The 68269-nt window shown below is 49.2% G+C and overlaps 10 protein-coding genes and 1 long non-coding RNA gene across 11 annotated transcripts; 8 read left to right on the top strand and 3 right to left on the bottom strand.

Moving 5' to 3' along the window:
* The first annotated feature begins 3039 nt into the window (after positions 1-3039).
* On the top strand, positions 3040-3497 carry LOC134170420 (uncharacterized). The gene has a single exon (XM_062631781.1). The coding sequence runs from the start codon at positions 3040-3042 to the stop codon at positions 3313-3315; it is 276 nt and encodes a 91-aa protein (XP_062487765.1). The 3' UTR covers positions 3316-3497.
* A 6002-nt stretch (positions 3498-9499) lies between these two features.
* LOC134170419 (uncharacterized) lies at positions 9500-17353 on the bottom strand. Its single transcript, XR_009967266.1, has 3 exons — positions 17302-17353; positions 15686-15795; positions 9500-9626 (listed from the first exon to the last, which is right to left on the bottom strand). It is a non-coding gene; the product is annotated as an uncharacterized LOC134170419 (long non-coding RNA).
* Positions 17354-19827: 2474 nt separating this feature from the next.
* LOC134170408 (keratin-associated protein 5-1-like) lies at positions 19828-21219 on the top strand. Its single transcript, XM_062631773.1, has 3 exons — positions 19828-19986; positions 20038-20397; positions 20833-21219. The coding sequence occupies exons 1-3, from the start codon at positions 19828-19830 to the stop codon at positions 21217-21219; spliced, it is 906 nt and encodes a 301-aa protein (XP_062487757.1).
* Positions 21220-30965: 9746 nt separating this feature from the next.
* LOC134170451 (uncharacterized) lies at positions 30966-31550 on the top strand. Its single transcript, XM_062631808.1, has one exon. It carries the CDS (start codon positions 30966-30968, stop codon positions 31548-31550), a length of 585 nt encoding a protein of 194 aa, XP_062487792.1.
* Positions 31551-34156: 2606 nt separating this feature from the next.
* On the top strand, positions 34157-34915 carry LOC134170417 (loricrin-like). Its single transcript, XM_062631780.1, has one exon. It carries the CDS (start codon positions 34157-34159, stop codon positions 34913-34915), a length of 759 nt encoding a protein of 252 aa, XP_062487764.1.
* A 4272-nt stretch (positions 34916-39187) lies between these two features.
* Positions 39188-39613, top strand: LOC134170416 (sericin-1-like). The gene is made up of 2 exons (XM_062631779.1): positions 39188-39323; positions 39417-39613. The coding sequence occupies exons 1-2, from the start codon at positions 39188-39190 to the stop codon at positions 39611-39613; spliced, it is 333 nt and encodes a 110-aa protein (XP_062487763.1).
* Positions 39614-43707: 4094 nt separating this feature from the next.
* LOC134170415 (loricrin-like) lies at positions 43708-44067 on the top strand. The gene has a single exon (XM_062631778.1). It carries the CDS (start codon positions 43708-43710, stop codon positions 44065-44067), a length of 360 nt encoding a protein of 119 aa, XP_062487762.1.
* Positions 44068-47332: 3265 nt separating this feature from the next.
* Positions 47333-47715, top strand: LOC134170414 (loricrin-like). The gene has a single exon (XM_062631777.1). It carries the CDS (start codon positions 47333-47335, stop codon positions 47678-47680), a length of 348 nt encoding a protein of 115 aa, XP_062487761.1. The 3' UTR covers positions 47681-47715.
* A 10309-nt stretch (positions 47716-58024) lies between these two features.
* On the top strand, positions 58025-59153 carry LOC134170397 (protein MRP-126-like; the record flags this gene model as incomplete). The annotated part of the gene is made up of 2 exons (XM_062631760.1): positions 58025-58234; positions 58819-59153. Coding segments are annotated over 2 exons (402 nt in total), but the record flags the coding sequence as incomplete, so codon positions are not given.
* A 4339-nt stretch (positions 59154-63492) lies between these two features.
* On the bottom strand, positions 63493-64301 carry LOC134170413 (protein S100-A12-like). Its single transcript, XM_062631776.1, has 2 exons — positions 64056-64301; positions 63493-63695 (listed from the first exon to the last, which is right to left on the bottom strand). The coding sequence occupies exons 1-2, from the start codon at positions 64254-64256 to the stop codon at positions 63531-63533; spliced, it is 366 nt and encodes a 121-aa protein (XP_062487760.1). The 5' UTR covers positions 64257-64301; the 3' UTR covers positions 63493-63530.
* A 2466-nt stretch (positions 64302-66767) lies between these two features.
* LOC134170411 (protein S100-A9-like) lies at positions 66768-67646 on the bottom strand. The gene is made up of 3 exons (XM_062631775.1): positions 67544-67646; positions 67278-67434; positions 66768-67145 (listed from the first exon to the last, which is right to left on the bottom strand). Exons 2-3 carry the CDS (start codon positions 67428-67430, stop codon positions 66921-66923), a joined length of 378 nt encoding a protein of 125 aa, XP_062487759.1. The 5' UTR covers positions 67431-67434; positions 67544-67646; the 3' UTR covers positions 66768-66920.
* Between the last annotated feature and the right edge of the window lie 623 nt (positions 67647-68269).

Genomic DNA, 68269 nt, shown 5'->3' with positions numbered 1-68269 from the left:
TGCCCACAAGCATGTTGGTGCTTGCAAAAGCCAGAGCCCCCTCTGCTTTGGCTGTTAGTAAACAGGCAGGTTGAATGGTAAACATGAATCTGGCTTCTTGATGAAAGTCAGAACTGGTGCCTCTGGATAGAAGCTAAAGAAATTGTTTGGAGATAGCAAGTGGGAGCCACCCCTCTGCTTCAGATGTTCGGTCAGTCTCTGCCCAACAAAACCTTGACTCCCATGCTTGCAGAGGGAGTCAGGTGCAAAAGGAGTGAAAACAGAGGGCAAAAATTGCACACTCAAGTCACTAATGGGAGGAAAAAGGTGAAACCGGGGCTGTTGCAAAGCCATGGTTGCACAGCTGATTTCACCAGGGCCAGACTGCTGCTCTGCACCCAGAATGCACCCATCCTGCCCTAGGGAAGAGCTGGGCGAGCTTGAGATGTGTGGTCAGCTAGGTACGTGGTCTCTGAGCTAGTGCTTTACTCACAGCTTACTCATGGGTGCAAGGTTTGCTCAAGAGGGTTCTGTAGGCACATATTTCCCATCACAGGCAATGGCTGCTTCAGAGCCAGGCAAATGAAAAACCAGCTAAAACAGCAGAAAACCAGGCATTTTAAAAGAGCAATTGTGGTCAAGGCTTTTTAGTGTTGGCTAGGGAAAAATGGCAGCAATGAAAATCAGGGGTAACTGTCAGTATCAGTGAAATGGCTGTAAAATCTGACATGAAGTAGGTGACACAGGTAGAGAAACTGCACCACATTTTGGGGGTATTCATAGGTATAAGTCAAGACATCCAAAAGTGGCCTGTACCGCTACCTGGCCTTGCCAGGTCACTTTCCAGTTGTAGCTCTTGGAGCCAGCCACAGTCGCCACAGGCTTCATTATCCTGCTTTTATTGCTCTGGGCAATGACACAGAGAGCAGAGATGAAGAGGGGACCCTTGGCTAAGCTTCTGGCACCTGCAGATGTCTTAGAGGGTGAAGACAACTTTAAAGATGCTTTCAGAGGACATCAAAGAATCAGAGCCATGGAATTTGGGTTGGAAGGGACTTTAAAGCTCATCCAGTTCCAACCCCTGCCATGGGCAGGGACGTCACACTAAAGCAGGTTGCTCCAAGCCCTGTCCAACCTGGCCTTGAACACTGACAGGGATGGCATCTTCTCTGGGCACCCTGTGCCAGCATCTCACCACCCTCACAGGGAGGAACTTCTTTATACCTAATCTGAACTTCCCCTGTTTAAGTTTGAACCCACCATTCCTTGTCCTATCACTACACTCCCTGATGAAGATTCCCGCTCCAGCATCCACATGTGATGAGGACTTCCTAAAAACTCACCAGTTTCTATGGCAAGGACCTGAAAGTGCTGCCTCTTGTCCACTGTGCAAGACCCAATCCTGCCAAGAGCACTTAGAGGTGACCGGTCATCGTGACCTCTCCTCCCTTCCAGACTTTGGGCAAGAGGCTTCAGGAGGATAGAAACCCAAAAAAGCACCACCTTTGCCACCCATTTTGCAACCTCAAACTCATCTTGGCATGACAGTGAGACAGTCAAACCACCCACACGGTTTTCACTCTTCGAGCATTACAACCTGCACGGGGCAGGGTTGCAATTAAAGCTGTGTAACACAAGGAAGACAATCTACTGTATGACAAGTCAATCAAAGAAACCAGGTTGAATAAGCTTTTGAAGATGGGGCATAATTAGAGGCGGGGCTGTTTTGTAAATACGTTGGTCATTTTTCCCCAGGGGTTTATTGCATTTTCAGGAAGGGAGTTAGGAACTGTATAAAAGTTCTCGGATGGGAGAGCAACTCATTCACTCCGCTCTTCTCCTTCTGCAGAGCCTTCACAGCCAAGGTGAGTTGCTATTCCACTGCTAACGTTTCCTTCCTATGATAACTTGCTGAGCTGAGCAGAGTTATGTTCTTAAACAGACGGATCTGTCCGCAGGTGCTGGGATTATTGGGAGCCAAATTCTTGCTGGGGCAATTTTGTGCCATCAAAATTGGTCTCAAGATTGCCTATTTATTATGCAAAATGTATTGTTCTTATCGCACATAGATATATTTGCATTACTTCAGGGCTCAAAAGACAAACTGGAAATAAGAAAGGAAAGGTTTTAAGGTCCTTTCCAAGCCAAACCATTTTATGATTCTATGGATGGAATTTGGGAATGAATGGGAGACAGAAGGGTAATCTTTCATAAGAAACTTCGGGTTTAAACTAGGAACTTTAATTGCACTTCCGAGCCTGCCTGCTTTATTAAGCTCCTTTGGAAAATGGAAATCTTCAGGAGCTGAAAACATTAAGCTGTCATTGAAGAACCTTAAGAAAGAACTCAGAAGGCAGATTTAAGCAATGAGAGGAAGGAGCAGCATGAACAGCCTTCAGCTCACCTACCTGCATCTGAATGCCTTCTGCCTCCTTGAAATCTCAGCTCTCCTCAGAAGATGGTTTAGATGCTCATAACTCAGGAAATTGGGTCCATAGGGCACAGAGAGAGCAGAGGACACAAGAAGGGAAGAAGGCAGAGGAGTATTTTCATTTTGAGCAAACGGCTTTGCAAGTGCATTTTGCCAAGGCTCTGATACTACCAGTCCTGGCTACAAATTCACTGCCTGTGCCAGGGCCCCTTTAGGCTGTGAGTTTTTCAGACCCTTGCCAATATGCCTCTTGTCAGTGCAGCATAAACTGTCAGCCCACAGCTCATTTGCTCCTCCGTTACACAGCCTGAGATAATCCCAGGGGGTCTTGCACCAATGCTTATGGGATGCAGCAAAAGAGAGCAGGGAAATGGCTCATGGAGCCTGGGAGAGATGGAGATCAGGGATGCTGAGGGGGTCATGGAGGCTTTGAGATGGTGTGGGGTGGTCCAGCACTGTGAGAACAAAACTCTAAGCTGGGGCAATGGGACGGGCAGATCCTGACGAGCCCCAGCAGGCTCAAAAACACACCAAGGAAAAGCCAAAGCAGAGGGAGGCAAACACGCTGCCCTTCACACACTTACTGACAATGGTCTCTCCTCCCTAGGGTTGACCACCCCAATCGAACCATGTGCTCCCGTGGAGACAGAGGCTGCCACAACACCGAGAGCTCCTGCCACAGCGGAGGTTCCTCCTGCCACGACCGCGAGAGGTCTTGCCACGGCTCCGAGGAGGTCGTCTGCCACGAAGTGAGCGCCGTGCAGGATGTGACACCCGTCGTGGTCCTCCCTCCCCAGGGCCCTGTGGTCACCGTGCCCGGGCAGGTCCCGGTGGCTCCTGCTCCCTGCCTGGAGCAACAACAGATCAAGCAGCCGGTGCAGTGGCCCCCGCAGCAGCAGAAGTGAAGGGACAAGGAGTTTCGATGGGGGCTGCACTTCTCCCCTCTCCCCGTGCAAGATGCAGCCCTGAGCTTGGGCAGGTCCTGCCCCTTCCCTCCAGCACGTATTACCTCTCCCCACTCCTGATAAGGCAAAGTGGCATTAGCATGACAGAAACATGAACTGCCCTCGCACACGCGAGAGTTTCAACCCATTGATTTCCTGCTTCTGTCTCCAGTAGCAAAGATGTGATATTAAAACTTAAAGCTCACAAAATATGCTGGTGTCTTGGTATTTTTACTCTTCTTATCTTTAGCATCATTCCAAGCTCACCTTCATTGATGGGAGCTGCTTTGCACTTCAATGGCAGCAGGGTTCCTAAGCTCAGCTCTCCAGTCCCCACACCTTGTGCATCTGCCAGACAAATCCAGATGCTGGGTTTGCAAAAGCTGTCTGGGTTGAAGGTAAAGATCAGGATCTCTCACCAATCCAAGCGCTTGGCTCTGCAACAACCAGCCTTGAGCCTCAGAACCTCACAGGCACATTCTGAAGGAGCCAAAAGCAAAGATTCAGCTTCATTCGTGGCCGATGAGCAAGAAGCAGACTCCATCTCTAAGGGTCTGATCACCATAAACAACAGGATATAAGTAGAGGAAGGACTACATCATACTTAATCTTGCTTCTGACCTGTTCTAAACAGAAACTATGGGGTGAGATAGGTAACCCTACCTTCCCTAAAAATCCCAAGAAGTCCAAATTGCCTAGATGAAATACTGGCTGATGCGAAATAAAAGTGGGTTTTAGTCAGACCATGCACTGCAGCATTGACTCCCACTATGAACTCTAGCCCTATAAACAACACACCTGGAAAACAAGAGAAAGACTGAGAAACAAAAATATGTTCCCAGTTCCTACCAAGGTTTAAGCTAAATTTTCTCAGCAGAAACTATAAAATTTCCAAGTTTCCCTTGAAGATGTAGAAAAAAAAAGAATATCAAATAGGCAGATGGCCATAAAAATCAGCCGATGTATTTTACATTGCACTAGATTCATTCACAGGTTCTCCTCCAATGTCCACCAGCAGGAAAGCAGATTGCAGCAGGAATTCATGCCTCTGTGGTTTGAGAGCAGTATTGTGTGTAATGTGCTAGATATTTAATTAGCAAAGGGTTTGCACTGAATCTTTGAAAGGAATGAGAAACTTATTATTAACATTTGTTTTATTATTACTGTTAATTAAAATAACGAGGAGCATCATTCCTATATGCAAGGTACATGATTGCAGGTGCAAGGAAAGAGCATCAGGGTCAGAGTGATTGTGCATGAAGTTGTTGTGTGATGCCATCGACAGTCCCTGTCCCTCCAGACACCCAGGTACCCCTCTGCCAGGGCCAAACCCATCCTGTGCCAAATGGGAGGTTGAAACCAAGCCAGACACAAGGCTCCAGGCTGGCTTTGAGTCTGACTGAGAATGTTTAGGGGAAGGGGAGATAAAATCTCCTATCTTAATTCTTTCTAAGCAGTCCAAGTTTTCACCTACGCTCTTGGCCAGGTTGAAGCACTTCAGGTTGTGTCATTCATTTAAGGAGAGATTTAGAAAGAGCCAGAGGAAGAGAGACAGCAAACCTGTGAGCTGGAGTTTTATCTCAGCACACACATCTGGGAAGTGAAGCAGGAAAGCAGATTGCATAAATTCAGCAGGAAATTATCCCTCCCCTTCCCCCTGCCATGAAGACAGAGGAGATATTCTCTGTCAAGTCAGCAGGGGAAGAGTGGGAGAGAAAACCACAAAAAGCATGATAAACCCAAGGAAACATGAGAAAAGAGAAGCAAAAGGACTTCATGTGCTAAGCACCTTTCTCAGCCCTAAACAAGTGATGGGCTCCTACACAGCATTGTGGCTGAATACAGCAATGTGTGAGAGTCCAAGACCATGCCAAGGTCCCTCACACCCTGATCTCCTATTAATCACAGCATCCCCCACAACACTCCTCCGAGCACACCCCATAGCTATGGCATGCTCCACACTCCTCACAGTTGCTCACCAGCTCCCCAGCACAGTGAGAACACCCATTTCCCTGGCACGGTGCTGGCTCGGAGCAGACCGAGCGGTAGTAGCCGTAGTGCCGGTAGTCGTGTCCACCCAGGCACAAGTCTCTGCCATGGGCACAGCCACAGCCGTAGGCATAGAGGAGAGGTGTGCGCCGAGTGTCCAGCCAGGAGCCTGCTGGGTCATACCAGGTTGAGTTCAAGTTGAAGAAGGATTCTCTCCCAGAAGAGCATGCCATTTTGTGTGGCGGAATCACCAAAAGGAAAGGTAGCTCTGTGGTGAAAGCAAGACAATATCTTTTATGCAATTATTTTGTATTTTTTAATGCAATTTTTTTATATTTAGCAATTCTGGGGGGCTGGAACTAGATGATCTTAGGGTCCTTTCCAACCCAAACCATTCTATGATTTTATGGTCACTTCATAGTGATGCTATGCAGTTCAAGATAAGCAGGGCCAACCAAAAATAGAGGACTTACCTGTAGAAACTTTGGCCTTTTTCCACCCACCCCCGCCAATTTTATCATTGTCTATAACATATCTTCTGAATGACATATAAGATACTATCATGTTTTTCCTGTAAGTTTGATATTTATTCCAAAAACCTAATTTCTATTGTCTTGTTTATCAATGAAATATCAGAAATACTCCATATAAAGTATCTCTTTCTTGCACTATGCACAATAAACAAGCAGTTTTAGGCAGAGCCAAGCCAAGTGGGTAAACACAGAGCTATAGTCTACCGATAAGCTTTCATAAATGCCCTGGATGATCAGTCAAATCACATACCTCAGTCAAGAACAGGAGAGCAACAGGAGAAGTCAAACTGAAGGGAATGGCCCGAAACAGGGGAACTTTATAAAGCTGGAGGCTTCAGCAGTGATGCGCTCCTAGAGAATTGGGTCTTTGCTCTCCCCTGACCACAGCCAGGTTTGTTTGTGCCTTTAGTTGCCAATATCGACATCTGATGTACTTTTGTATTTTTACTATCTTCTCTCTTTTATATGACAACAGATTTACTCCATACGAGATCAAAGGTTTCTACCGGTGTTGCCTAACCACAGCCAAAATAAAACTTTACAGCAAGATATTTATGGGTTCATTCTGTACATTGCGATACTGAAACACGGAGGTGAATGGACCTGTTTCAGGGATCCCAGTGAGTCAGGAGAGCATCACCCAAAATCAGTTGTGCCTGAAGTCTAATCCACGATGCCATCCTGGTGTTGACACATTCTTCCCTTTTATGGGACAAGAAAGAGTAATTGTTGGGTTAGATGGGCATGACCTGTACATAGGCACGGAGAGGAAGACCAGTGTTCATCTATGATTCACAGGAAAATCCAGGCTCAGAAGCATCTACCTCTACCAGATTACACAGCTTGGTTTATATTTTCTCGAGCTAGAGCCTTGTCCAATGCATTTTTCCATAACAAATATGACCAGCCAGTGTCATAGAATGGCTTGAGTTAGAAAGAACCTTACATTCATCTAGTTCCAACCCCCTGACATGGGCAGGGATACCTCACACTAGACCAGGTTGCTCCATGCCCCATCCAGCCTGGCCTTGAACACTGCCAGGGATGGAGCATTTATCACTTCTCTGGGCAGCCTCTGCCAGAGCCTCATCACCCTCACACTTCCTTACATTTAACCTGAACTTCCCCTGTTTCAGTTTGAACTCATCACCCCTTGTCCTGTCACTACAGTCCCAATAAAGAGTCCCTCTCCAGCATCCTTGTAGCACCATTCAGACACTAGAAGCTGATCTGAGGTCTCCACATAGCTTCTCTTCTCCAGGCTGCCCAGCCCCAGTATTCTCAGCCTGTCTTTGTATGGGAGATGCTCCAGCCCCTGATGGTCCTTGTGGCCACCTCTGGACTTACTCCAACAGTTCCATGTCCTTCTTATGTTATGACAGGTCAACACAAGAATAATAGAAATCTTTGATAGGGCACACCATGCAGACAGGTTGAAATTATTAGTGAAGACATCGATGGGATAATGCTGGATCTCTCATTACAATATCCTGTGCCATTAGGGAATTCAACTGAAGTATTCCTGCCTTAAACATAATCCACATGTGTTAACATTAGCAAGGATTTTTCTTTCACATGGAGGTGTGATCACGTTTACCTCTCAGTCCATGTGACATCCTGGCACTGCTTGAGGAAATGGTTCTACTGAATTACAAACATCTCTTCCACTTGATACTTGCTGCCCGTGACCGGATCCAGTAGTTTCTTTAGTATTGGCGTCACTTTGTGTGAAATACCTTCCAATATCTTTCATAGGGAGGCAAAGGAATTAGAGTGCTATTAATATCCTATGGGACAATTACAATGCTAAAAGTACAGTGCATCAAAGGGAAAATGTGGGAAGCTGAATACAGGGGATAGAAATGGGTTGGGATATGTAATTAGGTTACACTTGCCAAGAGATGCCTCATGTCCCAGATAAACCTTTGGAAGAATATAAAAGGTTTCTCATCCCAGTTTCCTTCATTCGCTTCTTTGCTCCTAAACACATTCATTCCTGTTGCTGAAGGGGTAAGTCCAATTTTTCTGTTTCTCTTGAGTTTCTTTATGAAACCAAATACTTTTGTACAAGCTTTAGTAGAGTTGGAGTATGATATTCCACATGTCTTGACTTCGGTCATGCCAGAGACCAAGCTCTTGTTACTCACAGAAGCTGTTCTATTCACTCAAACAACAACTGGGATATAGGGTGAGCAGGATGATGCTCAAGATGAACCAAAATAACAGAAAAACTGGAAAATACAGAGAGAGGACTTTATGGAAAAGTGGCTTTGAAGCTTTTGAGTAGAAGACACTGAAGGTCCTGAGGCTGCTTATGGGAAATCGATGTTTTGAGTAGTTTTCCTCTGCAAAGCAAATTGCAGCTGTAAAAGCTCATGGTCTTAGTGGGGGATGTAAATCCGCACATAATATACATCATTATAAATACCTAATCAGCATTGAAATCACTTTCTTATCCCTGAAGAATTAGGAATTAGTAAGAAAATGGGGCAATCCAGAGCAAATTAGAGAATGCAGGTATGCTTATACAGACTGGGGCCACCGCACCAGCGTGACTAATTCTCTCTTCCTTCCAGCTTTGCCAATACTCTGGAAAGATGTGCTCCCGCAGGGCCTGCCACAGCCATGAAACCTCCTGCCATGAATCCCACTCCTCCTGCCATGACACAGGATCCTCCTGCCATTACACCATCCAGAGGCAGCCTGTGCAGAAGTTCACCTACGTGACACCCTGCTACACCCCTGTGCAGTCCTATTGCCCCCCTGTGCAGCCCTATTTCCCCCCCATGCAGCGCTACTGCCCTCCGGCCCCCTTCTGCTCCCAGTTAACCAAGAACATCTGTGACCTGCCACCAAAATGCCCCAAGTTCTAACAGCAAGATCCGGCCCCGGCATTGGACCCACCGGCTCACTCTTCCCTTGGATGCTCTTGATGCCTAAAGCTTGAATCCCTGGTTCTCTTTTCTCATATTTTGATCTGTGTGAATCCTTGATCACCTCATCTGTGATTAGAATTTCCTTCAAAACATAAATCAGATCTGTTCTATGCTCTTTCCCAAAAGACTGGGACTGATTTCTGCTGGTGGTGGCTTACACATGATATGTCAACCTCTAAAACATTATGAGACAATAAAATTTCATTTCCAAGGAAAAAAAATTATTTTATGATTATTTTATTCTCTTTACTCAAGAATTATCTTTACCTCTGACTTCTCATTCTTTTCTTCTCCAACTTATCACAAAATGCACACATCCCAAATTTTCTAAGTGAATGAAAGCCCATCATTCCAGATGCAATTTTGCAGCAGATGAACGCATTTATGGACAAGAACACAATGAGCCAATCTGTACCCTGTGAAGCCTAGGAATGTCCTTCCCAGTTCCCTACTTCAGCAGCTCCTCATACTTCATTTGTCACTCTGACTCAGGATTACAAACATTTTAAGGTGTCTAATAAATGCAAATAGGTGCCTCAAATTCTTCTCTATCCCTCCCCTTCCTTCCCTGAACTTCAAATTAGCGTTCTCAATGAAAATCCCGCGCTGTTAAAAATAAATGCTAAATCTCTCACTACTTTTGATAACCTAAGACTATCCTTATCATCTACTCAGCTGACAACCAACCCATCTAGCTGAGACATCTATTCTAGAACAGGATTGCTCGCTTTCTTCCGCCAGGGCCTGTTTCTCTGCATCGGTTTCACAAAGAGCTTGACAACAAGCTTCAGCTTCCATCATTAACTCTGAGTATCTGCAAAAGGGATAGGTGCAACCTGCATGATGGAAAAATGACACAAGAGACTTCCCCAAAAATGCCACTTTATCAACCTAGATGAACCATTCTTTCATTACTTATAACTCTCAGTGCTTTTCAGAAGACTGTAGGTGAGATTTTCCTAAACAAGGGCTTTAGAAGACTTTAAAATCACTGGGGTTTTGCTCAGTCTTGGCCTTGAAAAAGAAAGAACCTCGACCAGAATATGAAACTATGCTTTTCCAGGATGTATTTTCAAATTCATAATGAATTAGCATCATTAAGAATTTGAATACAAAACTGAATTTTAATACAAAACTGTTGGCAGAGTAGCAGTTAATTTGCTCCCCCCCAAAAAAGTGACATGAAAATAAACCCTGAAAGATATGAAGACCATCTCAAGAAGGGTAGCTGCTCCCTTCTGAACTTGGTTAGCAACATTTAGGCCCCCCCTTGTTCTGGTTGCAGCAAGACTGACCTATGGGATGCTCCCAAAGAGTATCACATAAGGAAAAGTCACAGGAAAAGAACAATTACCCATTTCACTGTCTTGAAGTCAAGTCTTGGGCCATTGTGGGAGAAACTTGGTGGTAAATAATGAAACACTGTAATGAAGAAAAATTACAAAACTGCTTAAGTAAGACAGGAGCCTGAAGCAATTTAGGATCTGGAAACAGGATGCGAACAGGTGATAACTTACCAGCACAAATCCTTCCTGCTTAGGATTTGAAATCCCCTTCTAGGAGGAATGTAAACAGGATAATATTGTGGCAGAAGGGGAAGAGAGTTGATGGTTGATGGGCTCAGAAATGAAACGGAAGAAATGGAACTGGGGACATCCTTCTAGCGTCATCTCCGGTGTTGAGGTGTTAGGTGTGCTTGAGCTAGTCAACAGGACTTCTCTCTAAGTAGAGTCCATGTGAGTCGTGGCTGATAATTACAGTCCCTTGTGTCACAAAAAGCACATATCAATCAAAATGTGAGTCTGCCATGTGGACCAAGGGGTAGCATGCGGGTTAGGAGTCAACACTTGTGAATTGAATGTTGATGCAATACCGGTTGCCCAACAACAAATCACTTAATAACTCTAGGGTTAGGTTCATTTTTCATACGTAAATATGCAACTGCCTTCAAAATTCCCTTATAAAGCAGATTGGGAAATTCATTGCCTATTAACATGTTAAGAAAAAAGTCATAATTGTTCTTCCTGACTGTGTCAAATCGGAAGCGCTAAAAAACTAGACACAGGAGATAAATATGAATGTGACAACTTAATTGTCAGCATTGCCAAGAGATGCATAATTTCTCAGACAGCCCCTTGGAAGATATAAAAGTTCAACATCCTCTGTTCCTCCTTCATTCAGCAGCAGCTCCCAGTGCTCTTCTTGCTTGCTCCAAGAAAGGGTAAGTTGGCTTATATTGATTCTTCTACTCCGAGGAGCAGGAGCTCACAGAGGAATTCTAGCTGACTAATTCTGTATTTAGATCTTGCCTTTGTCTTAGAAATTTCTTAGTTTTGGTGGCTGTATGTGTAAGTTACACAAAGGGTGCCCATGGTTTTCTTACAGCAGATGGGATGACAGGAAAACAGGAGTACTTGAAGGCCCAGATCTGCAAAGACAACCTTTGGGACCTAGCAAGGATTTAATTCCCAGACTAGATGGAGGGAGAGAGATCTGAGACAAGTCAGTGTGATTTTAGAAGTAAAATTCAACTTAAAAAGCCAACAGCAGCTTCTTGGTACAGAAATTCCCATCAGAGATGGACCACCATAGAGCATCTCCAAAAGACAAGCCAAGATAATTTTAGAGTCAAGATATCCCATACATTACAAAACAGAGGAAAACAAAATTTCTATGGGTAAAGAGCCAAGGAAAAAGAAGAAAGTTACAGTGGGGCAGCTGTATCAGTTTTATGGTCTCTTTTTCTTCCTTACAGCTTTGCCAATACTCCGGGAAGATGTGCTCCCGTGGGACCTGCCACAACTATGAGTCCTCCTGCCATGGATCCAGCTCTGGCTGCCATGGATCCAGCTCCGGCTGCCACAGCTCAGGATCCTCCTGCCATTACACCATCCAGAGGCAGCCTGTGCAGAAGTTCACCTACGTGACACCCTGCTACACCCCTGTGCAGTCCTATTGCCCCCCTGTGCAGCGTTATTGCCCCCCTGTGCAGCGTTACTACCCCCCGGCTCCCTTCTGCCCCCAGTACACCAAGAACATCTGTGACCTGCCACCGAAATGCCCCAAGTACTAACAGCAGGATCCAGCTCTGGCACCTGGACCCACCAGCTCACTCCTCCCTTGGATGCTGTGGCCGTGGATCATCTCATCCTTACTGAAATCCCTGGGTCTCTGTCATGTGCCTCACCACTGGTCTGGATGAAGTGTTCCCCTAATTATCATTCATGGTGTCATTCTTTCTAATTATTCAGGAAATGTCCTTTCTAATTATTCAGGGCATAATTACTGTTGGGAATCTTTCTGTGCTATGCACTTCTGTTCCAGTACTCATCTGGGTGTGGGAAATAAATCTTACAATTCATGAGACCTGTATTGTGCTTCAGTTTCTTTATTCCTTTTTTTTTTTCTTTAGGCTTTTTAATTTGTTTTCTGGTTCTTTAGTCCAATTTCTTCCTATTCTCAAAATGCCCCAATAGTTGGTGGCCAACAATTCCCATGTTCACTCAGGAAGAAAACAGACACATCAGAAGGGGGAAAAGTTCTTAACTACCAAAAATGAAATGGACCTAAAAAGAGCTGAACAGAGCAAACCTTCCCCTGCTTACACCAGCCAATGAGTTGGTCTACACAGTTTTGTCCCATCAGTTTGAAAACAACAACAACAAAGCCAATTCAATGCAAATTCCTTTGTTTTGGACACATTAAATGAAAGAGGAATAAGCAGTTCACAGTTGTTCATATTCTTACTCAATATATGCAACTCCAAGCTCAACTTCAGAATTTGGGCATACAAAGGTTTTCAAATCTCTTATTACTTCTGAACCTCTGAAAACAGAAGTCACAAACTTCTTTTTTATATTCCAGTGCTGTTTCTAAGTAGTATATACTCATATATATATATATATATATATATACCTATATACTCTTGGTATATATGGAGCAGAGAAATGTCAGGAGAAAATCCACCTCATGTAAGACACAGATCTGAACAGCTCAATTGAGGAGAGCTCATAAACCAAACAATGCTGAATGTAACTGAGCAAGTATCAACCACCACATTACCCTGAAACTGATACTTAATTACTGTAGATTGGGCTTCCCTTACGTACTCCCCTAAAAGAATCGCAAGCAATGGATGAGAACTCTTTAGAGATGCTGTTTTCCTGAGCAAGATCTGAATTTGATTCAGAAACAGTTTTCAAGTGGGTATAACCCAGGTTTCGGAAGGCTGTTGAGGAGGTAGAAAGATTTCTGAGGAGCATTGGTGTGATGCTGGAGGCCAAAGCACAGAGGAAAGGAGAAGTGTCAGACAAGCAACAGCTTCGCTGACAGGGTTTTGGACACACAACTGAGTCACAAAATGTCCCTGAGGAATTTGTGCAATCCTACCTTGCTACACAAAACTCACCACAAGCAATTATGTCACCTCTAGCCTGAAGAAAAGTTGTAGGACACCAGTACTTTAGAGAACGCTTCTCTTTAGCAGTTAGCAAATTACTCTAATGGGTAACATTTTCCAAAGTTGATGAGTTATGAGCTTCATTTTCTCATGCTTCAAAGGCCAGGTCAAACTGGATTATAAATCCATCTTTAATGCTCATAATTTCACCACTAGTGACAGTGACAGAACCTAGTATTTTGCTCAAATGTTCCATTTCTCCAAATCTTTCGCTTTCCAGACACTTCTGCAGGTGAGGTCAGGTGAAAAAGTCTATCATATTAACGAAGGGAAAGAAAATCCAAGGAACAGGAAAATTTACCATCCTCGTGCCCTGCAAAGAGGAGGCATTTTTCTCTGATCTGAAGTACTAAATAACCTTTGATACACGTGGAACAATCTGATGAGACCAGCCAGGTCAAAGAACATACGAAGGATCACAAATACTTGATTTTTTTTGCTGTACCGGGGAAACGAAGGGGTCACGCCAGACTTCCCAACATCATGCCATACCCATGAGTTGTGGTGCTCGTAATCCCATTTCCTCTTGGCATTCAACAACATATAAATTACAATCCTGAGCTGTCACCCGCACAGAACGGTAGGCCCTACCCCAGGAGTCAGCATTTCTGAGATATAAAGACCTTCAGTTACTGATGCAATCCCAGTGGCCCATTCACAAGCTAATTAACACCTATGAGATTAGTGTTAATCTCCAGGAAACGGCAAGGAGATGCCTTCCAAAATCTTTATGGAAAAATCCATTAGGAATTGCATATCGGATGATATACGGTGCGTCAAAGAGGAAAGGCTAAAAATAGGGTAGTGCAAACGTTGCCGGGATTGAGTGTGGAAGTAATTAAATCGCCATTACAAAGAGGTGTCTCACATCCGAGATAACCTTTTGGAGCCCTATAAAAGATCACTGGATGCAGTCCTCCTCAGTCACTCAACTTTGCTTCCAGACGCTTCTCCTTGTAGCTGACGAGGGTAAGACCGATTTTACTATCTTGGTTGATGCTCCACTAAAGGTTTCTGTGGAGCTTGGGAGTTGGGACTTAGCTAAATGCCTGGCACCTTTGCGGTGCTCTGAGGCAGGTATCATGGATGGAGGGATGGGATCACCAGGGAAGGTGCAGCAAAGGCACGCAAAGGGATCCTCAGGCAACACGAGCTCCATTCTGGTTCACAAGGGTGATGAGACCTGGGAGTTTACTGTGTTGGTTTGAAGGGATTTAGCTTCACACAGCAGTTGCCAGAGCAAGCCCTCCAGATTAGTCAGGACTGAGGGTACCTTCAGCTTGGAGAAGAGAAGGCTGCGTGGAGATCTCATAGCACCTTTCCAGTATCTGAAGTATAGGGACTGTAGTGATAGGACAAGGGGTAACAGGTTAAAACTTAAACAGGGGAAGTTTAGATTGGATATAAGAAAGAAATTCTTTACTGTTAGGGTGGTGAGGCACTGGAATGGGTTGCCCAGGGAAGTTGTGAATGCTCCATCCCTGGCGGTATTCAAGGCCAGGTTGGACAGAGCCTTGGGTGACATGGTTTAGTGTGAGGTGTCCCTGCCCATGGCAGGGGGGCTGGAATTGGATGATCTTAAGGTTCTTTCCAACCCTAATTATTCTATGAGTCTATGATTCAGTCTGGATTAGGTAGGCAAAAAGAAAGAGAAGTTCACTGGGGATCTCAAGAATCATGAGTTTGAATCATGGTTTTGGTAGGAAAACCTTGTTGAAAAGACCTTAAGATAATTCTAGTTCCTAGGGAGGGAATAGAAGAAGTAAATCTGGGGCTCCTCTCACCACATGGATCTCTTGCTCTTGACAGCTTTGCCAATACTCCAGGAAGATGTGCTCCCGCGGGTCCTGCCATGACTATGAGTCCTCCTGCCATGGATCCAGCTCTGGCTGCCATGGATCCAGCTCCGGCTGCCACAGCTCAGGATCCTCCTGCCATTACACCATCCAGAGGCAGCCTGTGCAGAAGTTCACCTACGTGACACCCTGCTACACCCCTGTGCAGTCCTATTGCCCCCCCGTGCAGCGTTATTGCCCCCCCGTGCAGCGTTATTGCCCCCCCGTGCAGCGTTATTGCCCCCCTGTGCAGCGCTACTGCCCCCAGTACACCAAGAACATCTGTGACCTGCCACCAAAATGCCCCAAGTACTAACAGCAGGATTCAACCCCAGCACTGGATCTCACCCAAAACCTCAAGCTCATCTCCTTGCTCATTACTTGCCAGCCCTTGCTCCTCTGCAAGCAAACACCTTTAAAAGGGCTGGAGGGTAGCATGGTATTAGGATAAGTCTCTCAGTTTAATGATCTTTGAATCTTTCTGCCAAAGCAAAGACCAGTGTCCACTGGGAATAGTTTCTTTCTTGCTTTGCTGCTTCTATCTCCAGCAAGACAATAAAAATTATATATCAAGCCTACCTAACAGTTCTGGATGGTTTTAGTCACTGCTCCGCCGTATCTGCCTATCTGGCGGCATCGGGTTTTGTCTTGTGGTTTTGGAGCCATGCTTTAATCACTGGTGAAAATAGCTAGAGAAGGAGGAATGCCAAGAAAACATGAAAGTGAAGGAAAACGCCCGCAGCACCACCAGCGATGCCAGGAGTGCTGCAACACATGCAGAGGGCTAGGAGAAACACGTTGTGTTAATTGCTGGTGAAACCCAATCTTTGCATTGAGCTCAGCAAAGGGGTTTTCAGAGTTAAGAGCTTGGGGCCTGGCCTGCACCTTCATGTTTTCACTGCAGAGGTGATCTTTAAAAGCTGCTGCTATGTTTGGAAACAAAACAAAGCAAATCCTGCAGGGTTTGGAACAATTAAACTATTTCTACAGTGTAAAATGACAGGTTTCTCCAGCGTGATTCATCCATCCGAGGGCAGGCGTGGGAAATGAGTTGGCTGAGCTGCAAGCACCCTGTAAATGACCACTTGGTATATAAGTAATTGGAATTAGGTATTTATAGGTTAAGGAGAAAACTGTCATTATAGAGGAACAGCTAAAAAGGAAAAGTTGCAAACGGGATGCAGAGAGCAATTAGTTACTCACCTCCATTCAAGTTGCTGCCATTGCTAAGAGATGGCTCATTTTTCATGCAACCCATGGCAGCTGCATTAAAAACTCTTTTCCTTACTCATTCTTCACTCTCCGGTCAGGTATTGTGTCAGAAAGGGGTTTTTGTACATAGGCATGATTTTGTCTTCAAGTTCACTTTCCCTTGCTACCCAAGCCTCCAAGTCTATTCTCTGACTAATCACAACACACTGTTTCCTCCTCCTTTTCCAAATCCCACAAAAGGCTTCTGAACTCATTGCTCTTTCTGCTGTTCCCGTTAACTTGAAGATCACAGGGAAACAAGAACAAAGCTGGTTTCATTTCTACTCTATTCCATTCTTAATGATCTTAAGGTCCTTTCCAACCCTAACTATTCTATGATTCTGTGATTCCAAGTATTTGTCAACCCTGGCAAGGTTGGGACATTAAGGACCAAAGATTTTATAAATGTTTTACCTCATTAGAATACTTTCTTTCAAATCAGAGCCCATAGACATTTAGCAAGAGAAGAAATCCTCTATGCCTAACACTCTAGATGGCTTAGAGGAACATTTCTGCTCTGCTGACTACTTGTTAAATAATGTAACAGTGGATTTCCACAACCAGGATAAACCATGAGCAAACCCCTAAGGATTAATGAGGAAGAATTTGCCTTAACTGCTTCACAGCAAGGATTGCTTCACTGCATCCGTAGTTTTCAAATCCAAACAAACAGAGCAGTGTTACTCTGGGCATCTTACAGAGCCTGCTAAGTTCATTCACTCAATGTAAAATTCAATTGGGATCTTGTTTGGGATCAAATTTGAACCTTTTCTCTTGGAAAACCTTAGCTGTCTATGGATCCACCTCAAACGGCTTCAGGCATCTCTGATCAGCTGTAGCAGCAGCAAGGGGGCTCTGATTCAGAGAGGCACTGGGTGAATCACTGCACCAGATCCCTACAACAGCACACAGAAAACTGCCTAACTTTGACCAATAGCTCTTACTTTACCTCCCTGCTCCTGATCCTCCATGTTCCTAATACCAGAGCCTCCTGGCGTTTCTCTGCAAGATCAAAAACCACCTCCCAGCTTGCCATTAGCCTCCTTTATTGTTATTGTTAGCTGAGAAGCAGGTACTCAGCCCATGTAAGTCTCTATCACTAATTAGATTATAATGGGTGGCAGTGACCCAGTCTAACCCAGTCATTAGCACGAAGGCAAACTCAGTAGGAAACAAAGCCTGTGTTTTAGTGGACAGCAATATTGACCTTGGAAAGAGCTTGCCTGGAGTGGTGGTGACCTCATGGTCTTTTTAATTCCTCAAAGCAAGCCTGGGTGGTTTCTATGAATCTCAAAGTTGGGATGTAGTCAAATAGGAACAGTAGCTACCCAACAGAGACTGAGTGGAAACAGGTGCTTTATGTCACCAGTAGACGATGGAAGGGTTACAATGACCTATCTTGCCCTCAGGATCTGCGACATGGATCCCACTGTGTTTCCGCATAAAGACAGAATCTTCTCTCCTTCACCTCAGCAGAAATCAAGATATCTCTGTGAGACAGCATGTTGTAAGAGATAGTCCCAAGGGTCCTTTGGTGCTCTGCTCCCGCAGATGCACAACCCCACAGCAGCAGGAGCATCCCTCCCTTTTTGGGTGATCTCAAACCCAAGACATTTGGTCACGTCAGTCATGGGCTGGGGTCCCATGAGTCCCTTCTGACCGGAGACAGGTGTATTTTGGTAAAGACATAGTTTAATTGGAAATCCTAAAGGTGCTCAGGGCATCACGTGAGGCCTTCAGGCTTTCACGCAAACTAAGTATCAGCTTCATTAATGAATAATTGCAGTGTGATCATTAACATCAGCACTAATGACTGCCAATGGGCGATTGAGGTCTGAGCCTAGAGTTATCCCAAACGTAACAGGAGTAGGTGGATCTTTCATGGCTCGGGGGCACAATACAATTGGAAAGGAAAAAAAAGGAATAGGAATTTTGCTAATGAAGTTGTGCTGAGCATAAACAGGATGTAAAACTGCCAGAAAAGTTCTGCATTTTGCTTTTATTTAAAGATATCCCAAAGGAACTGGGAAAACACAGACACCAATTTAACCCTGATTCTATTCCAAACTTCCATGATAAATTGGCACAGTCCTTTGCACCTAATATTTCTGATATTGGAAAGGCCAAGGGCATGCATTTTCCCATGCATGGATGGGATGAGGCACAAAGGGTTATGATGTTAGATGTAAGGAAGAAGCTCTTCCCTGTGAGGGTGCTGAGGCGCTGGTGCAGGGTGCCCAGAGAAGCTGTGGCTGCCCCATCCCTGGCAGTGTTCAAGGCCAGGTTGGACACAGGGGCTTGGGCAACCTGCTCTAGTGTGAGGTATCCCTGCCCATGGCAGGGGGCTGGAACTGGATGATCTTCAGGTCCTTTCCAACCCAAGCCATTCTATGATTCTATGTCAAGAGCTTCCTGTCACATATATGCCCTTCTGATGAGCAGAGACTCCAAAGACAGACATTGGGCTTTAGCATTTCTCCGTCCAAAAGCAAACCATGAGGGCATGGAATTACACTTTCTGGAATTCTGTTTTAATAGAAAAAAAACATATTGAGAAGTGCCTGACGTCCAGAAAGCCTCTGCACATCCATGGAACTGACTGCTCCTCAATCTTAATTATGGATTTTATGTTAATTGAGGACTCGCTAGCTCTGAACAAGCCACCTAGCATCTCAATGTAACCGCATTACCATATGCAAAATGAGCAGAAACATGCCTCTTATGCAGTTCACAAGCATCACACAAGATGTCAATCTGCAATTGACACTGCCATTTAACTTGACATTAAAAAACTGTAAAAAATTTACAGAACAAATGGATAATAACTCAGAATGGATGGGCTGGTCAGAAATAATGAGGCAAAGACTAAATAGATGAAGGCCCATTCAACAAATAAGTATAGGCTTAACACATAAATCATGAATTGCTGTGGGGTACCTCATTTCCGGAAGGACAATTTGGAGCTAAATAAAAGGTCTCCCCATCCCTTTGCTCCTCACTCAACTGCACCACTCAGTTAGCACGGTAAGCATTACCCATTAGCGGTGTTCTTTGATGGCAATGGTTCTCATTTGGCTTTGGTCAAGCAATGAATGGAAATGTGTCTTTGATTCTGATCTTTGTGGGTTGTTGGACTAAAGGACCTTTAAAGGTCCCTTCCAAACCAAACTATTCTATGATTCTGTGAGCTAAAGCTCTCTCTGAAATGCAGGCTTTCCAAGCCTGTTGGTCTATTGCTTATTGCAAAAGACAGTTGGTAGAAAGAGCAAAGTGGAAAATAAGCTTCTTGGGATGGAAGTCAAAGCAAATAAGTTGGGAGCAGGGTATGATGTGGCTACTACCATTGGACTTAGCAGCATTTGAACGCCAAAACAAAACACACCTCTATATACTTGGGAAGAAGTTGTATCTGAAAGTACTCTGTGTTTCAGGTCCTCGCTCCTCCCAGCCTTGACCACTCTACAAACAACATGCGTTGTTGCAGATGCGGATGCTGCTCCGTCGTGAAGAGCAAGGCTGTGTGCTGCTGCCAGCCATGCCAGAAGACCATCTGTTGCAGCCCATGCCAGCAGTCCTGCTCCTGCGACCCATGCCAGAAGACCGTCTGCTGCGACCCATGCCAGAAGACAGTCTGCTGTGACCCATGCCAGAAGACCATCTGCTGTGACCCATGCCGGAAGACCGTCTGCTGTGACCCATGCCAGCAGTCTACCTGCTGTGACCCGTGCCAGCAGTCTGTCTGCTGCGACCCATGCCAGAAGTCCTGCTGTGACCCATGCCAGAAGCCCTGCTGTGACCCATGCCAGCAGTCTGTTTGCTGTGACCCATGCCAGAAGCCCTGCTGTGACCCATGCCAGCAGTCTGTTTGCTGTGACCCATGCCAGAAGCCCTGCTGTGACCCATGCCAGCAGTCTGTTTGCTGTGACCCATGCCAGAAGCCCTGCTGTGACCCATGCCAGCAGTCTGTCTGCTGTGACCCATGCCAGAAGCCCTGCTGTGACCCATGCCAGAAGCCCTGTTGTGACCCATGCCAGCAGTCTGTTTGCTGTGACCCATGCCAGAAACCCTGCTGTGACCCATGCCAGCAGTCTGTCTGCTGTGACCCATGCCAGAAGCCCTGTTGTGACCCATGCCAGCAGTCTGTCTGCTGTGACCCATGCCAGAAGCCCTGCTGTGACCCATGCCAGAAGCCCTGTTGTGACCCATGCCAGCAGTCTGTTTGCTGTGACCCATGCCAGCAGTCTGTTTGCTGTGACCCATGCCAGAAGCCCTGCTGTGACCCATGCCAGCAGTCTGTCTGCTGTGACCCATGCCAGAAGCCCTGTTGTGACCCATGCCAGCAGTCTGTTTGCTGTGACCCATGCCAGAAGCCCTGTTGTGACCCATGCCAGCAGTCTGTCTGCTGTGACCCATGCCAGCAGTCTACCTGCTGTGACCCATGCCAGCAGTCTGTTTGCTGTGACCCATGCCAGAAGCCCTGCTGTGACCCATGCCAGCAGTCTACCTGCTGTGACCCATGCCAGCAGTCTACCTGCTGTGACCCATGCCAGCAGTCTGTCTGCTGTGACCCGTGCCAGCAGTCTACCTGCTGTGACCCATGCCAGCAGTCTGTCTGCTGTGACCCATGCCAACAGTCCGTCTGTGATACCAAGGTGTGCCAGAAGACCTGCTGTTGCTGTGGCCAGGTACCCTGCTGCTGTACCTGCCGCCCTTGCTGCCCTGCTGCGTGTCTATCTTGCTGCTCCTACACCGTGAAGAAGCCCATTGTGCTGAATTGCAGCCCTGTGCCATGCTGCTATCCCCTGAGGAAGTATGGCATTCCCATCCAGCAGTGCTGTACCACAATCAAGAGGCTTCGCTGATCTAACTCTGGGAAGTAAAAGCAGCTCTGCCGGCTCCCATCTCTGGCACACAAAAAGAACAGGCACAAGGAGATGAAAACCTGCTCATTTGCTCCTGGTTCACATGACGATGGAGTAAACACCTTGTGATTTTCTTCTTGTTTTCAAACTTGAGCTGCCTTCTTTCTGCCTTTTCATTATTGAACATCTGCAATGCACTTGAATACGTCACTCATCGTGCAAAGCAAAAAAGCTCTTAGATATTAGTGGGGCTGTTAATTCTTTTCTTGGTGTATGGGACTTGGGCTATCTTTGCTGTTAATGTTATCATTCTTCATTCCCTCTCTTGATTTGTAGACAATAAAAGTTAGCATTGAGCAAAACACAAAATCTTGCTTTGGTGGTTTTTACATCACTTTGCCCAGAATATGTCCTCGTTCTGCTGCTGTTCCTGTGTCTTCAGCCAGGTTCCTACTGGCTACAGACCTGCTCCCATGGCACAGCAGAACATTTAGGAAACAAAGAGCTGTCCAGCACTGCTGTGCGCATAAACTGGGTCATCATTAGTGATGATCCCTCCTTCCACCTACCGACCATCTACCTCAGCTCAATTTTTACCATAGAACTTAATGGTTAAGGTAAATAAAAACGCAAAGTTCACAGTTGGAATGAAGCTTGCAGAACCCCACCACCTGAAGACGCACCACTCCATGAGATGTATAAGAAACTCATGATGTACAACAGGTATTTCACTAGGTACTGAGAGGAACTCACTACTCACTGAAGAGCAGGCACCATCTTCTTCCACTTCCATTTTCAAACTAATAGATTTCAGAAAACACTTTATGTTGTTTAATTATTTTTATGTGAACAGAGACTTTCATAAGCAGCATTCCTGGATTCCAAGCAGTTGGAACGACACCCAGGTTTTAGCATAAAACTTAAAAGCTTCATTCCTAAAATAGCACACACATGAGTCAACGAGACCTTTTGTACCTGGCTGGGACTTCCTTTACTATTAAAATTCAGGACTCAGCTCTGAATTGCATGGCTCAGGAAAATGCCTTGAGCACTGTCTTGATTGCTTCCCTCAACCAGATCTTCAGAGCATACATAAAGTCTGCATTAGAATAGCCTTCTCTCCCATGTTAGACTCTTCCATAAACTCAGGTCTTTAGGAGTTTTTTATTAATAGGTAAATTCCACTGGCAGAAGGAGATCCTACTCCATATTATACCAGAAATGCATTCTGTTACGGAAATCATATGCTGGAAAAGCTGCTGTGGTGGTTTCATCCCCATTTACAAAGCTCTCAAATGCATGGAACCACCATGGGATTTTACAAAGACATCTTGGCATGGCATGTCAAAGTGGTGATGGTTTGAAACTGAAGGAGGGTAGATTCAGATTAGATAGAAGGATGTTTTACTCCTAGGGTGGTGAAACACTGGAACAGGTTGCTCAGAGAGTTGGTAGATGCCTCAACCACGGAAACATTCAAGGTCAGGTTGGGCAGGGCTCTGAGCAACCTGGTCTAGTGGAAGGTGTCCCTGCTCCGGGTAGGAACTGGGTGAGCTTTGAAGGTATTGTCCAAATCAAACCATTCTATGATTCTATAATTCTAATAGAAGGATCACCTTGGCCAATATGGTGACAATAAAACCTGATTAAAAGGCAATTAATGACTTATTCCATGGATGACATGTTTAAGGGTTTACACAAAGAGGACATTATTTCCTTCAGGCAAGTATACAGCTAATATGGTGTGACCGAAACAATGCTCCCCTAGGGACAATTCCAGAGAGTCAGAAGAGGTCATGTTCGCATCTTGGAAAGATGCTGCGTGTCCCAGCTGTGAGGAGTCATGTCACCACTCCAGCCTCACATTCAGAGTCAGCTAAACAGGATGGAAGTCTCTATTTGCCATAAACATCAAGTATGTTAGGACTCTCATCTTATATTCGTGCCCCCTCTCATCACATGAAGACTCCATCATCACCTTCTTCTCATGCGGAGATATGCTGGCTCCGCACATGGCCACAGTTCCTTCCCCCATTCCCAAGCCTTGTAATATCTGCCTTGACTCCAACCATCTCATCATTCCCTCCTGATTGTTCAGCCAAACTTTGCATGCAGAGCAGCCTTGGTTCGCTGCAGCTAAAACAACTAGAAGTAATTGCTGAAAAACTCAGACCACCTGAGAGATTTCAGCTGGGCTCCCAAGGTACAGGGAAAAGTGATGGAGAAATGCACTCAGGATTGAATTTCCAGTCTGGAACCTTACACTTGCCTACAATGACAGAGAATCTAGTTGTAAGTGTGAAACACTTATATGTGATCATCACGAATACCATGAAACACAAGGTGTCTCAGTCTCACAGGCCTTAGAAATGACCTCAGAATATGGAGTATATGGAAGCAACACAGACAAAAGCTGACGTGCACTCTGCTTTGAAAGCTGTTTAATTTAGACTTAATCCATCCCTTTCATGGGAAGGCTTAGCAGAAATAAAAAGCACCATGAAGGGAGACCCAAGAACAAGGCTGAGAAAGGAGAAACCCTTCAGTCTTAACTTTAACCACACAGAGGCAGGAAAACAGGATTCACATTGACCAGTGGTTTCCACTGGTCCACCAAAATCCCAGCCAAGCACAGAGGGAACACACCAGGGGTGACATTTCCAAGTTCCAGGCATGGTTCTCCCACTGCTTCAGCACCTGATTCCCTCGTGTGCATTGTCCCTGCATCTCAGGCTCATTCCTTGGGAAGCGGATGGGAATTCCTTAGAGCTACCTCCAGATCCCATTAATGCAAATTCATTAGAATCTTTCCACTCTTGTTCATATGTGAGACTAATTACGGTGAGGAATTGAAGTGGTGAGCAAGCAGAAAGAGGTAAAGATTAAATACCAGAAGACATGTGAGTGGCATAGGTTGGGTGATACATGGGGAAGTTGGAATTGCCGAAGAATGCCTCATTTCTGGGGGGGGATAGCTTGGAAGCATATAAAAGGCTCCCCATCACAGTGGCCTTCATAATCTCGTCTTGACTCCTCCTCTCTTGTCCTCACTGGTCAATAGGGTAAGTCAGAGCTTACTACTTGTCTCTTCATTTGCACTGTACTGTATTTCCACATGCTCCTGCAAGAAGCCATCCAGGATTTCCTGTACTGTTTGGTTTTGAGAGACTATTTTGGGGATCCAGCTGGGTAGCTCCTTTCTGATGGAATCAATGCTGGACAACATGCCAAATGCACAGATGTCCATGCAAAAATGTGGAGATCTCAGGGATAGGTTAACATGGGATTCTGGACAGTAGGGACTTCTGCAGGCACTTCAGGAGGGGCTTTGGGATAAGGGTGCTTTAAGCTGCCTAAACAGGGAGATTCAGGCAGTAAAAAAGACCTTCTCTCTATTCTTTCCAGCTTTGCCTACAAGACTACCAACAACATGCCCAACGGAGGTTGCGGATGCTGCGGTGGAAGTAATAACTACACCGTGTGCTGCTACAGCAGCCCGAAGTGCTGCAAGAGACCAATGTGCTGCCAGCCCATGCAGTGCTGCTGCCCCACCACTTGCTGCATGCCCATGCAGGCCTGCTGCTACACCGTGAGCAACAACAGTGGCTGCTGTGGAAACTAAACCCACTTGGCAATGGGCAGGCAACGCTCTGCTGCTGATGTTTCCCTCCTGGCTCATTTGGATATGGATACGGCCTTGAACATTCTTCCTCCTTTGCTTAGAAACTGTAGATGATCTCTCCTCTCCTTTTCCTGCCTTTAATCACCAAACCCATGTAAATGTGCTTTGAGGTTGCTATCAGTATGATTTTTGTTTGTAAGCACGAGTCCTACTGTTCGTTTTCCTCTTGGTGTGTGGGGTGTTTAAGTCTTTTCCTCACTGTTTTGTTTCAATCTGTCTGAAAACCAATAAAACCTGTAGTTCATGAGCCTGCTAAGTTCCTTGGTGGTTATCTGTTTGCTAGCTGGTGAATCCAGAGTGCAGCACTGCACCCATCGCCTTTTCTTTGCTTTGTTTCCCAGTGCTCCTATGCTCCTGTCCTAAAGATGCCACCTAAGGGGGTTTGCCTACACAAAGAAAACCAGTGCACCCTGGATGCAGTTCTGAGTTTCTGCATGGGTCTATTCTAACACAAGCTGAGTGTCCGACATCTCTATGAACAATATCTCTCCTCTCTCTGTAAAACTACAAAGAAGTAGGAAGAACATAATACATAAACTTGTGAATGTGAATTCCTTCTGAAATAGTTTGACACGACACATCCCAGCTAGAAAAGTTCCATGTATTTCAAATAGGTGGTTGAACCTATAGACAGTCCTTACAAATTTATGAGATGGAAGTCTTGCCTCTGCTAAAATATCTGGGTTACCAGACATTAGAGAAATGGTGAGAAATCTCCATTGTCTTCAAGGAGGGGCTGGGTCAGTAAGGGTTGTGCCACAACAGTGTGCAAGATCTGCACCACAGCCTTCATTCTGTGCCTAATGCCTTTTACTGACTTGTTTCCATCTCACTTCAGTCCCTTTTTTGCATTAAGATCCACAGACCACTCCCCAAAGACCATTCAAACCCCAAGGTTACACGAGTGGCTGAACACAGCTATCACGGGTGGGAAATGCCCATCCGAACCATCACTTCTTCTTGCAGTTTCAGGATTTCCCAATGAGAAATTCCCCTCTGGAGGCACAAGTGAAGGTGTGTCCCTTTGATTCTGCTCCATTAATTCCTTGTAACCTGTTCAGTTCTCATGGGCAGGCATGCATCCTGACAGGGCACCTCTGAGGAAAGGAAATGCCATGCATGTTCTTCTGCCCTGTCTGGAGAAGTTGCAATTACGTGTGCTGCTTCTGCAGCATCTCACTCAAGGAATTACTCTCATTCCAGGAAAGCCTGGGAAGAAGCTGGCTGCATTTACTGCAGCACTAAAATCACTATCTGCTCGCCCTTGCACTGTGCAGAAATCAAAACAAGGCTCTCCTAACGTCCTCAGGGCTGACAGCAGCTTATCTAGGAGAACCCCCCATGGGAGCATCCCAGGGATCCCAGAGGATGTCAGGCAGCAGACAGGGAACTTGCCAGGCAGGCTCCACCATCCTCTCATTAGGCAGCGCTTCTCTCAGGATAATGTATCAAGGTCTTCAAATGAGAGCTGCAATTGTAGGCCGTGCAAAAAATTCCACCCAAATACCCTTGGTGTTCCTGCCAGCATCCAGCCCCACAGCAAAGTGCATCACAGGCAGTGGCTGGCATCAAACAAGCATTCATCCACCCTGGCTCAGCTGCCCAAAGCTCTGCCTTACCTTGACCTTCCTCTTTCTCTCCCTCCCAGTAAATGGTTCCACCTCAACTAGCTCTCTTCCTGCATCACTTCTGAGTCCCCACCACCCACGTAGCTCCATGACCCCAGTCAGAACCAGTTCTCTGTGCTTGTCACATCTATTCCACCTCCACATTCCTCTCCCTCTTTTGGGCCAAGCTGGGCTCCTTCTTTTACCACCTCCAACACTCTGAGTCCTGCACAACCTCCAGCTCCTTGCTGAGGAGCTGGGCAGGGCTGGTGCCACTGGATGCCAGGGCTCCAGCACACAAGGAGATTTCAGCTGGATATAAGGGGAGGTTGTAGGGGGGACACGTTGACTTGCAATGGCCCGGTCCTAGAGCTGTGGTTCCTTGCATTGCTGTTTGCACAGGCAGTGCTGCTCCTTCTTTTCTCAATTGAAATGCAAAGGATTCTGAAGCGAATATTCAATTCAGAATTCCAGAACACGTTTTTAGGGAAGCAGTCCCAGCAAAGCAGAGCAGGAACTGGAACGCTCCTGCGCCAGAGGTGCCCCCATGCAAACCTAAACACCCCAGGTTGGAAGGGTTTGCAAAAGTTAAGGCAAGCCAAAGGGCAAAGATGGATTTGGTATCACAAAGATGCTCTTTGCATGCAGGATGGACAGATGATCTTGCACGCAGGCACGTGCAGGTGACTGCAACCCTGGAGCCGGCATGACTCCCAACACATCCCAAACACATGGTCTTCTCTCTCCCTCCTCACATGCGCATCCTGTGACTGGGATGGAAAATACCCATTTTCACGAAATCTGCCAAATATTTGTTTCGAACACCATTCTGATGAACCAGCCTCTTACGTGCCCGAAAGACACATCCCAGGGGTTCAGTTTCGGCTCTGCCACTGATTCAGCATCAAGCTGCTGCTGAGTAAGTCCCTTAGCATCTTCAGCCGTCACTGTCTGCATTTGTCAAGCAGATAGGAAGGCACATTTTTGGCTCCCTTGCAAGGTTGCAGAGAAGACAAATTCATTACTATTCATAGCAGCCCTTTGATTATCTGCAGGCTAAACAATTATGAGGCAAAACAAAGGTAGTGATCACAAATAATAAGGCAAAGAGTAAATACCAGGAGACACGTAAAGCTAAAAAGTATGGGTTTGGGTTTGTAAACAGGGAAGTTCAAATGTCCAATGGCTGTCTCACTTCCAGGAGGAAGGTGTCGAGGACTATAAAAGGTCTCCTGGCCCAGCTCGCTTCATTCGCTCATCTTCTCTTTCATTCACCTCTCCTCACTCTCCAGCAGGGTAAGTAAGAACATCTAAATCTTCCTTCCTTTCCTAAAAGAAAAATGCTTTGATATCTTATAACAGTATCCAAATATGACAGGGTGTCTGGGGTGGGACTTTGAATCTGGGCTTTTATGAACTCTGTACATGGGTACGAGCTAGAGGGATGGAGAGGTTACGGGAGAACAAGAAGGGCCATGCACAGCCAGGGGACCACGGCTGTGGTTCTTGCTAAGATACTATAAGGTAGAACTTGTGTGGTTCTTGCTAAGACATTACAAGGGAGAAGTTTTTCACTGGGAGGGTGGTGAGGCACTGGAACAGGTTGCCCAATGAAGTTGTGAATGCTCCGTCCCTAGCAGTGCTCAAGGCCAGGTTGGATGGAGTCTTGGGTGACACAGTTTAGTGTGTGGTGTCCCCGCTCATGGCAGGGGGATTGGAACTGGATGACCTTAAGGCCCTTTCCAACCCAAACTATTCTATGATTCCATCATTCTATGCCCTGGTATGAGTAGGTGGGCATCTGCATTGCAGAAAAAAGACAGGAGTTATGAGCAAGATTTACTACAAACAAAAAGACAAGACTCGGTTTCAGCTCATTGAATCTCTGAATTCAGCATAACCTGAGTTTCAAATGAATTCTGTAGGTCCAAATATCCTGCTCCCAGTCACAGACAGATTCTCTCTGTTCCTTCCAGCTTTGCCTACAAGACTACCAACAACATGCCCAACGGAGGTTGCGGATGCTGCGGTAGCAATAATAACTACACCGTGTGCTGCTACAGCAGCCCGAAGTGCTGCAAGAGACCAATGTGCTGCCAGCCCATGCAGTGCTGCTGCCCCACCACTTGCTGCATGCCCATGCAGGCCTGCTGCTACACCATGAGCAACAACAGTGGCTGCTGCGGTAGCAGCAGTGGCTGCTGTGGAAACTAAACCCACTCGGCAAAGGGAAGGCAGTGCTCTGCTGCTGCTGCTTCCCTCCTGGCTCATTTGGATATGGATATGGATATGGCCTTGAACGTCCTTCCTTCTTTGCTTAGAGACTGTAGATAATCTCTCCTTTTCCTGCCTTTAATCACTGAACACTTGCAAATGTGCTTTGAGGTTGCTATCCACTGATCAGTGTGATTTTTGTTTGTAAGCACGAGTCCTACTGTTCATTTTCCTATTGGTGCGTGGGATGTTTAATGCTGTTGATGTTTCATGTTCCTTTTTCTTGCTTAATCTCTAATTAGTCATGAAAGACAATAAAATGTGTAAGTTATAACACTGCAAACTCCTGGTACATGTTTATTCATTTATCTTTGTCTTTTAAACTCTAACTCTTGATCTGGGACTCTTTTAGCAGTTGCTTGGTTCCTGAATAGAATGAATTTTTCAGCTATTTGTCATGTTATGATGACAGCACCCCAGTTTACATAGTAAAATCCTTGGGTCTGTCTTTCGTCATAGTTCTTGCTAGTGACAATACGTTACCTAAGCTACAGGAGCATCCTCCTGGCCATGCAGCTCCATGCTACTTTTAAAGATACACAGTTTGCAATAGAAACATCTGTATGGTCCTCAAGCCAGAGCTAAAGGTCTCTTTTGTTAATGGAAATCTTTCCATTGGTGAATTTGATGAGCTTCTTAAAAGGTTTGATACCTTCTCTGTATGATTAACTATAACACCAAGCATGGTCTGCATGGTGCAGGGAGGTACTCATTGAAAGATGTGGAGATACAAGTGTAGCCTGAGGGATTCAGGAATACTGCCTAACTTCATCTGGGATACTATTGAAATGTGGCAAATTTTAAGAGACAAGAACTTAAATATTTGCACTTCCTGCTTTGTAAAATCCTCAGGAAGGGAAGTGACTCCAAAACACCTCTTCCAACATAAAAAAAAATCCCCAAACAGCACAATCTTGGGACTGCAGTAAGAAACCTAAAATCCCTGTTGGGCCTGAACAGATACCAAGGTCTTTTCCATCCTTCCACGCACGCCCCATGGTTTCCTGCAAGGCAATGGCACTTTTCCTGTAGCTAAGGAATAAATAACCTCTGTGGCAGCAAAGTCCAAGCACGCGCCTTGGAGTCACACCCTGAATTCTGCACATGCTTTGCCCAGTGATTCAAACCCAAACACCACTGGACCAAGCCCTGAGCATCTCCTACGGAGGCTCTACCATAGCGTGTGCACATGGAAATACCTTTTGCACTGACAGCCCTGGGGCTGGTACTTAAAAAATGCCTTGACCATCCACAGAAATGCAAAGGGGAGAAGCTACGCAGAAGAGGAGTTCAAGCAGAAATCAGAGAGGTGGATATGGTGCTTGACAAAGCCTGAAATGCGTATTTCATAAGGCCCTTGATCCAGATTTAAAGAGCATAAAAGGGCTTTCGTTGTTGATCCCACTCACTTGATGGAGCACCCCACACAGGCCAAGAATATCTGCCTTTCAACATGGTCCTGATGTCACCCTCAATTTCCTCACCATCTCTCCATTTCTTCAGTTTTTCTATGCTCTGGAAGGTGATGAGCATCATATTCACATATCACAGACCTTCTGGGAAAAATAAGGTCCAAGCTTGCCCTTATCTGCAAAGCCTTGTTTCAAAGCATCAGCTGCTGGGTGCCTGCACATGGGACCGGACACCAGAACTCCTGGGCCTTTTTGTGGCTTTCCCACTGCCAGAGAGACTGCTTTTGGGCACATCACTCAACATCACGGTATTCTAGGTATCCTGATGCCAGGATCCCACCTGACTAACCTTAGTAACAGCGTATTTGAACATGACCAATGAGAGAACTAATTAGATAATGGCCACTGTATATGCAAAGAGCTAAGCTGACAGCTTCCATCAAGGGAGATGCTAATTGCTGCTGATTAATACAACAGCAAGTGCCAGAAAAAATATCCATACAGAAGTGGCACTCACTGCTCAGCTATTAATTCCCAGGGCATGCCTCATTTCCAAGAGAGCTTGGCTGCATATAAAAGCTTTCAGCCCTGTCCTCAGGACTCAGACTCTCTGCTCAGCCCATCTATCCCCGGTCACAGGGTGAGTTGGATTCTCTCAGCTGATTTGGATTCTTCATTTTTATTCATAGAAGCAGCAAACCAAAAGGAAGTCAGTGGGGCTTGTTGCTTTTTCCCAGGCTATTTATCCCCAGGGGCTTGGCTGAACACAAGATGCGCTACCAGAAAGGAGACAGCAACCAGGACTTGTACCACGACAGCTCGGTCTGTGGCGAGAAGGGCTGGACAGGGTGCTGCCACGAAAGCCCTATGGGCACCACAAACCTACCCCCTTGCCACGACTCCGGCAGCCTCAGCCGTGACATTGAGGGGTCCTGCCAGAGCGAGCCTCAGGGCTGCCAGCCCCTGGAGCCATGCCCACCGCAGAGCTACTGCCCACCACAGCAGAGCTGCAACAAGCCCCGGCGGCGGGTGGAGGTGAGCCATGTGCAGCCCATCTGCCCCCCACCCGTGAAGATCCATCGCCGGCCCCTGCAGCAGTACCGTCCACCACTGCACTGCGAGGAGCCGGGATGCTGCGGCAAGCCCCGGAGGAGGGTGGACCAGTGCCCAGTAGAGGATGCTCGTCCCCCCGTGATACTGCATCCCCTGCCGCTGCAGCATCGCTGCCCCTGCAGCCCGTGCTGCTGCCCACCGGTCCAGCACTGCCGCCCGGCTGCTGTGCCCCTGCCACAGCATCCCAGCCAGCACCAGCAAAAGAAGGTCACTCTCTTGCCACCCTGTCTGCAGAAGAAGTGATGTGCTGGGACCCCTCCTCAGCACATGCTCAGAGGGGAGGATGCTTCACTCCTCGCCTCATCAATGTTCTCACCTCTGCTTTCAGCACAAAAGCGGTGGCTGATGGCTCCTTGCTGCTCTTTGCACACTGGATTCAGGGTCCGCAGTCCCCTGCTTGACCCCAGCACTGACACTTTAAATTCTCAGGGTCCTCCATGCCAAGGAATAGACTTGAATCATTCAACCCCACTTTGCTCTTCCTCAGGGTGGAGCAGCCTTTTCTCCCTTCCTCTGAGACGGTGAGCAGCATGGGGATGGAGAATCGGAATGGAAAGAGCCTGAGGAAGGATGGGGAAACAGCCTGACATGGATTCACCTGTTCTGATTTTGAAAACAGGACTATACTGGTTAAACAGTACACACTGTGATGGCAGGAGCATTAAGGACTCCTGAGATTTTATTTCCTCCTCTGTATATTCAAGAATAAAGTGGAAAAACCTTAGCTGACACTTGGTTCCTTTATTTTTAACCCTAGAAATATTACAAACGTTACCATGAGATGCTAAAAGTCATTAAAGTTCTCATGAGGAAACTTGTACCTTTAAAATCAAAGCCAGAGTTTACTCACGAGGATTTCGGCTCTGGCTGTAGCAGTCTGACCACGTTGACCTCCATCTGTGTGCTGTAAAATCCTCTCCGCTGTGGTTACCCACCACAGAACCAATTCATGGACTTCACTATGGTCCAGATCTAGGTACAAACTGTTTGCTCTCTAATGCATGCCATCATTGACTAGATAGTAACACTGCACCAGGAGGCCATCCATCATACGAATGTTAATCATGATAATAAGGGTGTGCTCCAGCACGTGAGGTGTGTCTGTGCATGCCAGGAATGCCTTTTCACTCCATGCAGGAAGATGCAGGCCAGGCTCTTCCCCCACAGCACCCAAATGCACAATGGTAACGTGCTGTTTCTCTCTCACTTTGCCAGAAAAACCTCTCACTAGTGCATTAAAACATATTTCCGTGTCTCTTTGTATTGCCCAAGTGTGTCCCCACAGCCACTAGCAACCACCAAGGAAAACCAGAAGGAAAAGAGAAATTCATTCTTGTTTTCTTGGTGCAGAAAACCACAATAATTTAATTTTTCTCTAATTTCAACCAAACAAATAAAACCACTTAACGTGTGAACTTTAGCCTCAGAAATTCCTTACTTTATCGGCTATTTTCCCCCCAGCCTCTTCTTGCTGAAGCCAGCTCCCAAACACAGACCCAGTGTGGTGTCCAAAGGGCTGATCAGAGCCCACAGGCCAAGAGCCAGCATAACCCTCACAGCATATCAGCTTTGATCCATTTTTCCTTCCAAGGTGCTTTTTGCCAGCCACCCCATCCCAGTTAGTCCATGGACTTTTCCAGCCAAGCCATGTCCAGCAGTTTCAGCTGCTCACCCTAATTTGACGTCACCTGGATTAGCCAAGTCCACCCAAAGCATTGATGAAGATGATACACAGCACTAGTCATCCACTGTTTAGTTTACCCATCCAGTCCACACCTCCACCAGCTTAACAACAAGGTTGCTATGTGAAACTGTGCCAAAAGCCTTCAAAAGCCGAGATAGCACCATCCATCACACTCCACTGTCAGCAGAGCCAATGCCTTCATCACTGAAACCCATCAGCACGATTTGTTCTTGGTGACTCTGAATTGGCTCTTCCCAATCACCTGTCTGTGCTTCAGGCACCTGGAAATGCTCCTCATGGGTAGTAGAAGGGGAAGGCCAGGACATTAGCACTGTCCACATCATGACTCCTGACTCACAGGTCACTCATCAGCCTCCAGTCAGTGCCCTGGTCCTCTGGAGACAGTGAATAAGTACGTTATTACCTGCTTCACATAGCTGATGTGTGGTTGACATGATATTAATCCTTTATGTGCACCACTTGGTAACTGTTGTGTAATATATATAATTATAATTAAGAGATGCTTATCAGAATCACGAGTCAAGCAGAGCATGCCAAGTGCTGGGAACAGCATCCAAATGGAGGAGGTGTTTTGTCAATAAATCATTTAATCCTCGTTCCTGCAGAGTGTTTCATTTACAATGGGAGAGACTTGGAACTATATAAAAGGCCTCCAGCCCTTTGCTTCTCACAATCTGTTCCCCTGGTCAGCATCTGCCTCCCCTTGTGAATTGGGTAAGAAACATCCCGGCTTCATTTTTGGATGGGTGTCTGGATTCAGGGGGTCACAGACCTGGCACACTTGCCCCCTGTTTCAGACCACCAGGGCTAGAGGACAATGGGCAAAGCGAAGAAAGAAGCTATTGAGAGACTTGGGTGTGGGATCTACAGCAATGCCACTAAATTCTGCAATGCTTTTATGGTTGTTTCTGTTCCTGGAGAGGGAAAAAGTGAGGGTAAGGTCAGAAAGGGGGTTTGGACATGATGTGATCAGTACTGGGCAGCTGCAAGAACTGTCTTTGGATCCAGGCTTTCAGGATAAGCAAGGTTGACCTGTTCCTGGCTCACTAAACCTTCTTTATGGCAAACTGAATGGAAAGAGAAGAGGTGGACGTCCAGACATACGTGACTGTGTGTTTTGCAGGTGTTCCCCTACGACTCAAACATGATCTACTCTTCTGGAAGGGAATCATACTTCAACTTGAACTCAACCTGGTACGATCCCTCAGGGTCCTGGCTGGACACCCGGCGCACCCCCTTCCGCTATGGGTACAACACTTGCTGCTCAGGGTGCGACGGTGAAGGCGTTGAAGGGATGAGAGGGCACAACTACCGTCACTATGGCTATCGGCAGCCAGTCTGCTCCGAGAGGTGCCACGGCTATGCTGTGTCTGATTCCTGCCATGGAGGTGGTTCAAGCTGCGTCAGGAGACCCACGTACAGCTATGGGTCATCAGGGGGATGCCAGAGCTATGGGAGGTCCGTCTGCTCCGAGAGATGCCACGGATCCTCAGGTTCATGCCACGGAGGTGGTTCAAGCTGCGTCAGGAGACCCACGTACAGCTATGGGTCGTCAGGGGGATGCCAGAGCTATGGGAGGTCCGTCTGCTCCGAGAGATGCCATGGATCCTCAGGTTCATGCCATGGAGGTGGTTCAAGCTGTGTCAGGAGACCCACGTACAGCTATGGGTCGTCGGGAGGATGCCAGAGCTATGGGAGGTCCGTCTGCTCTGAGACGTGCCATGGATCAGGGTACCAAGGTGGGAAGCCATGCTACAGCAAGCCAACGCAGTGCATCACCCAGTGCCCCCCAGTGCAGACCTGTCCCTCTCCGGTGCAGCAAGGCTGCGTGCCTGCTGCAAAGTGCATCCCAAGCCAGCAACAAAAGCAGGTCTGCAAAGTGCCAGCCCAGAAGACAAAATAGAGGACATGAGGAATGGGGATGAATGGGGGAACCTTCTCCCTCTTGCAACATTGCCTTGATGAATGGCATGTCCTGTCTTGTTCATGCATCTCCACTCTTCCTCTCATTTTGCTTGTAACATGTTTTGAAAGTGTAACTCACCGTCCCTGTGAAATATTAAGTGCTGTTCCCGTCCTTATTTCACAGCAGATGTGGAGGCAATAAAAAACTATGGTTCATACCCCCCTTGCATCAGTGTTTTCCACTTCATCCCTTTGAACTGACTCTGTTCCTTCTTGTGGCCAAAGCTGGTGATTGCAGTGTCCCTGTTCACCTCATACTGAGGTTCCTGGTTGATTCAACCTTACAACTTCCTTGTTAAGAACTAACAGTTTTCGTCACAAGCTCTTTCTGCAATCCAGCAATTAAATACTAATATCCTAATGCAAAAAGAAAAGCCATGCATTTCATCAGAGGTAAGAATGAGAGGGTCTGCGTGGCACATCGTTCCATCCACTGACTAAGCAACGGGTACAGTCTGACTTGCGTCATAAGCCTCCAAGAAGGCCCTGGGAAAAAAGTCAGGAAGAGGATGCAGGAATGGGAATGCCATGGCTAGTGCAGAACAAGAGACAACGCCAAAGCTGCTGGAAGAGAAATGTTCTGGCCCATGGTCCATTAGACCTTGACTCATCCCAAGGGAGGCAGCTCCTGCTATGTGGCTTCAGCAGTTGATAGTGATGCTCGGTGCATTCTGAGCGATAAGAGCTGTTAGGAAAGACCAGGATCTCATGCTGATCTCATTCTGACTGATGAGAGATGTTGGGAAAGACCAGGATGGATGAGACTCCTTCTAAGACTTTGACCTTGGGAGAAGTGTGGATCATCTGGCCGAGAATACGTGTCAAATGGAAGTTAGCAAAGGGTTTGTAGACATCAGAGAGCACTTGGCAGGACCTGTTCTCTCTAACAGGAAGAAAAGCCCCAAACTCCTTGTGGGATATGGCCTGATAGGGCTATGAGAGGAATCACCTGGTTGGATGGTTGCAGGAAAGCAGGGATCTGGAGTCAGTGACTCACAGCATCATGTCCCCAGTGGCTCCCTGTACCTCACCCAGTCCAGGCAAGAGCCTCCATCGTCTCCATCTCCCCGTGTCCTGCCTTGCCCAGCCTGCAGGATGTGACACATCACGGAATCAGGTGCTTTGCAACATTAGTGGTGGAGATTTCTCCTGCAGCACGATCTGGATAAGGAAAAGAAGTAAAACTGGGTGCAGGGTGCACCCTCCTGGGACAGAGGTGTTATAGGAGGACACATAGGGGCTGACGACATGCTCAGTAAACTTTCCTTGCCAACCTCTTTCTCATACATGTGCAAAGGCTGATGCCAGCCTGCATTGCAGAGCACACAGTCACCATCCCAAGCATGGCTTGCCGGGGTGGCCCAGGCTGCTTGGTGCATTGCAATGGCTCAGCTACCCCTGTGCATGCAACGTCTCTTGTGCAAGCCTTGGGGACCTCTGTGGAAAGAAAGGTGCCAGCAGAACTATTGCAATAAAGGATAGGGTGTAGAAAAGCATCCAAATCCACCTTCAAATCCCTTCTGGAGCAAGCTGGGTTGTGGAATATTGGGTTGGAGGAGACCTCAGGAGGGCAGCTCCCATTTCCCACACCCCAGAGCAGGATTTGTTCTGCTTAATCTAATTTGACATGCAGTTGTCTAATCTCTAATGAGAGGGAATTCACATGAGCAGCCCCTGTCCAAAACAGAAGATCTTCTTTGTGTTTAAAACACCTCTCAGGGAAGTGGAGGTTTGAACTTGTACTCCAGACCCTCTAAGGTCTTGGGTTCTTTCTGTGCTTCATTCACCTCCTTCATAAATAGAAAACCAGTAACTGACATATGAAAGAATCATGACCATGTATACACCACCCAGAAACTATAATCCCAATTAGGGAACAAACCATCTCTGAGACCTGGGACAACTGCAAAGGCAATTCCTTCCATAAAACCGACAAATGACCCAAATTAGAACCCTGCTCTTCACTCCGAATAGGATCAAGGGTCACAGGGAAGCCTTCCCCTAAGATTAGGAGCTTTGCAGAAGATATGTGGGGCTCAGAGACCATCTGTAGCATCAGCCCTGTCCTGCCTTATACATGCATCCAGGTCGCTGACAATGCATGAGCATCCTCCCATCTGGGATCATGCTCTATCGCCGAGAGACATTATAAACATGTTTGTCACCATCCACGTGCTCTGGGGTGTGATCAGTGGATCGTGAATAATAGTTTCACAAGAAAACTCCTTCTTCTGACACTGGTGAAATAGCCCCAGACACATTCTGATTTCCTCATGTACCCATTCCCTCAACTGAGTCAGTAATGAATCTCTTCATTTTAAGTCAATCAACCAGTGCCATTATTAATATGACAGTGGCCTCTAGAGTCCTGCTGACATCACGCCTGGTGCACTCAGTAGGCAAAAAGGCTTTTCCCCAAGGCAGAGCTTAAATCAATAGAGATGCAGATCCTGGTGCCCTCCCCAAATGTAGGTGTGAGGACAAAGGGAGGACAGAGCTCAGGAAGTCCCAGCACTTCCCTCCCTACCTTTATCTCCAATCAGAGTGTAATAAAGGTAACCAATATTAGATATTGGAAGAAGTATCCTGGGACTGGGACACTGTTGGAGACTTTCTGTCCTTCCCAGCCTCCTGCCTGAATGATCTCTGCCTCTTACGGGGTTTTCAAATCCTTCTCTTTGGGTTAAAAGTCTTTCTTTGGGGCAAAGAAAGGACTAACTTGAAATATTGCAACACTCCAAAGCTCCTTTTAGTGCTTCCGTGCTGTTGTCTCAGAAATAGGTTTCTCTTTGATGCTACTCCCAAGCCACGTCCCACCTCCTGCGTTTTCCCCCTCCCACTTCAACTGGATGAATCCAGCAGGAGTTTGCTTCAAAGTCTCTCATCATCATTGCCCACCTCTGAACCCCAAACTTCAGGACAGCTTTAAGAGCCCAGAGGTGACTCAACTCCTTTTGTAACCCACCAGGGCTGAGCCCCATCACCCCAGTGGAGATGCATGGCCAGTGCTGGCCCCTAGGGCTCAGAGGAGGATGCTCACACTCCTTCACACCCCTTGTTTTCAGGGCACCCCCCACATGGACCAGCCCCAGGCTCTGTGCTCATGTTCTGCCACCCCGTCACGTGCTCATACCTGCATCCTTAATTCCCTTTGTCTCCTTCGCCTACTCACAACCTAGATCTTTTCTTCCCAACCTGCCCAAATGCACTTATTTTGCCTACACACCACCATGTCCTTGTTTGCTCTTATTTCTTCAAGCCCTTTCCATTTCCTGGACCCCTTTGTAAGCCAATCCACTGCTCACCCCACCAATTCCACCTTCCCATCCACTAACGTCTTTGCATTGCCGACTCGGGCTCAAGGCTCTGCTTCGCATTAGGCACAAGAAGGAAGCAAATGCTTTAGTCAAAGGCAGCAGGACCATCCAGAAACCTCCCCATTCAGGTGTGGTGGGCAATCAACATTTTTATGGAGTAAGGAGAGGAATGGCAGGATATTGATCCGCTTGCAATACCGGGAGTCAAAGAATCAAGTCCCTCCAGTGGGGCCTCATCTTGTTTCCGGAGGGAGAACATCAGGTGCCCTATAAAAGCTCTCGCAGCCCATTTCTCCTCATAGCCTCAGCTTCACATCTCCTCTCCAACTGCTGCTGAACAGGGTAAGTGCAGCTTGAGCAAACTTTTGCACTCTTCATGATCACCAGCTTTGTCCTGACCCTGAGGTTCTCGATTACTTCTATTACACATCTTATCTCCAGTCGCAGTTGCTCAGTCCTTCTGCCTAGGTTGTCTTCTCCATCCATATTCATGTCTATCCATAAATAATGGAAAGCAACTAAGAAAACTTAAAACTTACTGGCTCAGACAGCCTAGGACAGGACTCTTCAGGTCTAGCTCTGGACTCTGGCCTCTTGTCACTAGTCACAAAGTGCTTTAACTTCTGTCTTATGTACTTGTTAAACATAGAAGAGGAAGGAAAGACTTGCTCGAGGAAGGGTAGCACAGAGTGCTCTGTACAGGTCAGGGACCACTATGGGCAGAAATGAATAGCTGATTTTCCTCTCTTCTACAAGACTGCCTTATAATCAGAATTTATTCTGGATATATAATCCCATCTAACTAGCCACCTATTGCTGCCAGCTGGCAGACATCACAGCATCTCCTGCCTTGCACCCACTCAAGGATCATGATCTTCCCAGCAGGTCTGAAGATGTGCTCCTGCCAGGACAAAGACCAGTGCCACCAGCAAGAACGATCCTCACGCCACAGCAGTGAAGGGTGTCACAGGAGCAGTGGAGGATCTGGATGCCATGGGAGCAGTGGATCTGGATGCCACAGGAGCAGTGGATCCGGATGCCATGGGAGCAGTGGATCCGGATGCCATGGGAGCAGTGGATCTGGATGCCACAGGAGCAGTGGATCCGGATGCCATGGGAGCAGTGGATCTGGATGCCACAGGAGCAGTGGATCCGGATGCCATGGGAGCATTGGATCCAGTTGCCATGGGAGCAGTGGATCCGGATGCCATGGGAGCAGTAGTGGATCCGGATGCTACAGGAGCAGAATGGGATCCTGCCATGGAAAGCCACAGGATTGCCAGCAGCAGATTTATCAAGTATCCTCAAAGATGAAGTGATAAGGACGCTGTGTATGCGTTATACACATGCATGTCCTTGATCTTGTGCTGAGTTCCGAAAGCTTTGCATGTCCTCCAGCCACCTCCAAAGGAAGTTTCTCCTCTCCCTCCCTTGGCGAGTTCTGTACCTTTGATGAGCTTATCTGTGAGTGCTAAAACAAGCTGTGTATGTTCCTCTGTATCATTCTATATAGATGCCATTACAACCTGGAGTTCATGAGAGTTTTGTGTCCATGGGTTTTCTTTCACCTTGAGTTTCATACCACAAAACAAGACATTTTGTGCTGGTCTAATAGTCCTGAAGTCACCTGGCCTGGAAACAGACAATAGGAGTGGGCACTGACACATTCTCCTCTATGGAATCCAAAGGAAAAGAGAGAATAGAGAATGCTGAGATTTTAGGAGGCCACTTCAGGCATCTGCAGTGCCTCCACACCACCTTCCCATGGAGGCCCAAAACCCTCCATCAACACCCCACAGGCTAGATTGCACAAGCTTGGGGTCAGCTAGAGCCACAACCATGGGGCAGAAAAAGTCCTATAGGCAAAGGCAGAGAAACCCCTTTCTTTGCCATTTAGCCCCAGGACACCATCCTTAGGCAGGTATCTCCACATGCTTGAGACAACCCCTTTCTAGAAACCCTCTGCCCAGCACTTCAAGAGCTGTAGGCTGAGCCAAGGGTGTTGCAAGATGTTAACGTTACACAATGAGCTGATAAGTTTCTTCTGGGCTTGTAATTAGAACCAATTGTGTAATTATTGGTCCGGGATTGCCGTTCATGAAATGGATGTTGCCCTCATAAGATAACTCTCAAGTGTGTCACAATGATCAGAGAGATGTGGCATTGCTGAAAATGGTGCAGGCAGAAGCTAACCCCCTGAGCAGTCTGCCTGCTTTTGGTGTAGAACTGAAACAGGGGAAGTTCGGGTTGGATATAAGGAAGTTCTTCCCTGTGAGGATGGTGGGGAACTGGAATGGGTTGAATGGAGAACCTGTGGTTGCCCCATCCCTGGCAGTGCTCAAGGCCAGGTTGGAGCAAGCTGCTCTAGTGGAAGGTGTCCCTGCTCATGGCAGGAGTTGGAACTGGATGAGCTTTAAAGCCCCCTTCCAACCCAAACCATTCTATGGTGTAAGAATCATTTAGAAAGGGTGGTTGTGTGTGTGTGGCATCTGCCTTAAGCCCCCATTGCAGAACCCCATTTTCAAGGCCTTTAAGGTAGACAACCACAAATCTAGAGGTGCCCAGGACTGCTGCCTGGGTGCTGCTGGTCTTTAGTGACCACTTTAGCAAGCTCAGAGTAATTCAAACACGAGGAAATGAATACCATTGGTGATGTTGAGAGCCAACAATTACTTTGAGTCTATTTTGATGAAGAGGATTGAGCCCATTTCATCTGATGCCAGAACAAAACACAGTTAAATAGAAGAGATCACACCTGGGTATGGTTTGCCCTGACACTGCACTAGCTCCTGACAGCAGTTTAGCAACACAAAAGAAGCCTTTTTGTTGCTTACCTGACTAATTAACCCTGCCCTGTCCACCTGCCTTGCCAAAAATCCCTGTGTTTTAGTAACAGCAAATGTGTCAGATGGTTAATCATAGAATCCCAGAATCAGAGAATGGTTTGGGTTGCAAAGGAGCTTAAAATCATCCAGTTCCAACCTCCTGCTATGGGCAGGGACACATCACACTAGACAATGTTGCCTAAGGCTCTGTCCAACCTGTCCTTGAACATTGCCAGGGATGGAGCATTCACACCTTCCTTGGGCAACCCATTCCAGTGCCTCAGCACCCTCACAGTAAAGAACTTCCTCCTTATATCTAACCTGAACTTCTCCTTTTCCAGTTTGAACCCATCACCCCTTGTCCTATCACTCCAGTCTCTGATGAAAAGCCCCTCCCCAGCATCCCTATAGCCCCCCTTCAGATACTGGAAGGCTGCTATGAGGTCTCCACGCAGCCTTCTCTTCTCCAGGCTGAACAGCCCCAATAGTCTCAGCCTGTCTCCATACAGGAAGTGCTCCAGCCCCTGATCATCCTCGTGGCCTCCTCTGGATTTGCTCCAACAGATCCATGTCCTTATGCTGAGGACACCAGAACAGCACACAGTGCTCCAAGTGTCCATGCATCCCTCCAAATACCTCTCAGAACTGTTGGCCAATCACAAGCTAATTGTGGAAAGGGGAAAAGTGCTCCAAAACAAATGTTCCTACAAGTTTGGGGGAAGTCCTTGGGGTCTACCAGCTCCCCACAACATAGCAGCCACCCAAGGCCACCATGTGTCACCAAGGGCAGCACCCATGGGAGCCCTGGCAGCTCTGAAACCACTCACAACTTGGAAAGAATCCACCAGTGCTGCTACTCCAGCATTACTCACTGTCTGAAAGTTCACCACATAATTATGTACCCTGCTAATCCTGGATCACTACCTAGGACCAGTCTTCCCCCTTCCAAAAATAAGAATCCCAACTGCGTTTGGGCCTTCTTGCAACAGCAGGAAAGGTTTGACCAACAGGAAAGATTCATAGGAGCTGGCTTCAATCTCTCTTCACCATGGCAGGGGGGTTGGATCTTAAGATGGTCTCAAGGTCCTTCCCAACCCTAACTATTCCATGATTCTATGTTTCAGCTGCTTTTAAGAGAAATGAGCCAACAGTGGTCGCAGTCAAATTGCTGTTAAGGAAGAGTTCTCTACCATGGCAAAGGTGCTATTGGCACTTAGAATCACAGAATCATTGAATCAATCAGGTTGGAAAAGACCTTGATGCTCATCAAGTCCAACTCTTCCCCAGCACACTGCCAAGGCCACCACTAACCCATGTTACAAAGGGCCTCGTCTCCACGGTGTGTGAACACCTGTAGGGATGATGACTGCACTACTGCCCTGGGCAGCTTGTTCCAATGCCTGAGCATCCTTTAGGTGGACAAAATCTTCCCCACATCCAACCTAAACCTCTCCCAGTGCAGCTTGAGGCCATTTCCTCTTGTCCCATCCCTTGTTCCTTGGCAGCAGAGCCCAGGCCCCTCCTGGCTCCTTCCTCCTGTCAGGCAGCTGTAGGGAGCAATAAGGTCCCCATGAACCTTCTCCATCTGAACTCCCCAGGTCCTTCAGCCATTCCTCATCACACTTGGGCTCCGGACCCTGCACCAGCTCCATTGCCCTTCTCTGGCTCCAATCCAGCATCTACTTGTAGGCACATCTCTGGCTTTATGTGCATTGGCAGGACTAGATCACTTCAAAGCGTTTCAAAAGGATGGTGTGATTTAGGTGTACAACCTCATCTCCCCCCCTTAACACAAAGCACTCCCAAACACCAAAACCAAACCAGCACAGATGTGGAGACCAGGGCCACCCACATCACTCCCTCATTGGAACTAAGCACATGTAGAGCTGGCAATTAAGTGTTTCTGCGGCACAGGAATGACGACCTATAAGGAGGCGATACCCAACAGGGATGGGGTGAGTCACACCAGCAACCTGCAGAGTGGGGAGGCCAAAAAAAAAGCCATCAACAAATCAAATGAACCATCAGATCTCTGTGACAGGGAGGGGCTTCCTTTCCAGATGGGGTGCACCGAGAGGGTATAAAAGCGATCCCATCCAGGGAAGCTTCATTCCCTCCTTGCTCCTTTGCTGCACGAGCATCTCAGGTAAGAGCAGCGATGCTGCGGGGCTCTGGGGCTGGATGCAGCACGGGAGGCAGATGGGTTTGTGCACCTTGGACTAGGTTGGGGCTTGCTCTGTGAGTAGGGACGTGGGGTGCAGAGGGTGCTGAATGCGAACAGAGAGATATGGGCTTGAAGGGAGCCTCTGGGGTGTTCTTCTCTCTCTGGGAGCAACACGAGTCTGCTCTGGAAAGCCACGTTCGCCTTGCTCAGTTGCTCCGGATGCTCTGAGTGTCTTTGGCTATGGCTTTGGTGGGTCAATCTCACGGGTGGTGAGAAGCTGGCACAAGGCTTAGAGATGACTGTGGGGATCTGGGTAAGACCGTATAAAGGCACCTCCAGATTTCCCTGCTCTGTGAGAGCAGAAGCAGGGCAGGAAAGCCCCTGACAGCTCCTCTTTCCCTGCAGGTCACCCGAAAACACAGCCATGTGCTCCCGCCAGGACAGGGACAAGTGCCATGAGCAGGAGCACTACAGCAGCGGTGGTGGATGCCACAGCTCCGGTGGTGGATGCCACCGCTCTGGTGGTGGATGCCACAGCTCCGGTGGCCGCGGTGGCTGTCACAGCTCCAGTGGTGGTGGCTGCCATAGCTCCAGTGGTGGTGGCTGCCATAGCTCCGGTGGTGGTGGCTGCCATAGCTCCGGCGGTGGCTGTCACAGCTCCGGTGGCAGCAGTGGATGCCATAGCTCCGGTGGCTCCAGCTGCCATGGGATCCCACAGATCCACTACCAGCAGCAGCAGCAGCAGCAGCAGATCCACCAGCTGCCCTCGCAGAAGATGAAGTGATGGAGCACCCAATGGCTCCAGCAGCAAAGGCCACGCATGGACCAGCTCCCTCTGGTCTCCCCAGAGCTTTGGGGCTGCCCAGCTTCAAACCCTCTTCTCTGCCCTCCAGCTCCCTGGGGAAGGGGCATCACCTGTGGTCCCTGCTGCCTCTGCCTGATGCACCAGGTTGTGCTTTGGCCCCATGAGGTGCCCATGAGACAATAAAGCATTGAATTAGCAAGACTTCCCTTGTCCTCTTCTTAATGTTCATGTTACAGCGGCACAACTGGGTGTAGGGGAATACAGGACCTCTACAGTTACTTGCAGTTCATATATCTTAACCAGGGGAAAAGAAAGCACCCAGCCCTTCAGCACGTGTGCACAAGGAAACCAAATGACATTGCTGCATAAATCCATGCAATTTAATTCAGTGAATTCTTTACTTCTTGTGTTTTCTGGAGCTCATCATGCTGAACTCAGCACCTATCTGCCTCCATGGGCTGGAATAAGGGATGCAAAGAGTCAAGGGAAGAGCTGGTAGAGAGAGAAGCCAAATCCATCCCCTTGGGTGAGGGGATCCATGAGTGCAACCCCATTCACCCAAGAAATCCCTCTAAGCAATCACAAGTCGTATTTGTTGAGGTTCCTTTTCTTTGCCTATGAGGGTTTTGAGTGTTTAAAGATCTCTTTTTCTCCTGTAACCTCAATGAAAAAGGACAGAGGCTTTTCTGGTGCCATTCCTATGTGGTTTCTGCTTTTGAAAGCTGAGCTAAGACACCGGGGAGGCTGAGGACTGCAAAGCAAACTTGAAACTGCAAATCCTCCCATTGTCCTTTCTCATTGAATGAGTGAGATCATCACCTGTAAAGCAAATGAGCATTAAACCCTCCTGTGCAGAACATCACTCCTAACATGGGCAAGACACAATATCCTCCGCAAAAGACAAAACCTGCTTGCACAGGACTCATGCCCAGCAATTCATTTGTCCTTGAGACTTCAGTCACTGCTTATTCTTCTGGCTGGTGGGAGGGATGCACGTAGCAGCAGCAAGAAGCCCTGTGGACATAGTGTTCAGCCCACAGTGGAACCAGCCCCTTCAGTGCATGCACACACTTGCTCCAGCAGCCTGATGGCTTTTGCCTGCAGCACACACAGCTCTCAGTGGGTGTCTGCCCAGTTCCTCTGCTAATTACAAGTGCAGGCACCAGTTTCTGTGTGAGATTGCATGACCTCAGTGAATGCTTCGCAATCCTCCCCATCACTACCCCCTTGGGTAGACAGACACCACCGCCACCAGCTGGGAGGCTCCTGATGGACAGTTCCAGCATCCATACACATGTGATAGATGTGAGCTGGTCATGCCCTAGGGCAGGTTTCAGCCCATGGCCACCACATCCCCCTCTGCTCAAGCTGGGCCATGGGCAGGACACAGGGACCCTGAGGCCAGCTCAAGATTTGACTATGGGTGTTTGTGTAGAAGAAGCAGGAAGGAATGAAATTTCATTGCCACTAGTGATGCTGAGCAGAATGACATAGAACCATAGAATCATAGAACAAACAGGTTGGAAAAGACCTTTAAGATCATCAAGTCCAACCATTCCCCAGCACTGCTAAGGCCATGGCTAACCCATGGCACTGAGGGCTTTGTCTCCACTGTGTGTGAACACTTGCAGGGACAGTGACTCCAGCACTGCCCTGGGCAGCCTGTTCCAAAGGCTGATCACCCTTTGGGGAAGGAATTGTTCCTCAGCTCCACCTAAACCTCCCCTGGTGCGGCTTGATATAAAATAATTAATAAATAATTGAACCATTGATATATAATAAGTGATAATAGCACTAGTTGACGTGCGTCTTGGGTAAGACGTTGGCTTTCAGCTCAAACAGTCCAAGCCCTGATGCTATCCCTTCCTCCCACTGAGAGCTGCCAAAGCAGAGAGGTGGATCTTCGTGTCTGTTTGCATGGCTCCCAATGTTATCGTCTACGTCTCAGGCTTCTTCTTGCCTTTACTCTGTAAATAAGGAGCTGTGGTCTCTGGAGATAAACGCATTTCGAAGTGCTGGGGGATGATGAAGCTTTCCAACCAGGACATGGCTATAAAGAAGGGCCATCTCTGGAGCTCCAGCCTTGCTCCAAAAGAGGGACCAATGAAGCAGGCAGCACCAAAAGGGTCTTTTAATTCCTCAGTCTTCATTTCCCGATCTTTGTCATTAAGAGGATGGAAATTGCTTGTCTTTGTCAACGAAGCACTCGATGACCTTGCGTTGATGTATGTGAACATAGCAGGACTTCAGCAGTCCCCAGGATCATCTTCTGGCTGCTCAGGTGTCTTTTGGGGGGAATTCACACCCTTTAGGTCAAGGAGGGGAGCTCGAAAACCCCTTCTGAATACATGAGGCCTTCTCTACAGGAAGCCCAGGAGGGCTTTGTACCCATGGCTGCGGCACCTCATTCAGTCCCTACGATCATCTGCGGAAGAAGATCATCAGATCATCTAGGGAAGAAGGAAGAACAACTTTACACTCCTTTTTACCTGGATCATTTCTGGCTTTATCTGGTGCCACTTCAATAGCAGGGATTAGATTCTGAGAGCAGAGCCTTATGGGACCGGGCTATAATTATACCTGGATTTCATTGAACAAAACACATCTCAAAGAGCTGAGCCTTTGGAAACGCAGGCACCCACGGTTTTTCCTATTACAGGCAGGTGAGGCTGGCAATTAGATACTGATGTGGCACCCAGGAAACAGATAGAAAAGGAATGATAGCCATCAGGAATGAGTCAAGCGAGCAATGTAAACAGAGGGCGGTTTGATGGGGATTGGGTATTAAACTAATAGCTGGCTGTGACAGAGAGTTGTCTCATTTCCGGGGAAAGGGATCCCAGATCTCTATAAAACTGCTCCTGTCCCTCGGATCTTCATTCCCTCCGCTTCTTTTCCTCCCAAGCTCAGGTAAGTCTGGCTACACGGATGGATACTGCTTCTTTGGGGGCTGGTTTCCTTGCATGGGATGCAGAACGCAGGTTCAATGCAAACCCCACTGCTGGGATGCTTGCAGGGTGGTGGGATGCATGGAGGGAGGTGAGGACCTGTCTTATGCTGGGCCATACCAAGCAGCTGTTGGGATCCTATATCAGGGGATGCTCCAGGCCTCTGGGATCCTGCATAGCAGTGCTGGGGGTGGGATTGCAAACGGGACAGGCACAGGGTCAGCAATGGGGGCGATGGGGCACGCAGCAGCGCCTGACGGCTCTCCTCTCCCAGCAGATCACCCCAAACCACAGCCATGTGCTCCCGCCAGGACAGGGACCAGTGCCACAAGCAGGAGCGTTACACCCGGCAGAGCAGCGGCGGCTGCCACAGCAGCGGTGGAGGCTGCCACAGCTCCGGTGGCGGCGGTGGCTGCCATAGCTCTGGCGGTGGCGGTGGCTGTCACAGCTCCGGTGGTGGCGGTGGCTGCCATAGCTCCGGCGGTGGCGGTGGCTGTCACAGCTCCGGTGGCAGCGGTGGGTGCCATAGCTCCAGTGGTGGTGGCTGTCACGGGAAGCCACAGGTCCAGTACCACTACCACCAGCAGCAGCAACAGCAGCAGCAGCAGCAGGTCCACCAGCTGCCCTCGCAGAAGATGAAGTGATGGGCTGTCCCACCTGCCCCAGCTCCAGCCGCAAAGGCCACGCATGGACCAGCTCCCTCTGGTCCCCCCAAAGCTTTGCAAGCCCCAGGCTGCAAACCCTCTCCTTTGCCCTCCAGGACCATCGCTCCCTGGGGAAAGGGCATCACTTGTGGTCCCTGCTGCCGCCTCTGCCTGATGACCCAGGTTGTTCCTTGGCCCCGTGAGGTGCCCATGAGAAAATAAAGCATTGAGTTCGCAAGACTTCTCTTGTGTTGGTCCTTCCTTAACCTCCTCATCCCTATTTTCCATACAGGGGCTCAATGAGATTAACAAACATGCTCATGCCATTTGTGCAGAGTTGCTTTCTCTCCGAGGCCTTGTGATGCTCCAGTCACAAGCCACAGTTGGTGTGGATCATCCCTGGGTGCTTACAACCATCAGCCGAGACCGATGAATCCCAAGTGACGGGAAAGCATAAAAGCATCTCCCCATCCCACACCAATGTCACCAATTGCGGGTGTCCCCCATGCCCCCACACTCCCAGTGCTTTGCATTCCTGCCCCACCCCCTTGAGGCTTCCCCATCACAACAGCTTTGAGCCCCCTCCTACCCAGGGAGGCTCAGACAGGCGGCATGTTGGATGGTTTTTATTGGGTTTTGATGGTATTACAATCATTCATGTAAGAAAGAGAAAAATAAGCCCTAAAAAAGTTCCTTTGGGATATTTGCAATGCAGAAACATCACAGGTAAGGCAGCTGATGTATTAACCCCTTCAGCTGAAGGCCCAGATCCTGCACTCATTAGCTTGACTTAACATGGCTGAGTAATGCAGTCCTGCTTCCTCCTCCTCTGGCCACTCACTACTAATAGCACTGCCTGTACTATACTGCTATTAACATGTCTTTGTGCGGGTTAATTGCACAAAGACATAGGTACAAACACCCTCTACACGCTGCAGAGCATTTCTGGTCCCCTTGCACACCCGTTGGAACCCTGCTGTTGACTTCCAATGAGCTGGGGATGAACTCCCAACCATAGACCTCCCATTTGCCCTGAAGAATTGCCACTCTCTGCTCATGATGAATGCACAGCCTGAGTCAACTAATTGCATGGCTCATTCCAGCCCTATTGCCTAGCGATTTCTCACTTTCTACCCATTAAGACCAAAAGGAGCTCACAGAGGAAGGGGTTGATGGGTCAGCCATCGCTCTGCCATTGCATTGATGAGAAGAAAGCAGCAAATCTGCCCCTGAACCCACCCAGCCTTCAAACTGCAGTTGCAAAGCACCCCAAAGAGACACCCGTGGAGCATCAGGACTAAACAAGAGACCTGGGGTTATTTTTGCCTCATGGAGGTAATATATGGAGCAGGGCATGGTCTTCACATCTTCACCACCACCAGTGCAAGGACAGGCATTGCCTGCAGTGAGGGAGCAGAGGGAGCCCAGAAGGTGATCATACCATGCCCACATGTTGCTGGTGCCTCTGCCCTTCGCTCACAGGGCAAGTCAGGGATCCTATAAGAGAGGGAAGAAAACCTATGGAGGAATTCACCCACAACCACCACACCGGTTTGGGGTGACACTGGTCCCAAGGAAGGATCTGTCCCCACCTAGGAAACAATGTAAATGCTGTCCAGGAGCTTTGCCTGTGTGCTGCATCCCCTGAGCTCCTCCTTACCTCCTCATCCCTGTGCCCCAGGAGCAGCAGCAGCCACCCTTCAGTACACGCAGCGCTTGGTAGAGCCCCTCTTCTTCTTGTTGATGGGCTCAGTGTCCGAATCTGGCGGGCTGGTGATGTACCTGTACTTGCTGGTGGGTGACCTCTGAGGGGACAGGAGCACATCAGACCTTCCCAAAGGGGCAAGGTGGTGAAGTGAAGGCCAGGTCCCCTTATTGCAAGGGCAGTGCAGCAGAAAAGGAGAGTTGCAGCGAGCAAAGGAGCACAGAGCCCGATGTGGGGTGGGTGCTGCAGAACCCCTCATCACCCCCAACCACCCCTAAATATCAGCCCAGCACCTTTGCCATCCACCTTTGCACCCTCAAAGCCATACAGTTACCTTGACTGGAGCAAACTCCTGCTGGATCAGCTTCTTGAACTCACTCCTACTGAAGGGCTCAGATTTCTTCCCCTTCTTGGCATTGCCCTGGTAACTCTCCATCATGTCAGTGATGGCTTTAATGAGCTTAGACATGTCTCCAGTCCTGAAAAGGGAAGGCATTGAGGACACAACAAGTTGGCAAGGGACAGATCTGCAGGAAAACCCCTACTTTCATTTCCAATAGCTCAAAATACATTCAGTTCACTTGCAGCCTTACTAAAGGTAAAACTTCCCTTTGCTGAAGGTTCCTCAGGACTTTCACCTCAATTCACTTCATTTCCCCACTTTCCCTGTCCCTGCTTAAATTAAAAGGCTGAAGCTCCCTGTAGCCATCACAGGCACTTGTTGGGTTGGATGAATCAGCTCTTGCAGCAAAAGGAAAGTGCCGTTTCTCCACTCAGGGCTGGGTGGAGGGAGCCCGACCAGTTCATCCTGCGCTTGTGCCTTTAGACCCCGGTGCTCCTGTTACAAAATGACCCTAAATACATAAAAGCTCCTTTCAAGCCCAAAAAGGAGCCCTCAGAGACTCACCCTGTTCACCTGCATCAACCAGCCGACGGGCGCGGATGGGACCAGTAGCAGCAGCTCGGCGCAAGCTCCTTGCGGGCTGTTCAGGAGTGGGTGGAGGGTGAGGATTTCTTCCGGTCATTCCTGTTCTCTGGAATTGCTGCGCTCCCCAAGGAGCCTCCCTCATTATCCTTCCCCCAGGAGGATGTTTACCAGCGTGCCTGGGAAAGGTGTATGTAGGTCAGTGCGCAGCTCTGCTTTCCACGGGCGTTACGCAGGGACCTGAATGGGGAGTGCAGGGTTATACAGAGGGTTTTGCACTGGGGTTGGACCTCCTCGGATCAACAGCAAAAGAACAAACCAGAACTTCTCTTCCTATGCATAAATTTGCATTTAGCTTCCCCCAAAAGGCTTTTTTCCCCTTTTACAACAGAAGTGATTTAGAGCCATGAGGATGAGCAGGGGCTGGAGCAGCTCCCATAGGAGACAGGTTGAGAACACTGGAGCTGTTCAGCCTGGAGAAGAGAAGCTGCGTGGGGACCTCAGAGCAGCTTCCAGTGTCTGAAGGGGCTACAAGGATGTTGAAGAGGGGCCTTCATCAGTGATAGGACAAGGGGCAATGGGTTCAAACTGAAACAGGGGGGGATTTAGATTGGATATAAGGAGGCAGTTCTTCCCTGTGAGGGTGTTGAGGAGCTAGAATGGGTTGAAGGGAGAAGCTGTGGCTGCCCCATCCCTGGCAGTGCTCAAGACCATCTAATTCCAACCGGGTTGGAATTAGATGATTTTAAGCTCCTTTCCAGCCCAAACCATCCCATAATTCTATGATCTGTGAGTTCTTGGGGCTTTGCAACACCAAGGTGTAGGAAATGGCATTGACAAAAAGTCTTCCTGCAGAAAATTTGGTTTAAGCTTAGTTTTGGCACTGTCCTCATGTGTCTCATGTGGGCTGCCGCTGGCAGCAGAGTGCAGTCACGTTTGCCCACCACGAGGAAAGAGAAAGCTGCTTTTCAAACAGGGAAGCCCCATTCAAAGAATGACAACAGAGTGGGGACAGCCCCAGGTGCCCCTAGACAACAACGTGGCTATGAGCTCCCTCCCATGGGCGACTCCCTTACTACACATGTGAATGGCACAGGGACAGCCACCACCCATCCCAGCACCATGCCTTCGGTGCCAGGCTGCATTTCAGCCCTGATGGAGCACTTCATGGGGCCTGGTTACCCCAGGGAGCCCTTGGAGCCCCAGGCAGAGGGGCTGCGGGATGCTTGGCGCTCATCCATCTCCATGTGGTCTCCCAAGAAGTCAATGACCCCAGGGTTGCTGAGCTGGGAAGGGGGTGTAACAAGCTAGGAAGGGTGTGCCAGCCTTCATTAAGGGCTCAGGCACCATCCCAAGATTGCAGATAGGGTACAAAGGCAGATGAGATCACGCTCCGCATCGGTCTTCCCAGGGTTGGGCTCGCAGCGGCGTGGTTGGGAGAGGAGGGGTTGCTGGAGCCAAACTTTGCCTCCCCCGTCCCGCCGCTGCCACCGCGCAAGACGTCCCTGTGATGCAGTGGGTTGTGAATGAGAGGCAGCCCCATGGTCTGGAGCTAAATTTAACAAGAGGGAGGAGAGGCAGCAAGTCCCTGCAGGCCCTCTGCAGCGAGGCACAGCGGTGCGGAAGCTGCATCACCCCAAGGGCTGCTCTCACGGCTTTATGGGTCCCTGGAGCTGGAGGGTTTGGGAGAGCCCCAGACACTTCAGGGCTGTATTTGGGATATACTGGGCACAGGCAGCAGCATAATGCACCCCAATTTGGGGGTACAACCGTGCTGCGTAACACAAATCCCACAGAGAGAATGGCATTGCCATGGTGTCTCTTCCACGAGCTAGAGAACGTTCTGCTCCTGGCTAAGCCCTTGATAGAGATGCCAAGGAGTTCATTCACTGGTGTCATGGAATCATGGAAACAACCAGGTTGGAAAAGACCTTCAAGAGCATCAAGTCCAACCATTACCCCAAGGCCACCACTAACCCATGGCATTGAGGCCTCATGCCAATGCCCAAGTGCGCAGGGGTTAAGGCTCTGTGTTGGCAGGTCCCTATCTCTGTATGAACGATGCTGGAAGAGCATTTCTCTGCCATGGGAATAGTGCATTGTCCCACATGAGAAGGACCTGGATGATGCTTGCGGGTGACCAGGCATGATGGCCCAGAAGCCATGCACTGGGCAGGAAGCACTTCCACAGGGCGGGAGGGCAACGCATGGCAATGGCACCTACAACCACCCTTCTCCTCCCTCCACTTAGGACACGAGGGGAATTAGGAGCAAATTGCTCTGAATCACCCTGAGCCAGGCCCTTCCCATGGAGCCTGCTGCCACCACGGTGCCATCCCGTGGCAGCACGTCCCCATCCACAGCAGCGTCAGCCTGGCTTTGCTGGGCTCTGAGCACCCATGGTGGTGGAGCAGCTCCTGGCCATGGGCCTCACCTGCACCCCAGGACTGACCAGTTTTGCCCCACTGTGGCTCATCCTTATCAGCATCTCTACACTGATAATGAATGCGATGCACACGGTGGGCACTGCACAGCCCTTCCTGTGTCAGCGCTGGGCTGCTGGCCCCATGTGGAGGGATCTGTGGGGGTGAATGGGGGCTGAAGTAGGGGAAGGAGGTCAACAGTGGGTGGGAAGGGGCTGTGGTGGGCAGAGGGACGAGGCAGGATGGGGATGCTGGCTCCCAGCTGGATCGCATCTCCTTGTTACAGTCACTCATATAGACCAGCCCTGGGAGGTCCAGCCCTTCTTTCTCCAGGCTTTGGGATGGGGTCAGCACTGTGAGGTGCTTATTCCAAAGCTATTTTGATGGGACATAGTCCTTCAGTGGGGTACAAATGCAAGCTGATGGCACTGCACCGCACCAGGGCAAAGCTCAGGGAGAGGAATGGGGATGCAGCCCCACCAGACAGGAAAAGAAGGAGGATTTAATATTTATCTGCATCCACAGTTTGAGCTGTACCCTGGAGGCAATGTGGTGCTGCTCCCTGTAGGATAGAAGCAAGAAGAGCTGATCAACCCTAATTTGATAAAGGAGTGTGAGAGAGGAGGGCTGGAAGGGACCTTAAAGCTCATCCAGCTCCAACGCCTGCCGTGGGCAGGGATCCCTTCCACTAGATCAGCTTGCTCCAAGCTCCTGTGTCCAACCTTGAACACTGCCAAGGAACTGCTCTCTCTGTTCATGCATCTTCCTGAGGGTTTTGCTGGGATTTGGGATGTTATAATAACCTGTCGGTGGTTTTTCCTTCTGACTGAGTTACCTGCATCCCTCCCACCCTCCATCTCCTCTCTGTAATGGGTGAAGTGTATGGCTGCGTGGTGCCTGCAGAGCAGCTCCTTGGTCCTCCTGCTTGTCCAGGATGTGCCCTTAGTTTGTTGGGATTTCCCAGGCGATAGATGGGATCGGAGACTGGAGGTGCCAGCGGCTGCTGAGCATGAGATAGATGCAGTAATGCTGCAGGAAGGAGGAATCTCCTCTCTGTCCTTTCATAGGATCACAGAATCAACCAGGCTGGAAAGAGCTTTAAGCTCATCAAGTCCAGCCCTTCCTCAGCGCTGCCAAGGCCATTGCTAAGCCATGGCACTGAGGGCTTTGTCTACATGGTTTGGGAGCAGTTGCAGGGACGGTGACTTCAGCCCTGCCCTGGGCAGCCTGTTTCAATGCCTGAGCACCCTTTGGGGCAGGAATTGTTCCTTAGCTCCATCTAAACCTGCCCTGGTGCAGCTTGAGGCCGTTTCCTCTTGTCCCATCCCTTGTTCCTTGGGAGGAGAGCCCAGCCCCTCCTGGCTCCATCCTCCAGTCAGGCAGTTCTAGGGAGCCATCAGGTCCCCCCTGAGCCTTCTCTTCTCCACACTGAGCCCCCCAGGTCCCTCAGCCGTTCCCCACCACACTTGTGCTCCAGGCCCTGCACCAGCTCTGTTCCCTTCTCTGGCCCCGCTCCAGCACCTCAATTCTCTCTTGTAGTGAGGAGCTCAGAGCTGAACACAGGATTCGAGGTGCAGCCTCACCAGTGCCCAGCACAGGGGCACAATCCCTGCCCTGGCCCTGCTGGTGTCTTCCTGGCTGCCTGGGCACAAGCTGCTCATGGTCAGCTCCATCAATCCAGGTCCTTTCCCAGCCGCTTTTCCCCAAGCGCGGAGCCCTGCTCCTTTCGTCCTTAGCAAGGATGAACTGCGAACAGAAGGGGGGGATGCAGGGGACTGCAGGCGGATGGAGGCGGCCCGGGAGGAAGGAGGAGCCCGGGACCGGGCGGTGCTTACGGAGCGGAGGGACCGGAGCGGGTTGTAACCATGCGGGAGCGGAGCTCGCCGGAGCCGGTGATGGGTAGGAGAGGCGGGGGGGGATGCCCCGGAGGGAGCCTCCGTTCTCCTGGGGCTGCGGAAGAGGGGAGAGAAGAGGCCCCGGTTGTGCTGGGGCTACTGGAGGCCGAGCCCTTGGCCTCATCCGGCTTTCGGCTGCTCCTCGTTGGGGCCGGACATCGCTGCCGTCGGGGCTTCCTGTAGGGGGGCCGGGCTCGGGGGGTGATGCTGGGGCTGCCGGAGAGGTCGGGTCTGAAGCAGCAATAACCGAGGGATGCTCCGTGGGGCTGCGAAGGGGGGTGAGGACGCACAATGGGATGCGCTGCTTTCGGGGCAGTGTTTTCTGGTCCTGGGGCTTGGTTTTGGGGCTCACGCGGTTTAAGTGGTGCATCCACGGGCTCGGAGGCCAAGCGCAGAGGTTTTGGGGAGCTGAGGTTCTGCAGCCAGGTGTTGGGGCTCAGGAATAGGCACTAAGTGAGCTGGTGGAGGGCCTGTGATGGAGGGGAACCCAGCTGAGGGGTTGGCTCCTGCTCATGGCTGAGACATAGCAAAGTATAGGGGGGGTTGTTAAAGTGCATTTGGTAGAGTGTATCTAAATATGAACATATATAGGGAGAACAGAGATTTATGTTCATTGTGACTGTTGGAAAGAGGCAGGAAAACATGAGGGTGTAGCTCTTCTATGACCTTCACACTTGGCTGCCCTGCAGTGCCTGACCAAGGCTCTCAATGCAGCCAACAGTGAGACGATGAGAAACTGCATGGCCCCACAAGCAAACAGTGGCATAAAGCCGGTTGCTTTCCTAAACCTTCTTTCCAGGACCCTCTTGTGGCCGAATCCGACCCCTCACCTATGGGTGGATGCATTGTGTAGGAACTTCCCCAATGACCTGAGGTTCCATCGGCTGCAATGGCAAGTGTGGGCCTCGATGATTCGGTGCTGATGGGTGATGTATTTCTCCTTAACCTTTGTTCTCTCTATGCAGTAATGACTTGATGCATTGCTCATTTTCCTCTGTGCTTTATATATATGTATATAAATCATCTATATAAAAATCATATATGTATATCTGATATTTTTATTGTACTTATTCACTCTACATAGTTATATACATGATTCATGTTAATGTGCTTGTTTGGTTTAGTGTGCAGGAAAGCTGATGGAAGATTGCAGTTAACAGAGCATGCCTTGCTCCTGACCTGGTCCCTCCATAGGTAAGAATGTCCCTTTCAAGAATGAACTTTCATCTGTGATAAAGTGCTGCCTCTTACTGCCTTTTGGACTGTTTCTCCTCTCTTTCTTCATACTAATCTTATGGGCAAGTTGAACAAAGCCTTTTCTTTTTGTAGGTACAGCTGAGGTTTTAGTTCTATGTGGTGTCAGGATAGGACAGTTATCTTTCGAGCACCTAGATGGCAGTAGCAATGTAATGAATCAAGGCCAGGTTGAACACAGCCTTGGGCAACAGGGTCGAGGGTGGTGCGGCCCTGCCCATTGCTGGGGGGTTGGATCTACAGCATCCTAAAGTCCTTTCCAACCCAAACCAGTCTGGGATTCTATAATTATTATATGTAATATAATATGTATATAAAATAAACAGTGCAGAAAAATATATAGTAAGCATATATACATAAAATATATGATAAAGAGTGCAGAAAAGACCTTTTCTCATCTGGAACAGAGGGGCTGGCACCTCCAGGCTGTTGCTTGTGGGGCTTTATGCTTAAAAAGCAAATCCAAAGGAAGCCAAGGCATTCTTCAACATCTATTCTCTCATTTATTCAGCCTGGTGCTTGATTTAACATTATGGTTTGGCTGAAAGGTGTGGTTGCCTTTGTCTGTCTTACAGATGAGGGTTCTTAGCAAAGCATGGCCAAGCTGAATTCTCTGTTAGCTCAATCCAATGAATTTAATGCCTTTGTAGCTTTGCAGAGTTGTGTTTTGAGACTATTGAAAGAAGCACCAGGGAATTTCACGTTGAAGGTCCTCAATTTTACTGCCTTTTAAACTAAGGTGCTCTGAACCTTTGACTTGAGGCTTCACATACACGCATTCTTGTTTTATGTTAGTAGCCACAAGCACATTAAAATGAACTATATAATATATATAATAAAAATATAATTAATATATATAATCTAGTTCACGGAGCAATCATTTCACTGCGAAAGAGCAAGTGTTAACCTGCCACAATCCTCCTTTCTTTGAGGTCTATATGAGCCTCAGAGCACTACCAGAGAGGAGCTTTAAGGTAGCAAAGTACTAGTGAATTGCCATGTTGATGGCACCATTCTGGAGCTCAGCATGCCCAGCATCAGCTTTCAGCTCTGACACCTTAGGTGTATGAGCAGGATGCTTTCACTTTGGGAGCTGGATAAGGCTTGGAGCAAGCTGGTCTAGTGGAAGGCATCCCTGTCCGTGGCAGGGTTTGGAACTGGATGAGCTTTCAGGTCCCTTCCAACCCAAACCAGACTGTGGTGCTGTGATTGGCGATGTGCCGGAATGATGCTGTGGGTCCCCTTTACCTCAGGGCATGAAAGAACACCACTATAGAGGGAAGTGAACTTGAAGTGAGCCTGAAGCAGCAAAGGGAATGCACTGGGGTTGAGAGCTGATGGAGAACTGCAGCCCCAAGAGGCAGGTGAAGGGCACCCAGCAGCGGGGCCATGGCTCTGCCCTGCCATCCAGCCCGAGTACGTGACACACGGACCATGCAAGCAAAGCCACAGAGACCTCTTTTTGGGGAACTACCTCGAAGCCTTAAGCAACACACGAGTGTGTCATGAAAGGGACTGGAACTGGGTGAAACAGGGCCATTTCACAACGCAGGTCAGGCTATAAGAGACGCTGCGCGTGGGACCAGCCCCACTGCAGCCCCAGAGGATCCAGGCTCCTTCATCAAGATGAGCAAGGCAAGTCCAATGGGAATGTGTGGGCATTTAAGGTCTCCCTGCTCTTTTCTAGGTGCTGGTAGGACCATTGAGGGTGCTGCTGGCAGAGGATGACCATCTCAACTCAGGCTCATTGGAGCTAAACCCACAAGGTCTCCTCCTGGAGGAGGTTCCCCATGGCACAATCAAGCCATTGAAGAGGCTCCTGGACATCAGACCTCATTCTCTGTATCTCTACAGAGGTCTCTGCAGTGCCACCAGCTCCTTTGGGGGGCCTTGCTCCACCAGTGCCTGTCTTAGAGAAGGCACTTGTTTTTGGGGGGTGGAAATGGGATCTCAGCTAGAATCTGTGGTTGCACATCCCGGAGCAGACACAGACAAAGGCTGCCGCTCCCTTTGGCTTGTAGAGAGGAGAGAATTCAAACCAAACGGCTCTAATTCATCACCAAAACAGAAGGATGAACAAAAGCAGGCTGTGACCTCAGCGGGTGTGAAGCTTGCATCAGGCTTCCTGTGATCCTCTGATTCCCTATCTCTTGTGGCTCCGGATGTTATTCAGTGTCATGGTTTCTCTTCCAGACCTCCCAGGCCCAGGAGCCCCTCTCCCAGTTGGAGAAGTCCATGGATGTCATCATTGATGTCTTCCACCAGTACTCGAGACGGGAGGGGGACAGAGACACCCTGACCAAGACGGAGCTGAAGCTCCTCATTGAGAAGCAGCTTGCCAACTACCTGAAGGTGAGTGGAGGCAAAGCAGGGCTTCTGGTGGCCCATGGAGGGAGGGAGCTGGGCAGGACCCCATTGCCTGAATAGGATCTCCATTCACTCCCTTCCCACTGTTCTCCTGCCTGGACCCTCCTTGTAGGGCTGCCACCTTCCAAACATGCTCCATAAAGCCAGATGAAGGAAACCCAACCGTGTCTGCGTGAACCTATGGGCAGATACGGACCCTCATCACCTTGCCTGGGAAAATCAGGGCTTCTGTTGGCATCCAGGAGCAAGGGTATCAGAAATAGCAGCCCAAAAGTGCAATTTTGATCACTCTTTGTTAAAGCAGAAGGCAAAGTGGGTTTAAGCCAACTGAAGGGGAGGTTTGTGGCAGCCATAACCTTCATAGGGCTCCTCATTGCCCGGTATCCTCGCACTGATGTTGCCCTGTTGCTCTCCAACCTTCTTGTTGTACCCCAAGCAACAGGTGATGGTGATGGCACCAGGATGGAACCACTCTCAGCACCAGGTTCTTGGGGACCTGACCCCTGTGAGGGTCCCAGCAAGAGGCTTGAGTTGTGGACTTTGCCCTCACCCTGCCCCTTCCTTTGCAGCACGTGAAAAGCAAGGCCACCATTGACGAGATCATGAAGGACCTCGATATGAACAAGGATGCGCAGCTCAGCTTCAGCGAGGTGATGCTGCTCATCACCCGTGTGACCATTGCCACCCATGAGCATCTCCACGACGTCGAGAACCAGCAGCAGCAGCACAAGCACCAGCACCAGCAACAACACCACCACTGAGGTGGGCTGTGGTCTATGGCCAAAGGCACCCAAGGGGTGCTTGTCACCCCTGGCTTTCTCCCCCCCCATCCATCCTTCCCTTCCCGTCTCCCTCCATCCCTCCCCTTCAAGTGTGATGGTTTTGCTGCCAAATAAAGATGAGGTTTGTGAGGCTCTTGTGTGTGTTTGCATGGGTTTTCCTTGAGGTCCTGCACCCTGCTCTCTCCCGGCATGGCTTTCAATGGACCTTGGAGCCAGGCTGTAGGTGGACATTGGGAAGAGCAGGGTTCGTTGCTCACTATGTTTCTCACATCATTGCTCTGAAGCTCAGGCTGTATGAATTGACAGGTCTTTCCATTTCCAACTAGGAAAACAAGCCTGTTTTGGCCTGAAAACACCCTGTGCATCTCCTAAGAGTGAGCTGCAAAGAGCTGGAAGGATGGAGAAGGGTGGAAGAATGCTCTTCCCTGGAGGACCACCCTTTTTTAGGGCACTTATGTTTTGCATGAGGCTGGAAGGGAGCTGGGGGTGGATGTGCTCAGTTCTAGTGCAGCAGCCAGCAGCAGGGTCCAGTTCCTTGTGGGCAAGAGCTGAGACCAACCTCAACTCCTCACTCAGAGCATCCCCATCAGAGGAGTTTGGTATTGAGATGCTTTCAGTGTGGGCCTTGTGCTGTCTGTGCTTAGAGCCTGGTACTGATTTGCAAGCGTCCTGTAGAGGATGGGGAAAAGGAACATTGGTGATGTCCTAAGGCTCTGAAATCGCCCTGCTCCGGGAAGGAACCTGCCATGAGCTTCCCCAAAGCAGCAGCCCTGAAGCAACCCCTTTGGTTGACACAAGGCAGCCGCAGGTTTGCTTCACCACCGCCGGCCAGGTTGCTTCAGCTTCCTTTGGAGTTGGTTTTGACATCTTGAGGTCTCAAGCACCTTCAGACCTCTGATCTCTTCAGCAGGGGCTGGAGCTGTAGGATAAGGGGTGATGGGTTCAAACTGAAACAGTGGGAGTTTGGGCTGGAGGTAAGGATGCCCTTTACTGTGAGGGTGGTGGGACACTGGAATGGGTTGAATGGAGAAGCTGTGGCTGCCCCATCCCTGGCAGTACTCAAGGCCAGGCTGGATGGGGCTTGGAGCAACCTGCTCTAGCCAAAGGGGTCCCTGCCCGTGGCAGGGGTTGGAACTGGATGACCTTGAGGTCCTTTCCAACCCAAGCCAGTCTATGGTTCTATCTGCAGCCCTCAGATTCCACTCAGCTCTGCCTGAGCCTGCCCAGGGTGGCAGATCCCTACTGGAAGCAGATCCTGCACTTCAACATGGGTGATGCACCCGATCCTGCAGCACTTCAGGGGCTCTGAAGCAGGTAAGAGCCTCACAGCCAAGGGAGAGAGTGGAGCTGGTTCATTGCCACCACCCTGCCAGGGCAGAAAAGCATCACCTCCAGGAACAGGGCTGGCCCATAGGAGCAAGGCAGGAACCAGTTTCAAAGCTTATGGGGTTGATGCAACAGGATGTTTGCCAACACAGCATGGACTTTGTGCTCTCTTGAGCAGGGTGCAGGACTCCTGTTGTGTCACACAGTGGGGTGATGGACCACCAGGCCAGAGGAAGCAACCACCACACTGAGTGCACAGGGACACCAGTGCAGGGCTGTGAGCAAGCAGAGCGTCCTCCTGTGATAGCAGAGCTGTCCCCGGATCTGCACACATCCCTTTCATCCCAACAGAGCCTGCAGGTCCTGAGCAGAGAGGATGCCAAAGTGACACAAAGAAGCATCATGGAAGAGTTTGGGTTGGAAAGGACCTTAAAGCTCATCCAGGTCCAACCCCTGCCATGGGCAGGGACCCCTTCCAGTAGAGCAGCTTGCTCCAAGTCCCATCCAACCTGGCCTTGAACACTGCCAGGGATGGGGATGCTCCATCAGCTCCACATCCCTCTTGTGCTGCTGCTCCAGAGCTGGATGCAGGATGCAGGGGCTGTCTCAAGGCAATATCTCAATGAGACAGCCCTGCTTGGCCCCATCGCATCCCCATCCCTGTAGACCTGGTGCACCCAGAAGCATCTCAGTGCTTCACTGACATCGTTGCTGTTGTGACACAGGCACAGAGCTGGTGCTGAGTCCGATGCCCTGGTGCTGGGGAACCATCCCCTGCCTGCAGCAAGCAGCTCTTTGAAAGGCAAATAACACAGGGCAGGCTCCCAGCTTCGTTTCAGCTCCTCAGCTTAGCAACAGCCAGTGCCAAAGGTGCTTTGCTCGGTGCTGCGCAGACCAGGCGCGGCTCAAAGGTCTATTTTTACCTTTGAAGACCAAGTCCTCACTTTGTACCTTATTTCCCTGCTGTTTCCCTGTGTTAGAGACACCCAAGGCAGGCACTTGTTGAGGTTTAACCCCAGCTGGCAACGAAGCAGCTAAATCGGGTGCAAAACCGGATTTTCCAGTGCTCCTACATTGGAATGCTCTGCTGTTGATTCAGCCTGGGGGGTTGTTTAACCTGCCAGACACGATGCTGATCTCAGACACAAAGAGGAGGAGAAAACAGGGCCATGGACAAGCTCTGGGAGCTCCATGTGGGGCTGCGCTGTGCAGGGAGATGGGGGGACGCAGCTATGAGCGGTCCATCGTTGTGACCCCCCGAGCCTCACTGGTTGGGGTACACGTTTCACAACAGGAGTGCTTTGATGCCCTGGAGAAGGGCTGGGGTGTTTCCCAACAGGGACCATCTGCTGGGTTGCAGAATTCTTGTAGCAACTTCAGGAAATGGCATTTTGAGTCATTTTTAGCCTCCTGGAGAGCAAGGAGAGGTTACAGGGGTGGGATGGGTCAGGGGGTTCCAAAGAGTGATGGTGCCTGGACCATCGGATGTGCCCACCAGGCAACAGGGAGGAGAGCCTAAGGTGACCATGGAGCCTGGCCATTGCTGAGGGTCACAGGAGCATGGTGGAGCCCTGTCTCCTCTCATGGGGAGCTTCCCTGTGTAGCTGTGCCTGTGAGCAATGCAGCAATGGCCCCAAGGCTGACAGCACTGGGCAAGCATCCACTTGCTGGCTGGAAAGGGAAGGAGCAGGAAGCAGACATCAGGATGCAGCCAGATAGACACAGAAAGAGCTGGTTGGAGGTGACTGGGATTGGTTGTGCCCCGAGGAGCTGGTTGGTTGCAAAACTCTTTCAAAAGAGCCATTTACGGGCAAGCAGCTGGTTGATGCGGGAAGAGGGCACGGCAGGGTTGGTCACCATGGGCTTTGCTGTGTTCAGCCCAGGATCATGGTGAGGCAGGAGCTGGGCCTGGAGAAGAGAAGGCTCTGAGGGGATCTGATCCATGTGAACGAGTACCTTAAGGATTGAGCCAGGCTGGTTCTGGTTGCTAGATGTGGTTTTAGCTTGGGAAGCCATGGGATGCACTCTGATCTCCTTTGAGCATCACCAGAGCAGTGATGCTCCAGCTGCCACCCAGCACATGCAGCCCCTGCAGGAGCTTTCTCCATCCTCGGAGCCACAAGGTAAAGGGTTTTCCAAGCCTTTATCTCAAGCCAAAAAGCACCTGTATATGTCTCAGCCATAGCAAACAGCTACAAACTGCTCAGCAAGCACTACCTTGGTCCTTGGGGTGGTGGTACCCAAGCATTCATTGAGGAGAAGAGCTGGATTACACCATATTTAGTACCCAGAAAAGTTTCAGTTGGTGCTGGAAGACATCTCCCTGGTGGCTTACCCAGGGACAAGATCCTTGTGCCCTGCAGGAGCTCATTGGGGATTTGGTGAGATGGAGTCCATTGGGCATCTCATCTTGGCTGGGTAGCAAGTGATGGAGCAGGGCTGGGAAGGGAGCACTCCAGGTCACTTTTCTGTGTGGGAAAACTCTGAGAGTTTCCATTGGGATTTAGGGGGAGAAAACCCAAAATCTTGGAATTTCCTATGGAGCAGAAGCTCTGCATACAGATACTAATAAAACAGCTTGTTCTTGTGGTAAGGGCTGTCCCCTGTTGTGAACTCCTGTTGTCATGGGTATTAATGCTCAGAGGCGATTGCGCATCCCGAGAATGCACTTGGCACAGCCAAGGGGGAAAAAGCTGCATGAGGAGAGCAAACAGGAGGTGCTTCCTCAAGCTGGGCTGGCTCTGCTCTCCCCAGCCCATGCACAACACTTCCTCTGCCTGGAGAACCTCTAATACACCTCCTTCGTGTTGCAGGTGATGAGTAAAACCCTCGTGGAGCTCAGGCAGTGTCTTGTGCTGCTCTTCTGCCCATTAACACCTTCCTAGCCCATCAGCTTGGCTCAGACACTGAGCAGCGCAGTTCCTGCCCACTCACGTCTCACCCTCTTCCTTTATGGGCTTTTCGGGTACCTCATGTGGGTATTTAGCTCCAGCAGGACCACGCATTCTCTGCAGTGGTGCCCATTAGATGGGTACAAAAGGGAGAGCTGAGCTAGGATCTCAATGAACACCAAGTGATACTTTATTGTCTCACAAGCATGAGTGATCCAAGCAGACAGAAAGCAAGAAGAGCCCAACTCCTACAAGCCACCCCCTCCCAGTCTTCATGGAGGCTCAATCCTTGTCTGGTGTGCAGCGGTCATCCTTGTGGATGATGCGATGGGCATCATCGGTCACCTTGGCCAAGACGATGGTGAACTCCTCGAAGCTCAGGTCCTTGTCCTTGTTTATATCAGTCTCTTGGAAGAGCTTATTCAGGTAGTCAGAACGGTTCCTGTTCTGAAATTGGGCAGCAGGACATGTGTCAGAATACCCCCACCCTGGGCTGCACACCCCCCTGATGGAAACCAGCTTTGCTGTTCCATGATCCTGAAAGCTGCAGGATCACTGTGACTCTCTCCTACCTTGCATTTAGCCCCTAGATAAAGCCCTAGATGGACATAGAGCTCTTTCCAAGCTCTATACCCCCACAACATCAGGAGGAATAGGCACCTGCAGCACATGGACAAGCTGCGTCTGTGGACCACAGCCGTGATGGGAACTGCACCCCATTCCCCAGGGAGCATCCTTGGAGGCAACCTCAGCCTCATCCCACTGCAGCCTCCCAAGGAGAGCACAACACAGCTCCTGAACACTCACACAAGCTTGCAGGAAGGTCGGTGTCTGCTCAGTCATCAGCGTCTTGAAGTCATTGAAGTTGAGGAGGTCGAGCTTGCCCTCCCGGATGCTGTAGCGGTGGTAGACATCCACGATGGTTTTCAGGGCCTGATCCAAAGAGCAGTTTCCAGGGAACTGCCGAGTCTCAGGAGAGGTGTTCTTGGGCTGGGTGCTCACAGACATGGTTGAGGTCCTGAGAAACTGTGTGGAGAAACCCCCAAGCCGTGAGATGCATCCAAAACCCCATGGCATGACCTTGACCAGCACCACAGGTGCCCCAAGGGATCTGCACCAGGAGCACGGCAATAAGTGGGTTTAGGAGTATCACCGTTTCACAGCATCACCCAAAACACCTCTACTTTTAGGTTCAGCCAAGGAGCAACTCATTCTTCCCAACCTGAAGGCATTTGTCAGGCACATCAGACAAACCCATGAGGCTGCAGTCATGTATCCTCATCATGCTACAGGCAGGGACAATGACTTTAAGGCAGGGAGCTTGGTTCAGGTACAGGCTCCATTGCAACCTCAGCCTCATCTCCTCCTCATCTCCCTCTGAATCTCTTTGCCCATGGAGACAAATACACCTCCACTAAGGGTGGCATGGAAATGCCATTCATTTATACTTATCTTGTAGCCAAAACCAACCTCCTACCCTGTCCAAATAAAAAACCATCACCCTGGACTGAAACAGGCATGGAATGACATCCCATACTCCAAATCACTTCTCCCCTCACCTTCTTTCCTGCAAGAGCCACCGCAGTGTTACTTACCCTTATCTCCAAAGAGGCTTTGCAGAGGATGGATCTGTCGCAGTGATCCGAGAGCCTCTGCAGACCTTTTATATCTGTTTGAGGTCCTCTTTCATCAGAGGTAGTGACACACCTGCGGCAAGCATCAGCTTGAGTTAACATTTCCCAGACCTGGAAATTGCAAGGTGGGAACTTATGAACCCTTCCCCACCTCATACCTCTGCACCTTGTTCCTGGTTGCACCCACCAGCCTGGGGAAATGTTGTCCTTCCACCCCACCATCGCCTCCGACAGGGCTGAGCCGTTCCTGTCTTGGGCAAAGAATGGGGGCAACACTGGACGTGCCCTCTCCAGGAGCACAAAGGGCAAGTCCAAGGCTTTACAAGCCCCACAATGCGCTGTGTAGATGAACTGCTTCATAGAGACGTGGTTGACTTTGTCCCTTGATTGGTTTTAACTTGATCTCTCTGTTTTCTACCACAAATAATTGGTTGGGCACAAGCAAAGGCAAAGGCAACATCTACCGGGTTGTTTTCCAGTGTATTTGCCATTGCTTTCTGTTTTCACATCACTTGGACCAGACCTTTCCTCTTGCTCCAGCAACTTGGGGGAGAAAGAAGAATATCTGAGGTCTTTTAGGGTCTTCAGTGGCTACAGCGTTGAGTAGCAAGCGTTGTGCAATGGTCACCTCTGCCACCCATCTTGCGTTAGCAGAACAGGTACTAGAAGAATGAAGGAACTGTAAAACAATGTAAGAATAAGGTGGTAGGTGCCAGGAAGAGGGTAGGGACAGCAAAACAAAAGGGTCACCATTCCTGTTTGAGGATGCTTCTTGCGTGTCTCAGGGCCAGTACCAAGAGCTGTTGCATGAGGTCTATTTTGGGAGCCCTGACTCACTTAACGGCTTTCTACTCATTAGGGACTGCCAGGAACCCAAAGCTGTGTCCTCATTCCCTTTGCAAGTCCCTCCTGCCTTTGCCCTGTGCACTTGCAGAGTCCTCACATGGACAGACCCATGGGCTTCGCATTCCCATCTTTGCCAGCCATGTTCCTCAAAACCCATCAGGGGATGCAGCTCATGATGCCCAGCCCCAGAAGGGGAAGGGTACCCGGGGGGCCCTGGAATAGCATCCACCTCTGGGCTGCAAGAGTGTGATCACTTGTGTCACTGAGTACACAATAACCCACACACTACCCCCGTGCTTCTCTTCATGGCAGGGGGGTTGGAACTGGATGATCTTAAGGTCCTTTCCAACCCAACCCATTCTAAGATTCTATGTTCCACGTGGGACAAGCTGCTGCTTTCAGCTGACATTGGAGGTGTTGGAGCCTTGCAAGGGTTTCCCACTCAATGCGCAGTCAGGTAACAGAAGCATCCAGCTTTATGGTGCAGGGATACCCCCAGCAACCCAGAGCCCCTCAGCCTCGTCCTCTGCTCGGTCAGGGCTTGCAGGGTAAGCTCTGGTTGCTCTGCAGGTTCCAAAAGCATTGAACCCCCAGGATGCTGCTCCCCCAGCTCCAGAGCTGGCTTTTGGGAACCACTTGGGGACTTCATCCCTGGCACATCCTGAAGCTAAAACAGAGAGGGGCTGGGAGAGCCAAGGCTGAGGATGCTCTCTCGCAGGAGCTTCCACTGTGATGGGGTTCTAAGCACCCCACTGTCCGCTGAGGCTAAGGGTGCTGGGGCCAACCACTCTGTGTAGGGACCTTGCTGAGCCTCACAAAGGCAGTGGGAACACATTGGGGTTGTGACATGCTTTAGGACAGGGACCCTGTGCAGCTCATTGGGACCCAGCAGTGCTGTTGTCCTGGAGGCTGAGATCCCTCCACGCCACCTTCCCTTCCCATTCCCATTGCTTCTTCAGTTCAACCTGCATTAAACCCCTCAGATTTAACCCTTTGATGCGTGTTGCATCCTGGAGATAAGACACATAATACAGATGCATTTGGTGCTTGAAGAAAGACATTTTATTTCAATGACATAGGTAGAAGCAAACGATAAAGCTTTGGTTACAGGTTTGCCTGTGCTGGAGGGCAAATGGAAGGGATAATGCTGCTGGAAAAGCATAATCCCATGGGCTCAGACATAGGAAGCACTTCACTTTCTGGGACCGTGGCCGTGGTCATGGCCATGATCATGCCCGTGGTCATGGCCATGGCCGGCACCGTGATGGTGGTCGTGTCTCCCATGGGACCTATTGTGGGCATCAATGACGACAAGATTCAGCGTGGTCAGGAACTCGGTGAACTTGAGGCGACCGTCGTGGTTGCGGTCTGCTTTGGCAAAGAGGTTGCTGATGTACTCATCAATGGACACGTTGGGCTGCAGCGTGACAAACATGGACAGAGTCAGGAAAACCCCAGGGGCAAAAGAGCTTTGGGAGCTCCCAGCCACCCCCATGCCCCAAGGAGGCCACTTTGAAGACCTGAAGCCTGGCCTGTGCTTGGCTCTTACCGGTTTGGTGTTCTGGAGGAAGGGCTTGGCAGTCTCCGTCAGCAGCTGGGAGAACTCCGGCTTGTCCAGGTAGTCATCGATGGGGTTCTTGATGGCGTACTGGTGGTAGATGTTGATGGCGCACTCCAAGGCGAGCTCCAGGTCGGTTTTCATCTTGCTAGGAAGAGAAAGACAGCAAAACATCAAACCCCATCAGAGCCCACTCATCCCAGCGGCACCCCCAGCAGCATGGGTACTGGAGCCGCCATAGGCACGGACCTACTTACCTGGGGCTGATGTCTACGGGCAGTGCTGCACGGGATGGAGCAGGAGGAGCAGTGATGCTGCGGTGCAGGGGAGGGCTCTTTTATACCCTCCCTGAGCTCGGATTTGTGACACCCTCCCATTCCCTTTGGGGTGATAACCTCGGGAATTGTGCAAGGCCACGCAGCACGCCCAGGCAGCAATTTCTTGCTCCAGGAACTGGTTGCTCCCCATGTCAATGAGGGAGGGGAAGCACCGAAACAAGGGGATGCCGAAAGAGAACATTGGGGCTGTTCAGCCTGGAGAAGAGAATCTGCGTGGGGACCTCAGAGCAGCTTCCAGCGTCTGAAGGGGGCTACAAGGATGCTGGAGAGGGGCCTTCTTCAGGGACTACAGTGATAGGTGAAGGGCTGATGGGTTCAAACTGAAACTGGGGATTTAGGTTGGATATAAGCAAGTTCTTCTCTGGGAGGGTGGTGGGACACTGGAATGGGTTGAAGGGAGAAGCTGTGGCTGCCCCATCCCTGGCAGTGTTCAAGGCCAGGTTGGACGGGGCTTGGAGCAACCTGCTCTAATGGAAGGGGTCCCTGCTTTGGAGCTGGATGAGCTTTAAGCTCCCTTCCAACCCAAACCATTCCATGATTTGCAGCACCATGGACTGGGGGCACTGCAGCAGCATTCCCAGGTCGTGGGGCATTCCGGCAGAGTTTGGGGGGGTCTTTGCAGAGATGATGGAAGAGGAATTGTTC

This window comes from Pezoporus occidentalis, unplaced genomic scaffold, assembly GCF_034315485.1.
Source record: "Pezoporus occidentalis ecotype Australia unplaced genomic scaffold, CSIRO_AGI_Poc_V1 ctg373, whole genome shotgun sequence".
Taxonomy (NCBI): domain Eukaryota; kingdom Metazoa; phylum Chordata; class Aves; order Psittaciformes; family Psittacidae; genus Pezoporus; species Pezoporus occidentalis.
This window is presented reverse-complemented; position numbering and strand designations above follow the sequence as displayed.

Bases quoted from the DNA above. Each gene is read 5' to 3' on its own strand.
- LOC134170420 (XM_062631781.1), top strand. From the start codon at position 3,040: ATGTGCTCCCGTGGAGACAGAGGCTGCCACAACACCGAGAGCTCCTGC.
- LOC134170408 (XM_062631773.1), top strand. From the start codon at position 19,828: ATGCGTTGTTGCAGATGCGGATGCTGCTCCGTCGTGAAGAGCAAGGCT. The intron at 19,987-20,037 runs GTCTGCTGTGAC...CCATGCCGGAAG, and splicing joins GCGACCCATGCCAGAAGACA to ACCGTCTGCTGTGACCCATG. The intron at 20,398-20,832 runs GTTTGCTGTGAC...CCATGCCAGAAG, and splicing joins GTGACCCATGCCAGCAGTCT to CCCTGCTGTGACCCATGCCA.
- LOC134170451 (XM_062631808.1), top strand. From the start codon at position 30,966: ATGCGCTACCAGAAAGGAGACAGCAACCAGGACTTGTACCACGACAGC.
- LOC134170417 (XM_062631780.1), top strand. From the start codon at position 34,157: ATGATCTACTCTTCTGGAAGGGAATCATACTTCAACTTGAACTCAACC.
- LOC134170416 (XM_062631779.1), top strand. From the start codon at position 39,188: ATGTGCTCCTGCCAGGACAAAGACCAGTGCCACCAGCAAGAACGATCC. The intron at 39,324-39,416 runs GATCCGGATGCC...GCCATGGGAGCA, and splicing joins TGGATGCCACAGGAGCAGTG to GTGGATCTGGATGCCACAGG.
- LOC134170415 (XM_062631778.1), top strand. From the start codon at position 43,708: ATGTGCTCCCGCCAGGACAGGGACAAGTGCCATGAGCAGGAGCACTAC.
- LOC134170414 (XM_062631777.1), top strand. From the start codon at position 47,333: ATGTGCTCCCGCCAGGACAGGGACCAGTGCCACAAGCAGGAGCGTTAC.
- LOC134170413 (XM_062631776.1), bottom strand. From the start codon at position 64,256: ATGTCTGTGAGCACCCAGCCCAAGAACACCTCTCCTGAGACTCGGCAG. The intron at 63,696-64,055 runs GTGAGTGTTCAG...GCCCAATTTCAG, and splicing joins CGACCTTCCTGCAAGCTTGT to AACAGGAACCGTTCTGACTA.
- LOC134170411 (XM_062631775.1), bottom strand. From the start codon at position 67,430: ATGAAAACCGACCTGGAGCTCGCCTTGGAGTGCGCCATCAACATCTAC. The intron at 67,146-67,277 runs GTAAGAGCCAAG...GTCACGCTGCAG, and splicing joins TCCTCCAGAACACCAAACCG to CCCAACGTGTCCATTGATGA.